The sequence below is a fragment of the Lepisma saccharinum genome, unplaced genomic scaffold (genome assembly GCF_977018435.1).
Source record: "Lepisma saccharinum unplaced genomic scaffold, izLepSacc3.1 HAP1_SCAFFOLD_534, whole genome shotgun sequence".
In the NCBI taxonomy this organism is placed as follows: domain Eukaryota; kingdom Metazoa; phylum Arthropoda; class Insecta; order Zygentoma; family Lepismatidae; genus Lepisma; species Lepisma saccharinum.
Genome location: NW_028143214.1, coordinates 114654 through 186742, shown reverse-complemented (window position 1 = coordinate 186742; position 72089 = coordinate 114654). Strand labels below are relative to the sequence as shown.

General features: G+C 37.7%; 1 protein-coding gene and 1 long non-coding RNA gene across 2 annotated transcripts; both read right to left on the bottom strand.

Moving 5' to 3' along the window:
- Nucleotides 1-28868: 28868 nt before the first annotated feature.
- Nucleotides 28869-46118, bottom strand: LOC145982995 (pickpocket protein 28-like). The gene is made up of 9 exons (XM_083116278.1): nt 46023-46118; nt 43216-43354; nt 40632-40780; nt 37649-37871; nt 33584-33854; nt 32192-32260; nt 31708-31810; nt 30668-30759; nt 28869-30193 (listed from the first exon to the last, which is right to left on the bottom strand). Exons 1-9 carry the CDS (start codon nt 46097-46099, stop codon nt 30012-30014), a joined length of 1305 nt encoding a protein of 434 aa, XP_082972404.1. The 5' UTR covers nt 46100-46118; the 3' UTR covers nt 28869-30011.
- A 53-nt stretch (nt 46119-46171) lies between these two features.
- LOC145982994 (uncharacterized) lies at nt 46172-53624 on the bottom strand. Its single transcript, XR_014441214.1, has 3 exons — nt 53549-53624; nt 48495-48704; nt 46172-46256 (listed from the first exon to the last, which is right to left on the bottom strand). It is a non-coding gene; the product is annotated as an uncharacterized LOC145982994 (long non-coding RNA).
- Nucleotides 53625-72089: the final 18465 nt, after the last annotated feature.

The window sequence follows — 72089 nt, the reverse complement described above, 5'->3', positions numbered from 1 at the left end:
TTCTCGTTATATTCTAAGATGTCCTAGTAACCTATTATATTTACTGCAAATGCGTTCGTGTCCAACATTTTGAGACAATTTGTCCTACTTTCCGCTGAAGAGTGATCTGATAGCCCCATGTGTGATGAGAACTGTTTTTACTCAATTTCTGATATAATTTATTCCAGCATTTCCTTCAACTTCTATTACCTTGTTATTACCTCCAATGCTTACATGACTTTCCCTTCGTGCTAGACCTTTGGGTTCAGAAATGTTTACAACACCCCCATCTCCCGCGTGTAAATAGCAGGCAACAACACTCTGGAAGACCATAATGTATACAATTTTTTACTACATATTTTACGAAAATATTAGAATGTTAGCTTGATATAACTGTGGATTGGAACGAACGAAATAAAATACCTGTTTTATACGCACACTGGAACGAGGGAAGGCGAGCTGTGAGTCACTCTGGCAGTGAAGGTCACTGACCGAAGCAGTTAATGCTTGCTTGATACAAGCAGGCGCCTTATCTTTCCTCAAGGAAACACGGAAATCTTCGTTACTTTTTTTCGCCAGACTAATGGTGAACATTTACAGGAACGTAAGGAGTAGTATCGTATTCTATTGGAATTAGATTTCGTGGTGTTTAAAAGATATCATAACAATATGTAAATCTCTTTTGTGACCTACACTGAACTTATTTTAAAGTTTCATTGACATGTGAAAGCGGAAATTTAGAGATCCTTCTTCCTTACGAATTCTAAACAACCGAAGAGTGTGGTGAACGTGAAACTACTTATTGCTCGCAACAACGATATGTATTATATAAATGACCTCTAATCAAAAACCCTATTACATCACACGAAGTGATATTTAAAACAATTCTACCACGTATCCAACGTAACCCATATTCAGATTGATTCCAAGCTTCTGTTTGGGTTATTTTGTGTCGCATTTTTTCCTCTTGCGATAATCGCGACGATGAAGATGATGGGTAATGATACAAATGCAATGCTACATCTAAGCCTCAACAGGTTTCAAAAATGGATCCTCTGGCTTTGTAGAGAGTTACGGTGATTTTGAATTTTACTTTCATTTGGTATTTTAAGTCCACTTTATGCACACAAAGGCTAATCGAGTTTGCATCTACAGTTTAAAGTGGGATCCTAACCACTGTGTCTCCACCGGGTAACGAACCGGGGACTCCTTGATTACAAGGCTACAGCGCCATCGGGAAGAATGAGAGAGAGAGAGAGAGAGAGAGAGAGAGAGAGACAGAGAGAGACAGAGAGAGAGTTACGGTGACTACGATAATGAAGAATTGAGAGTAGCAGAACAACTAAGCTATTCTTGTGTCAATATTGGGATTGTTAATGAATGCTATGAATGTCAGTTCAAATTTAAAAAAAATAAACTAAAAAATTTCCAGAGTGTCGTTACAAATCGTTAATTTTTCTCTTTCCACACATTACTTTGCTACTATGTAGATATTTGCATGCTAAGATGTAGAAAGTGCTGTATTTTCAGTGTGTGGAATTGAGATTTATTTCTGAGAATGGAGTGAGTAGTGGGAAAAGGATCACCTCACATGTTTGGATTATACCCCCCCCCCCTTACACACACGCACACAAAATATATCGTCTGTTGTTCTTATAAGGAAATATAACATGTATGAATTGTGTCAAGAAATATTGGAGCCTATTCACATCCCTACGGAACTTGGAAGAAAGCCCACGTAGAGATTGGGAAGTTTTGTTACGACAAAATTGGGATGTAGAGTAAATTAAAAAGCAAAGTCCTACCTTGTGCTTTGCACCAAGCCATGAAGGCGTGTAGGGGGTGTGGAGTTAGTGGAGTTAGGGCCCCACGCTTTCTTCATCAGGCCGAAGGTGGGAATGATGTGATCTGCACCACGCCCCTGGCCGCCTTACCCCCCCCCCTTCCCCAGAGTTTTCTCCAGGTACCGACTTTATACGACGCTGGGTGGGCACCGAAGCAGCTTAAACAGGTGGACAAAATCCCGATTATCCCCCGTCGGGGATCGAACCGAGATCTCTCGCATGGTAATAAAACGCCCTAACGACTGTGCTACTGCGGCACATACAGTAAATAAAGCAAGAATTGTTTTAGCGTTTCGTTCAACTTTTTAGGGGAATCATTTTCGGAGATATAACGTGTAGCTCTTGTCGGTTCTGCGACCTGGCTTGAGAAAAGGCGATTTTCTGACGAACAACATTCCACCTGACAAGTCACGTGACTTTCCTACATTTCCTGTGCCTGTTGGCTTTTGCATGAAAGACGAGTTGCTCTTGAGACAGCCAGAATCACCCGATCACCTAATGGTGCAATGTGTGTTGCCTACCCTTCCGGCATTATTTACTGCCATTAAAGTCTTATGGGGAAGAACTTTTTTCCACCACTGCACACTTCATATTTCAATGAGAAAATCGTTTAAATATTTAAGAACATGTCTGTCATTTTGAGTATCCGGATACACCCCACTCATGTTTCTGGTACAACATACGATTCATGCAATTAGAAAACCAACCTTAAACCTTTAATTAGTCTCGTGTGCATGTAGTCATCAGGACACGTACGATAACTATAGCCTGTACTTTGCTGTCATTATCTCATTGATGATAACCAAATAAATCCCATGGTAGATGGAACGATCGTTACAAGAGGTTTGGAATAGAAAAGTCGATATGCCGTACCAAGCTGCCATTCTTGTGCAAGACACAACATGAAGAGCACAGCAGAGAAACGAAGAGAAGAACTAGCTTAATTTGAAATTGGAAAGAAGGTATTCTAATGCTATTTTCGATGTTAAATAGAGTATTATTTAGACTAATTCTCTTAAACAATTAAATTTCATCGTTTTTGTAATATATGATATTTCGGCTTTTCTGCCGATCTCTGTGGCTGAATGGTTAGCATAGCGTCAGAGGTCCGAGTTCGAATTCAGCCATGGGTGTCCTTTGTGAGTGTTCCTTCATCAATTTAATCCTATCATCACTCATCTTCGCGATAATTCAAAAGTAGCAGAAAAGCGAAGTAAAATAAGCAAATCGTCTCAGCGCCCTCTCGTGATGTTTGTTTCATTGTCCTTTAATGTTAACACTAATTCAAATTTACTTCTTATAGTTTAGAACTATTTTTATTCGCCCGATGTATTTAGAGACCTGCACAAGACCCGAAAAAAACCCGTCTGCGAGGAGGCGCGCCTACAATAATATGCAACACGCACGTCAAGCCCAGGTGTTCGAAATCGCGCAAGCGAGTTCACGTCACAGTTGTGCACAGGCCTCGATGCCTGCCAGGTTTTTCTATTACCCGGGTCTTAAGAAGACCCGTGAGACTCGATGTAGTTCTTGCAGGTAGACGGCGAGCACTACTGTCAGTGTTGCCAACGGCCATTATATTTCACTACGCATGGAAATATTTGAATTTCTGCGAGGCGCAGGTGCCTTGAGGTTGTATAACCATTGGCGTAGCAAGGGGTGAGCGAAGTGGGCGCATATAGGGGCCTCGCGTCCTATGAGGTTGATACGAAAAACGTAATAAATGGAAGTGAGAAAGATAGAAAAGGCTAATTTTTGTGGGCAATAAAATTAAAACATTTCTTTAATCTGGCTTTATATTCTAGTTTAACGTTATAATTTGAACGAATACGTCAAATCAGAGGCGGGCGGGAGCTCTAAGCCTAAGGGGTCCCAAAAAGTCAAAACAATTGTCATTTCTCATGTGAAACATTAACGCAAAAATTGCTTGGACAATTTTATCCAATTATTATTTTCTTGAATAGAAAGCGCTTTGTCTTGGCTTTTCTTCTGTCTCGTGACCTGGCATAGCCTACACGATTTTAATATGTTAATGATAAATCACCACAAACTGCCACGGAGCAAAGTATGGGGCATTTAAATGCTTCCAGTGTTTTAAACTGAGGAAGGGTATGGATAATATTGGCAGTTCTTCCTTCCTTCCTACAACTTCAGATGCAGCTATTGCCCTCTGTAACGGGCACGAAGATGATTTATCTTCAGAATATCATGATAAAGTTTTACGTTTCAGGATTGTGCTTAAATCTGAAATCAAGTGCTTTGGCAAAGTTTCTTCTCCTGATAGCTCTACACTAGCTTCCAGTGTTCTCTGTATCCTGTACCGTCTTCTGTTTTTTTTCCTACTCTTCAAGTAACAACCACAAAAAAAGAACTATCTTTCTCAAAATTGAAACTTCTGGAAGGTAGTGTCGAATGGCATGATTCAGCCCAAATTTACCGGTCTCAGTAATCTCACTCTTGAACGAGAAAGGGCAAGATCTAATGTAAAAGTATCATTCGCTGCCCAGAAGCCAGATTTCTGTTAAGCAAGGTGATTTGATTTAAATCAAAATTTAAATTGGGGAATTCTATTTTTAAAAAAATCACTTATTGAAATCACTTTAAATAAAATTACAGAATAATGTACACAAGAAATTTGTAGATATCAGAATCACTTTTTCTGAAAGTATATTAATCTCGTATTCATTTAATGGTGTTTATTATGCTCTAAGAAAGGAAATAAAGGAAACAAAATATATGTCCTGATGGGGTGAAGCTCATACGAAAATAAATGTAATATGTCATCTGAAAAAAGCACTTAAATTTCCCTTGATTTAAAATTCAATAATTTTTATAAGCAAAAATAGCACATTTTTTAAATAGAATAATGTAGAAAATACTAATCACGTTAAACCGTAAATAGTGTCATTTTCATTAAACTGTAAATAAATATGGCAGCTGATATTTGGCTAACTAATATGTTGTAATATGTGAAAATTCATTGGTAGAGCATCGATTTGTATAATTATTAATGTAAGTGTAGCCACAACCAGCCATTCTAAGTAATTACATACATTTCCTGGAAGAATCTGACTGTACTTGAGGGACACAAATTTGTTTCTTGCGGACGCGTACTTTACGATTTAATTACGCCACTGCGTCAAATATTTAATATTACAAGAACATTAAGACGTAACAACAAAATGAGATTCACAATTATTATTATCATCTAAGCCCTAAAATTCAAAGTAAACTGGTACAATTAATGTGCAACAAAGTCAAAATTGCTAATTAAAAAAGTCAAATTAGCTGTATCAATTGATTACACCAAAGATTTCACATTTATGTGGCAAATGACTATCGTTTTATGATTTGTTGATGTTGAAACCGATTGTGTCGAAAGTAGGTAGATACTTTGGGCCCCCAGACAGGATTGTGGTTTAGCGCAGCCCCTCCCACCCGCTCTATCAAGCACAGACATTTTATGTGCGTCCTTCGATATTTTCTACTTAAGCCATGGTTTGTGACATTTACATCCTACAAATTTTGAAATGAGGAAACAAACAACGACTCATTAAATAATATATAGGTTATATTTAAAGGTTCTTAGTTTGTATTTTTGATTTTTTTTAAAAGAAAATTAGCATATTTAAGGATATTTCAGATGTCTTACTGTCTAAAGAACATCTTAAAAAACGTACTATTACTACTGCCTTGGTTAATGAAAATTCCAGCAGCGTGTTAATGTAGCTCTGCCAAGTGTAAATTTCTCTGTCGCGTACTATTAAATATAATTTTCGTCAGAAATTAATTATTACTATAGGCTATTATATAAATATAATAATTTTCTGACGTTTCCTTGATGACTGTATATCGATTCATATTGATATTTCAAACTTCAAGAACGGATGGAACCTTGCATTCTAATCTCGCCCAGGGCCTCGCGATATGTTGCTACGCCACTGTACCTAAGATTTTTGTAACTTCTCAAATTAGTTTCATTATTATGTCAAACCAACTACCACATATTTTCCAAATTTGTTTCGAAGGTCTTCAAATAGGTTTTTGTGTCTTATTCATTTTATGTCACTTTTCTGGTCTTGAAATCGTAAATCTCCTCTCGGTTTCATTTTACGTTGTTCGTTTGTTGAAATGTGTAAATAGCATTGCCTGCTATTTGCACCCGTATGAAGATACAAACTAACAATAATTATATTTTGCATCGTATTGCTATCAATGCGGTCTGTAGAACTAGATAACTAGCAACAACTTTTTTTTTGTACTGGGTACAGAGTCTGAAGAAAACCTTGCTAGAAGGTTGAAACGTTACGTTTAGTTTATGTTTTAAAATAAAATAAATTTCTGCGTTGGTCAGCATATTGAGTTTTTCATATCATGGAACAAGGCTTACTGGTGTTACAACAACATGAGCGAACGACGGTTTGTTGAAAGAGATGGCAATATTCAAAACCCTTTTATAATGCAAATTCTGATTTCATGTTCCATTTTATGGACCATCGTGCCTTAGTGTCGGGGGAGGGGGGATCTTGAACAACTAATTCGGATATTGATTTGGCAAAATTACACCAGAGAGAAAATCTGTTTGATTGATTGATTCATTTATTTGGTCAATTTATGCACAATAATGCTAATCGGGACTGGATATACAGTTTAAAGTGGGATCCGAACCACCATGTGCCTGCACCGGGTATCTAACCCGGTACCCCTTGATTACAAGGCGACGACACTACCACTGCGTCAAAGGGGAGCACCCCCCCCCCCGCAAGAGTATAATGTAGAACAACCACCAGTAACACAATGTCCAAAATATTTACGATGGCACTTTTTACAAAACTTGGTTCGTACTCCTTTACAGGTGTCAGCAGTGGCGGCAATTTTTGAATTGAATTGAATTCAATTGAATTGACTTTATTGCTGGGCGAGGTTCAGCTGTTGCTGGTCTACCACCTAACCCCAAAAAGTACAGATTAAAATTAAAATAAAATAAAATTCAAGATTACAAAGAAAATGAACAAGAAAGTACAATAAAATACAAATGGAATAAAATCTTATACAATAGAACAGATAAAAACTAAAAATTAAAATTAAATTCAGATTACAAAGAAATTGATCAAGAAAGTACAATAAAATACAATAGGAATAAAATCATATACATTGGAACAATATTGGCAGTGAATTAGGTAATAAAGTAACTGAAATCGACAAAGTTGATAGTAAGAAAAAAAATTCTGGCAACTCACAGTATTTATCATTATTCATAAGTTGATTTACCCTGCTTCTGATCGTTGATCAGTGATTCACGGAGCATATCGTGGGCGGGGCCGAGAGAGTGCAGTTGCCTCCCCCCCCCCCCCGACTTTTTGAAACTTTTGCACCACGCTAACCTCATGTATCAAGGGAAATTAAACTGTCCTTGCCGCCCCTCCCCCACTTTTGCACCTTGGCCCCTTAGTTTTGTAACCCAATCGCCGTCACTGGGTGTGAGTGATACAAATGTTTTCTACCAAGGAATAAATGTCTGCAATTTCAAATTGATAAAAGTGATGAACATTTTGAGTGCTCCTAGAACAGTTTAGAATCTAAAAGTTGGCAACGGTGACTGCGTGACTCATGTATCAGGAGACGGTGCAAAACCGGAATGAGCGTACGCTGAAGATAAGTGAGCTTCGTCTTGCAAGGCCTTCCAGTTACCCGTGGGCTTTCGATGCTTGACGGGTCGAGACCCAGGTATATAGTTTTACTCGCCCGCCCGACCAGCCAGGCGGGCCTAGTAAGCGATTCTGACCGATATGCAGCTCTCTGGATGTATTATAGCTCTTGAGGACCGGGCCTTCCTACCGACAGCCGACCTCACCCCCAACCCCCCAACCAATTACGGGGTGACGCGTGGCCAGCACGACAAACCCCAGTGTCTACCCATTCGTAGTTCCGCAGTTTCCTCACGATGGTGGGTGGTGACCGGTCCTATTCACAGGCCAAAATCTCAGGACAAAAGTTGCTACGCTTCCCTCAGGAGACTGGAACCTGTGCGCGCCCCGTATCCGGAGCGGAAATGTACGTCGTAGTGTATGATCCGAAGAGCTCGCTTAAATACTTCCGTATTTTCACAGTAGTATTTGGGCCGCTTTAGACCATACGGCCACGGTACGGGACGCCCGGCGTTATCTGCACACGAATGGTTTCTTAACAAGAGTAAGCAATGTATTAATCTATGTATTGAAAATAACAAAACAATCAGAATTGTAACAAACATAGATCAAACGATTTCAGTGAACAATAGGTCATGTAAGAAGAGTTGTATTGTTTAAATCTACACAAACATAAACATTGTTTACTCAGATGTCTTTGGCTGTTTGTGGTATTTCGTTCCGGTGGACTCAAGCGTGGATTAATTGATTGACATTTGCTTTGTTTTATTTTATTTCGCTTTTCTGCCACTTTTGGCTAAGATGAGGATGGGTAATCAAATGATGAAATTGATGAAGGGACACTCACAAAGAACACCAGTGCTCAGGCCGGGATTCTAACCCAGGACCTCTGGCGTCGATGAAACGAACATCATGCTAGGGAGCTGAGATGATTCGTTTATTTTACTTCACTTTTCTGCCACTTTTAGATCATCGCGAAGATGAGGATTAGTGATGATAGGATATAAATTACTGACTTTATTAATAATAATATACATTCAATACATTCGGAGGTATACACTTTAGCCCAGGTACCTTAACATAAACCCTGGACGTCTTTTCCGCTAACATTTACGGATTCCTCAGTTTTTTCCTATTTCCCTTTATTGTATAAGCACAACTGTTCTGGTGAGTCAGAACAGATTTGGTTAAGAGAATGTATATTAATAGTACTAATATTAATGATAATAATAAAACAAATAGTGAAAAGTAAAAATGATAAGTTAAGAGTATATGGAGATGTAGAGACATTGTAGATGTTAGAAACTGCGAATATAAAAGAAATCACTGCATTGATTAGTGGTTAGGTAATAAGTAAATAAGAAATTTGGGAAATAATAATATGTAAAAATGATAATATAATAGTAAGAGAAAAGAGAGAAATAGATACAAGTGAAATAGAAAGAGCAAGAAATATGCGCGGATATTAAAGAGAACAAGGAGAAGAGTAATGTAGCAAAAGAAGAGAAAAAGAAAACAAGGGGGTAGGTTGAGGAAGGATGCTGGAGTCCAGCAATTGGAAGAGGTAGTGGTAGGGGCATCAGTACTAATGAGAACTCCTAGGAGTCTGAGGATGAATTCCCGGTATACGTTAGGAATTGAGGGTATGAAGAGTGAGATGAAGGTTATAGAAGTAGTAAGGAAGAAAGGTGGTAGAGAAGATACTTCTTCATCTCTCAGTTGCATCCTTTTTGTGGGTTGAAGTGGAGTGTTGTTATTCTCAGGTAGCATTTCCTGGGGACGAGGTTCCGTCCTGTGTTTGTTCCTGTGGCGGCTGGAGATGTCCGAGTCTCGTGCTTCTTCTTACTGGGATCGGCTGTTCAACTGGTTGCGGGGGTTGATGGTGACGAAGTTGATGGAGATTTGCTTTGTATGCAGATAGTTCGGCATTAGATAGCAAGTCTGCGAGGGCGTTCAGTTTGTCGAAATGAGCGGAACGGATTAATTGGTATGTGTTAAAATTTGGAAGGGAATCTCTGATGTTAGTCAGCCGTGTAGGGACGTAGGTAAAGTTTATGTTCGGGAGTGTCAAGGATGTCTGGACTAGTGGGGCAGAACCCATGCGGCCTGAGGTTGAATCTTGAAATGTTTTCACCGTGCCCTGTTAAAAAATGAATAAGTCCTCGCGTTGGTTGAAAGTGATGAATGATGATGGGATGATAGTATGAAATTGATTAAGGGACGCTCACATGCTCAGGCCTTATCGTAGCCTGCTATGCTAATCTCTCTGCCATGGAGGTTGACAGGGGAGCCGAGACGGGACTGGTGCCCTTGCGACGTACTGTCTGGCTGCCATAGCCGAGACCATGGACGGAAGTGCGCATGCGCCAACCGGACGTGTTCAGTGGCTAAATAGGGGTGACGGCAGTTTGGACAGGAAGCGGATTCCTTGAAAATCGTCTGCTGTAGAAATAGCAATGAAGTTTCAACGTAGTAACATGACCGCCAAAATACATATAGAGATGTTTACGAATTATATAAGGGTTCGAAACGAAATTAAAGCCATCCATATACTATATCAGCAAATAGAACATATCAGGAAATTATTAATCACGCCACATTAGTAGATATACTTGTTTGTAAACCAGTAGCTTTATTTAGACCATTCAATTAAATTGATCTCCTTAGTAAATATTATAAAGCATTAATCAGGATAGTGTTCACTAATAATAGTATTATTGTATATAGTATTATAATTATAAATGTAGTAACTGAATGGCTTGTGACATTTTTTAGTATAACGAGGGTGTTTTGTAGAATGTGCAACAGGGGCCAAAACGTCCCAATTTTCTTTATTCCACTTCGAAACGGTTCCTTACGAATTGTAAGAGCCATCACAAACACAACACAGCAAGCGAAATACCACAGCGTAGTTTGGCGAGTGCTTCTCCCTGCTTCTCCTCTCGCGTTTGGAATCGTCCTTTCCAGGTAGTTTCGTCTTCCTTGGCTGGACTGTAACTATCATGAGACGCCTTGACGTTATGCAACACATTATACAATTTTGTGTAAAACAGGTTGCCTATGGATAAAAACTTCACATCCACCTCAATAAAGAGCAAAGCACGCATCCTAGCAACACATTATTGCGACCGAAGCGAGCAAGAAAATTTTTACATCCATTTCTTTGCAGGCTTTCAAGAATATTAATTTAATAGGATGTCAATACTTTCTTAGTCTTTTCCAGCTTCTCCTTTGACACGTTCGGGGTCGAAAACGTGTGGATACCACCATCTAACATGTAAAATTTGGATATCTACCCCACCACCACCTTTGATAATATCCTTAATGACTTTCTTTTCTTCATCTAATGAATGAAATATGGTGCATTTAAGGTGTAAAATCTTTACTATATTTTTGAAAAATATATAAAAATTTTATATGATTTGAAGGGAAAAATCCCCCCAAAAAATCTCGATGGCGCAAGCTGCGCCATAATCCCCCCCTTGTGGGCACCCCTGGTCTATTGCCAGTTTCAAGACAAGGGAATATATTCAGCGAACAACTTCTCCTACAATTCATTGAGCGAAATCACGCTCCGCCGCCATATTTCGGGCAAAGTGATTAGATTGTACGTTGAAAACATCTCGTTTAAGCATTGTTCGTGTGATCTTTGCCGAAGTGATTCAAGGTACGATCATCATGATCATATGAGGAATGTGTACGTATGAGATATCGCAAATTTCTCGCTGTAAGAACGATTCTCATACGCTTTCCTTAACACATGTGAATCTGTTTGCCAGATTTCATGCTGTTTTCTTCACCAAAGTGCACTGTGTTATGAAGTAAAGTTGAATATCATCCATTGATTAGGTTAATGCTATTTTGTTTAAAAAAGTATTGCCTTTCTACTTTATGATTGATGTGGTTTAATAAAATACAGTTAGAATCTAATTTCATCTAATTTTGTATTTATATCGGTGCTCAAAGTTTGTAAGTAAATATTGCTACCCAAATGTGCATTGCATTTTAAATTAAAAGAAATAATATACGAGGGCTATCCAGAAAGTCAGTCACGTTTCGGCGGGGTGCCGCTAGAGGTGGTGCGAGCGCCGCCATTTTCTGCAGGAACTTCCGCCCGTTCAGTGCGCATCCAGCTGTGGACATGTGAAGTTCGTGTCGCTTTTGCTCTGTTCATAATACATTGTTAACATGAGAGCTCTGATTGAAAATTCCGCCAGTTGTGAAGTGCTGTCGGTCATACGATTTTTGTTGGCGAAAGACACTAAACCGACATTCATCGACAACTGTGCAAAGTTTACGGTAAATATGTGATGAGTGAAAGTGGAGTGAGGCGTTGGTGCCTCATGTTTAAAGATGGCCGCACAAACGTTCACGATGAAGACCGAAGTGGGCGACCGAGCATTGTGACAGATGAACTGGTCGCAAAAATTAATGACAAGATTCGTGAAAATCGCCGTTTCATGACAATGCCCGCCCGCACTCGGCCAACCGGACGTAGGAACTTTTACAGGCCTTTCATTGGGAGGTTTTCGACCATCCGCCATATAGACCGGAACTCGCACCAAGTGACTACCACTTGTTTCCCCACATGAAGACCTTGCTACCAAAGCAGCGCTTTGATGACGACGCAGACCTTCAGGCTGGTGTGTAGAAATGGTTGAAGTCACAGGTGCCAACTTTTATGACAATTGACTTTATAAGCTTGTCATCGCTATGATAAGTGCCTAAACTTGTACGACGACTATGTTGAAAAGTAGTGTAAGAGTGTCCCTTCAAAATGTATACATATAATGAAAGATGTCTACTTTCACTTGTCTTCTTTTTATTCCAAAACGTGAGTTACTTTCTGGATAGTCCTCGTATTATTCTCTGGAGGATAACTAATGACTGCGAAAGAGCTCCCAATTACCATGTACATATTTTTCTTGTCTTATCTATAGCGCACTTTAAAATTCGTTGGGGTAGTCCATTGGTACTGATGGATTGTCAGCAACAATGTTTTCGTACTCGTGAAAGTCAAACATCAAGATATATGTTGATGAAGTACGTCCATTATTATTCTGTGGACATTTCTGGTACAGACGTTGACAAATGTAATAGCAGCTAAATTGTTCACCGCCATGTTAATATGTTTGCTCAAACATCAGTACAATTCCATCTTCTGGAAACGCACACGATATATAAACAATAAAATGAAAATAATAGTGAACAATTTGACTGGCCATACATTTGCCGCCGTCTGTACATTGATTACACAGGGCCGCATGGGTTCTGTTGTTTTTATAATTTTGCGTGTTTTACATGTATTTGAACTTGCTGATGCTGAAACTGGAATTAGTTTTCTCACATCACGCAAGAATTTTTTACAATTCACGATTTTTATATGTGGGTTGTGGTATGCACGTTTCAGTGTAATTGAAGTGATTGTCGCTAGATGTCACTGGTACGTTTCAAAATTATTCAACAAGTAATAAAGACGAACAAGCTTTAAATACAGAGAAGTTTTGTTTTATTTAAATTGATTAATATGTTTCTTGCCTAAATGCTGAAAATAATACTATATAAAACATTGATATATCATTTGAAATTAATTTTATATGTAACTCTCAAAAGTCCTAATTTGCATGGTGTGGCCATGGCATCTCGTGGTTGTCTGAATAGCCCAGATATGTTTTGCTACATCTGCGGTGAATTTGTTCCCCGGGTACAGAGACAGGAAATTACAGATTTTGTAAGAAGAGCATATTACGCATACTTTAAAATGAAACTAGGAGATCAAGATAAATCGTGGGCCCCACACAAGGTATGTAGATCATGTGTTACGAAACTGGAGCACGGGAAAGCGGCCATCTATGGCATTTGCAATACCCATGGTGTGGAGGGAGCCTCAGGATCACAGCAATGATTGTTACTTCTGTTCCTGTGAAATTGTAGGTCGAAATATTAGAAACAAGAACTAACTAACTAACTCTCTAGCCTTCTTAAACCCGAAGGTTCATGGCTGCAGCAACACAGGCCTTCCATGTTTCCCTATTTTGAGCAAGTTCTATATACTCTTTTCCATCCCTACCGATTTCCCTTAGGTCCATCTCAACGTTGTCCCTCCATCTTCGTCTTGGCCTTCCTACAGGTCTCTTACCATCAGGTTTCCCAACAAGAATCCTGTAAACTCCTCGTTCCTCTCCCATTCGTGCCACATGGCCTGCCCACCTAAGTCTTCTTGATTTAATTATTCTAATAATATCTGGACATGAATACAAATTATGTAGTTCTAAATTATGTAACCTTCTCCACTCACCTGTCTCCTCATCCCTTTTAGGTCCAAATATTTTCCTAAGGATCTTATTTTCAAATACTCTCAATTTACGTTCCTCTTTCAATGTAAGGGACCAAGTTTCACATGCATATAATACTACAGGCAAAATTACTGTTTTGTATATTTTAACTTTCAGTTTCTTAGATATTAAACGAGAAGACAAAAGTTTATGAAGAGAGAAGTAACATGCATTTCCTGAATTAAGCCTACTTTTTATTTCCTCTTTAATATAATTTTCATTTGTTAATATTACTCCTAAGTATTTGAATTTGGAAACTGGTTCAAACGAGTTGTTATCAATAATTAGATTTTGATTATTACCTAACACGTGGTTTCGGCCTGTAAGCATATATTTAGTTTTCTCTTTGTTAACTTCCAAACCTATCTCTTTAGCAGTTTTTAGAAACAAGAAGAGGATAGTGTATCCCAATATTCCCTCTGCAATGAGACCTGTGTTGCACGGTCCAGACTTGCCTGTACCGACACCTCCATCAAGTCTGAGTGTGTAAGTGATCCTGGTTCACTAAGTGATTCAGTGGAAGGAAGTGAAATGGAAGATGACATTTATGACCCCCCCCCCCCCCACGGATCTCGTGACCCTATACCGTTCACTCAAAGCGAACTCAATGATTTAGTTAGAGACCTAAATTTATCTAAAGAATCAGCTGAGCTTCTTGGTTCCAGACTTAACGAGACGAACTTGCTGGCTCGTGGAACAACATTTTCCTGGTACAGACACCGAGAAAAAGAGTTTGTGCCTTATTTCTCGAAAAAAGATTCTCTCGTGTTTTGTTGTGATGTGTCCAGTTTGCTGACTAAGTTAAATTTTCCTTGTCTTTGAACTGATTGGAGGCTATTCATTGACTCGAACAAAAGAAGTTTAAAATTTGTTCTGTTACATAATGGAATATGTAATATTGCTCATTCTGTGTCACTAAAAGAAACCTACAGCAATATGCAACTTGTTCTTAATAAAATTAAATATGAGGACCATGGTTAGTTGGTTTGTGGTGATCTTAAAGTTTTGAGCATTTTACTTGGACTACAATGTGGATATACGAAAATGCCATGTTACATCTGTGAGTGGGATAGTAGGGCACGATATTACCACTGGGAAAGAAAAAGAATGGCCAATACGGAAAACGTTGAACCCGGGTTCAAAAAACATCGTACAACAACATTTAGTCAGTCCTGAGAAAGTTGTACTTCCTCCTCTTCATATCAAATTAGGGCTGATTAAACAATTTGTGAAGGCACTTAACAAGGAAGGACAATGTTTCCCTGTCATACTGCAAAGTGAAAGAAGGTGTTTTTGTTGGATCAGACATTAGGAAATTAATGAATGATAAAGACTTCGAGGAAACAATGACTGTAGCTGAAAGAGATGCTTGGATAGCATTTAAAAGTGTAGTGTTGAACTTCTTGGGGAACCACAAGAGTCCTGATTACAGAGAAGTTGTTGAGAATATGTTACTTAAATTTCAAGAGCTGGGTTGCAACATGAATCTCAAATTACATTTTTTTGCATTCACACCTTGATATCTTTCCACAAAATCTCTGTGAATTAAGTGAGGAACAAGGCGAACGGTTCCATCAGGACATGAGGGATATGGAGAAAAGGTATCAAGGACATTGGAGTGTTAACATGATGGCTGACTACTGTTGGGCATTGTACAGAGAAACACCAGAAGAAAATCACAAGAAAGTTAGAAAAGCTTACAAAAGAAAGCGTGCTAAACAGAACTGAAAAATATGTATTGTGTAATGATTTTCTTGTGTGCATATTATATACTGCTATATGTTGTTTTCTATATTATATGGGTCCTTTGTGTCTGTCTATATTCATTTTAAAATAAACATGTTGATGCGTTTAGTGTGATAAGCTACTTATTCTGATTGAAGAAAAGAAAAATTATAATAAAACAGTATGCAATATTGGACAAAGCCCAAAGTTTGAAATTTGATTTGTAAGAAAACCTTGCGTGATAGAGAAAAGCGAATTTCATATTCGTGATCAGCATGGCACGAATAATAAAGTTCACCTATTAAACAAAAAACAACATTAAATTGAATTTAATTTGCGTCCCTGTGTTATTTCCTCAATAATTACACAAAGGAACTGATAGATTAACGGAATTCGCGATTCGATCTCTGCTATGTTTGCATAGCGTATTTTACACATTCCAAGTGTTCTAACGTGTCACGATAGTCGGACAACAAAATGTCAACTTTTGACACTGTGACAGCACGCTATGTTTCTATAGTTTAATTATAATCTATCTTCAAAGAAGAAAGAGAAGCATTCTGCTCTAAAATGAGTTTCCTTATTCAGTTAACAACAATGTAAGTCGCCATGTCAGTCTTAGAAGAATATTATAAGGAAAGTTTCGATGAATACGTGGGCCTCCCCAATGGCTTAGTGGTAACGTCACCGCTTTGTAATCAAAGGGTCCCAGGTTCAATACACGGTCGAGGCACATGATGTTTCGGATCCCACTTTAAAATGTAAGTCCAGCCCAGATGATTAACCTATCTGTGAAAAAACTGGATTTAAAACAAAACTTCAAATCTTCGAGCAGATATAATTAAAATGCAGTGAAGAAATTTAAAACATTTGCAGGAAGATAAAGACATTGTGATGAATTTGAAGTTATTACTAATACACTATTGTGAATTCCACAATAACTTGTAATCAAGCATACTAATATTTGTGAGGTGTTGTATTGTTATTTGTGTCCTTTATGGACTTGACACAGATATTATAATAGCATACATTTTAAACATACATAGTCTTGTACTGTGCGACTTTCAACATTTGTTCTATTTACTTTTCAGATGCTGTTGAACATTGCGTTAGCCATCTTGAGGAATAGTGGCGTTAATTGGTTGTGCAAAAATCAGATGTTGGATTTCCAGAGTAACCTATTATTACTAAGCACATTGATCCCTTTATGTTATAGTAAAACAACCCTGTTAGATTCATTATTCAACAATGAGAAGGATGCCCAGCAATCTTTATATGCTGCATACGAAATATGTGCAAGACATTTTTTCAGTGAACGTCAATTAATTGTAATTGCTTCAACTGATCGAGACATTAACATGATAAACGAACATTTTTACAAAGGATGTAGTTTACCTCTTGTAGTCCATGCTTCGTCTACCGTGGATGGCAAAATGAACTTTGTGCATAATGAAACACCAAAAGTTAGTAAAAGCAATTGCTTTCTTGTGTTTTTAAGCAGCGTCGAGTTCCTTGTCTACATACTTAAACAAGCTCCTAGTTTGTCCTATTGGAATTCACGAGGAAAATTCATATTTGTGATTACAAAGCTAAATACATCTGGAGCGGATATAAGATCGATATTTCAAATACTGTGGGAACATAAGATTTTGAACGTTGAACTCATAACACAGCTCACTGATGCTCAGTCGGAACATGATGGTAATAACTCCATTGCTGTTATATCTTACAACCCATTCATATCAACCAACAGTGAGGAATCTAATTTTACTGAGCTAGCAATACTTGTAAGGCCAAAGAACAAACAGGAAACTATATTTAACGAGAAGCTGGAGAATGTGAAAGGATATCCACTTCGAATAAGTGAAGTGAATATTCTGCCATACTTCTGGTCATTCCTGGAAGTGAACGGTAAACTAAATATTTCAGGGTATCCTGGACAATTGCTAAGCGTTATAGTGAAGAGCATGAACTTCACTCCAGTGCTTGTGAAAAAATTCCACGATAGGCTCCTCAACATAAAACATACTAATGGGACCTGGATGGGTCCGCTTGGAGAAGTGATCACATCATTCTCAGATATCAGCGCTGGGCCACGCAGCTTAAGTTTGAGCAGGTATAAGGTTGTCGATTACACCGAAGTGTTCATATTTGATTCTTCCGTCTTTCTGACACCGAAGGCACTCCTTTACCCAAAATGGTTGGTCTTATTCCTACCTTTCAAGGCAAATCTGTGGGTCTCTCTGATTCTGGTGTCTGTCTTTGCGTTTGTTTGTGAGAGATTTGCCCAAAGCCTTATTGCAAGACAGAGCATGCCAAGTATAACAACCAGTGTATTTTACATTCTTCGTCTTGTCGTTCAAACGCCCGTTCCGCGTTTCCCAAGAAGAAGAATACTAAGAACAATATTCATTATGAGTTCCATGTTTTTCGCAATAATGAATTCTATTTATATGGGGAAACTATTAACTCACATGACCACAGACAACTATTATGCTGACATAAACACTTTGGACGATGTATACGAATCTAATTTGCCCATTATTTTAGTGGCGAGTCACTATAAGGAATTAAAAAGGTACGAAGATCCCAGGTTGAAAGCCTTAAGCTTGAGAGCTCAAATTGTTCAAAATGTTACCGAAATAGTCATGCGTATCGCATACAGAAGGGATTCAATTTTATACTATACACAATTCATGGTGCAAGCTATAATGAACAACATAGCAACGCCTCAAGGTAGAGAATCGTTACATCATGCAATAGAAAGAGTAGGTTTAAGTTTCAGAACCTTTGTCGTACCCAAAACTTCTCCTTACCTTTCAAGAGTTAATGTAATAATAGAGAGATTATCTTCTTCTGGTTTAATATGTAAGTGGAGAAACGAGTATGAGAAGAAAGAATCTATGGGTAGAAGTACTAATCACGTGGTATCACTAACATTGCCTCATCTTCAAACAGCATTTTATGTATTATTTATGGGACTATTTTTTAGTGCAATTAGTCTAACATCAGAATGTCTAAGTCTATGGATGAGGCAGAAGAAAATACAAATGACAAGGTCGTGCTGCAATAAGAAAATAGATAGCCTATATTAATTTGAAAGCAAAGTTTATTGGCTTTCTATTGGATCTAGAAGTTGTACGAGGCGCATGTAAAAAACAGGTCGATATTTTTTAAGAAACAAGAAAATTATAGGAGAAGAAATTTATTGTGATTGATAAACAAGTACATACCTTAGTTATTTTTTGACGTAGTCACCATTTACCTCCAGACATTTCTGATTGCGTGGCACAAGCTTCCATATACCCTCTGCGTAAAAATCTGCCGCCTGAGAGTGCAGCCACTCCAGAACTGATGTCTTGAGCATGTCACTATCGTTGAAACACTTCGATGCAAGCCACTTTTTCAGGTGAAGAAAAAGAAAGAAATCACTGGGGGCATGGTCGGGGCTGTAAGGGGGATGATTGAATAGTTCCCATCGAAATATTTCAATTGTCTCAACAGTACGAGCAGCTGTGTATGGGCGGGCGTTGTCATGAATCAGAAAAATTCAAGAGCGTAGCATTCCTCTCCGCCAATTTTGGATGGCACGTCGTAGATTATTCAGTGTTTCGCAATACACCTCTGCTGTAATTGTTCGTTCTGGTTCCAAGAATTCCACAAAAATCACACCCTTTTGGTCCCAAAACACGGTTGCCATGATTTTGTGAACTGATGGTGTTTGTTTGAATTTCTTCGCTTTAGGAGAACCAGAGTTCCGCCAATTCATTGACTGCTGCTTCGGCTCCTCAGTGGCGTACGTTTCATGCCCCGTCACTATGTGCGAAAACAGGTCATCCCCATTCTCTCCCCAGAGGGCCAAAAAATCACGTGCAGCTGTCCTTCTTTGCTTTCGTGAGCGTCTGTCAGCATTTTTGGTACCCACCTCGCACACAGTTTGTGATACCCCAGGTTGTCAGTCACAATTCGATGCACTGTTTTCGCAAACACTTCTGGAAACTCTTTGGCGAGTTCAGGTATTGTCAACCGGCGATTGGAACGCACTTTCTTGTTAACGCGTTCCACCAGATCGTACATCTGAACACTAGGCCTTCCGCTACTCTCATCGTCATGGACATTTGAAGTCCTTCCCGAAACTCTCTGCACCATTGCCTGACCTTCCCTTCACTCATCACTGTCGGTCCATAAATGACACACAATTCCCGATGGATGTCAGCTGCATTCTGACCTTTGGCGTTCAGAAATCGTATGACAGATCTCACTTCACATTTGGCGGGATTTTGTATTACGGCAGCTATTTCACCTTACTGCTACTCGCACGCACGCAACCCCACTCTGACGATTCTATCTCTGTTGCAAGAACAGAATACTAGGGCATGCTCCTGCGCATGCTCAATTTCATCAGTGTTGCCAACCCCCCGTGAAAAATTATCGGCCCTATTTTTGACATGTGCCTCGTATTTTATATCGTGTACAAATGTTTAATTCTCTACGAGTATATTTGTGTAATATAACATTATTATGATATTCAAAAGACACGTTGTATTTAATTACTATTTTTTGCTCAAGTTGAGAGAATGTTTCCATAAAGTTACCTAAACCACAAACGAGGTACATTTACCAGTGGATGTACATAGAGGAGTACCGAAATATTGTATCTAATCATGCTTGTAATAATTATAAGATGGTTCAACAATTATTGTGGTATATTTTTTGCTTTTGAAATAAAAGCAATTGTCTAACTCATAACTTCAAGATATCTATATATATATACCTATTTCCATCGCCACAAATTAGGAAAGAAAAAGAAAAATAGTATTTCTGTCCACATGCTTTCAATCAAATTTACTCAGCAATCATTAATATTATGAAATGATTCTGTGTTTCCATTATTCACGTTTATCGAGCACTTCCACTATAATGAATAAATAATATAAGTTATTTTTACACTTACATTATTTGGTATTGACGTCGCATGAGCGTTGAGGTTTATTTGAAGTCCATTTTATGCACAGATAAGCTCATCGAGACTGTATTAATAGTTTAAAGTGGGAAGCAAGCTACTATATATCTCCACCAGGTATCGAACCGGGGCCTCCGAGATACTTATATACGAGCCTCACACCAGCTTCCGTGACGTCACAGGACTAGTCAACTATAGTCAATGTATGGCATTTCTCAGTCGGTAATGAGTCTGACTACCATGCTAAAGGTCTCGGGTTCGATCCCCGGCCGGTTCAAATCCGGGAACTTTTCTAACGATGGAAGCGGCCCCGGCGTCCACCCAGCGTCGAATAACATGGGTACCTGGGGGAAACCCTGGGGGGTAAAGGCGGTCAGGGGCGTGATGCTGATCACATCACCCCCCACTCACGACCGGATCAAGAAAGTGTGGGGCGTTACCCCCACACCCCCTATACGCCTTCATGGCGTGGTGCTAAGCACAGGGGAAGCATTATAAGAGTATAATGTTTATTTTTCTGACTGAATCGTCCTTTCTTATTCATTCAGAACGTTGCTTTCACCTCAAGAACATTTCAAATATTATACGGCATTACAAAATACGTGAATAATGTTGATAAAAGTAAAATCCAATCCTTACCGTTCTGCATAATCCACCTTTATTTTTCAAATTGCCAAGGGCAAAAAATGCGATAGAGATAAAATTTGATCCTACATTGATAGCTACTTACTCCAAATTCGTAAAGAATTATCATCGTTAATATATAATATAATTGCTATTGAATTGCTGTGGAATAAACACTTACGATTCAACTTATGCATGCTAGATCATTTTGTAAAAGTTAGGTTGAGGAAAGGGCTTGTAAGATTGGAATTTAGTATTAAATAAACTTTCCAACTATGGAAACTGAATTCCCGTGTGTAACTTGAATACAATTTTAATTTTCTAGAAATCGGTAAATACGAGCATTTGGCTGCACAGGTTTCACTGGTTTAGTTGAAGGTTACAATCTTTTAAAATCATTTATCGTATTACAAATTTTACATCAAGCAAAGACAGAAAGCGTACACATACTAATGCAGCAACCGTACTAGCCTAACCTATTCGAAATACCTGGATGCTAAGAACACTAACCTTAAATTATCTAACAGTAATTAAAGCCTATGAAAATGGATTTACGATCACACGGAAAATTGAAATATTAATGCAAGCTACTTACTTTAATTAAGAAGTCCAAAGCAAAAGGCAGAACACAATAAACCTCATGATCTATCATGAGAATATTGTTAGAAGAAATTCGTATTCTAAAATCCTTATAATTATATCCCTTTTCGATAGACAAGTTACATAAGGTAAAAATCAAGAGACAAGTTGTTTTTCAGGACGCGGTGTAAGTTTTAGGAATATCAGCGTGTATTTCATTCATCCCTAACAAGGACAATTTACTTGTAACTGTACCTGGACATGTATTGAAATCGTACCATGCTGACGTATAAGTTCATATTTATATTTTCCTCTTGTACTTGGGATATTTAGAACAGGTTGAGATAAGATCTCGCTCTCCTACTTTTATACAGAGTATAAATTGAAATAAAGCAAATATGTTACATGAAATGACAATGACTGACTGTGCAAGTGTACGAAACGAATCGTTATTCAGATTCTTTATAAACTAGTAGATTTTCACTCTAGCAACTTGTCTACAGATTTTCGTTCTACATTTCCAATTACCTTAAAAGCTGATAAGACAAGAACACATTTTTTACAGTTCGCTAACTACATCGCAATAATCATAAAGATTTCTTCCTGTCTTTGACAAAAATAATCGACAGAGAAAATATAACATCCATTGCTGAGTACAAAGGTACAAAATTATCCACAATGTATTTGTGAAATAGGTTATTATAATTGAACGAAGTCGTAAAATTCCATTGATGTACTAACATTATATTTCTTTCACTTGATGTATATCATCAAGATCGTAATTTTTGTAAACCGGAACATAGCTTGAAGAATTAAGTGAATATTCCTCTACTGTGACTAGAAAGTAAATTAGATGTCTCGGAGGCTCCGATCGAACCCGTAACTCCTTGATTACAAGGCAATGGCGTCAACACAAAGTTATCGAGGAGGCTGTTTTAACACAATAATTCGCCTGTTTTGGCCATCAGATGATATGACGATGATTTTCATAACTCTTCATTATTGTTACGTGAACTCATGTTGCTTGCATTGTTCTATCGTATTCTAAATTAACACAAAATATGTGATGCTATGATAGACATATCAGGAAGAAAAACTGTTAAATACAAATTTTATTCGCAGAATGAACTACCCAAGTTCTCAACATCACATCATGTTCTGCGTTGAAAACTGCTCAATTTATGCGCTAATACGAAACGAGACACTGAATCAGTCAGAATCACCCTGACCTAAATATTGACAATGACGTGAAGGGGAGAGACGAAATATCAATTTGATGATGATTCGCTTTTGTTTTGGAAAAAAATGAGCCTTTCAGTTAGCTGTGAATTATTACCAACAAGAGTGTGTATATTTTCTTACCAAGAATAAGTGTTTCGGTTCTTTAAACAAGACCATTTAACACTTTCTCGCTATCATATCAGCTACACAGCACTTCTGTGTGGTGTTCTGAAGAGAAAAATAAGTTGGTTGCTTACCTTGGATAATCTATTCAGCTCCCTAACACTTTACGGCTAACCAAAAGTTGTTTTACTTGCAAGTAATTGTTTTTACTAATAAGTATATAGTTTCCCTTAATTTTCATAACACAAAAAGCACAATATAAATTAACATACTATAATAATAAACGTTCATCACCTCACACTTAGCAAAGTACAAACCAACTTTGGAAAATCTACTTTCGCCAACTCTCACGCGGGGAGCTGGTGTCGTCGTCATTATTTTGTTAGCTCACAACACATTTTTTTTTTTTTCGATTTCTAGCCAAAGTTGCTGAGTGGAGCTAGTGCCAACATTACATTACCACAAGATAGGCTTACCATACGTCCGGAATTAGCCCGGACAGTCCTGGTTTTTTAGTGCTGTCCGGGGTATGTCCGGGATTGCAAAATGTCCTGGGTTTTGAGAATCTGAACATGAAAATAGCTACCGGTATTGAATATTCACGACCAGAATTTAAAACAAACAAGCCATTTCTGAAGAAAAAGGTCATGTTTAGTAAAAAGTGCAACTGAGTCAAATAACAGAGAGGTTTCCTAAACATCAGAAAATGTATTATTCAATTAAACATTTAAAAATTAATTGATTAATTTTATAAAATAATGTTAATAATATATAGGATACCATAAAGCGAGAAAAAGTAAGCCATGGTTTGATAATGAATGTCATAATCTAATAGAAATAAGATATCAGGCTAGACTTAAGTGGTTAAATAACTCTGATGATACAAATCTAAACAATTATAATAGAATAAAGCGAAAAGTTAACCGCACGTTTAGAAGTAAGAAAAGAGATTACTTGAAAAGCAAAATTAACGAAATTGAAACAAACAGCAAAAATAAAAATAACAGAGATTTATATAAAGGTGTAAATGAGTTTAGAAAGGGGTGGCAACCTAAAGTAAACTTGATAAAAGATAAAGACGGTGATTTTCTAGCTGACCCAAGCGATATTCTAAATAGATGGAAGAACTACTTTAATGAGCTTTTAAATGTTCATGTAGGAGATAAATCAGAAGTAAATGAAGTGCACACAGCAGAACCTTTAGTTCCAGAACCTAACTTGACTGAAGTTGAAGATGCTATTAAAAGGCTAAAGAATAACAAAGCACCTGGCATTGATTTAATACCAGCTGAGTTAATTAAATATCGTGGAAATTCATTAATATGTCAAATTCATAAATTAATTTGTTTAATATGGAATAAAGAAGAAATCCCTCAACAGTGGAAAGAATCCATAATTGTTCCTGTGTTTAAAAAAGGTGATAAAATGAACTGCAATAATTACCGTGGAATTTCTCTACTCTCAACAACATATAAAATATTATCTAACATTCTTTTAACAAGACTAACCCCATATGCTAATGAAATTATAGGTGATTATCAATGTGGATTTAAACGTAACAGATCAACTACAGATCAAATTTTTCACATCAGACAGACACTTGAAAAAAAGTGGGAATATAATCAAAATGTCCATCAGCTATTCATTGATTTCAAAAAAGCATATGATTCGGTCAAAAGAGATAAATTATATAATATATTAGTAGAGTTTGGAATACCTAAGAAGCTTGTTAGTATGATAAAAATATGCACCAGTGAAACAGAAAGTAAAATTCGTGTGGGTATTAATATGTCTGACAAATTTACAATTCATGATGGGTTAAAACAAGGAGATGCATTATCTCCATTGCTCTTTAATTTTGCCTTAGAATATGCTGTAAGGAAGGTAAAAGAAACTAAAGAAGGACTAAAATTAAATGGTGTGACTCAGTTGTTAGCATATGCAGATGATGTAGACTTACCTGGGGATGATGTGAATACAATTAAGAATAATGCTAAAATATTTTTCAAAACTGCTAAAGAGATAGGTTTGGAAGTTAACAAAGAGAAAACTAAATATATGCTTACAGGCCGAAAGCAAGTGTTAGGTAATAATCAAAATCTAATTATTGATAACAACTCATTTGAACCAGTTTCCAAATTCAAATACTTAGGAGTAATATTAACAAATGAAAATTATATTAAAGAGGAAATAAAAAGTAGGCTTAATTCAGGAAATGCATGTTACTTCTCTCTTCATAAACTTTTGTCTTCTCGTTTAATATCTAAGAAACTAAAAGTTAAAATATACAAAACAGTAATTTTGCCTGTAGTATTATATGGATGTGAAACTTGGTCCCTTACATTGAAAGAGGAACATAAATTGAGAGTATTTGAAAATAAGATCCTTAGGAAAATCTTTGGACCTAAAAGGGATGAGGAGACAGGTGAGTGGAGAAGGTTACATAATTTAGAACTACATAATTTGTATTCATGTCCAGATATTATTAGAATAATTAAATCAAGAAGACTTAGGTGGGCAGGCCATGTGGCACGAATGGGAGAGGAAAGAGGAGTTTACAGGATTCTTGTTGGGAAACCTGATGCTATGAGACCTGTAGGAAGGCCAAGACGAAGATGGAGGGACAACGTTGAGATGGACCTAAGGGAAATCGGTAGGGATGGAAAAGAGTATATAGATTTTGCTCAAGATAGGGAAAGATGGAAGGCCTGTGTTGCTGCAGCCATGAACCTTCGGGTTTAAGAAGGCTAGGGAGTTAGTTAGTTAGTTTAATGTTAATATTTTTCTTGTACAATTTATAGTTTAATGTTCCAATAAAATATTAAGGCTTTTAAGGAAATTCAATTCATTTTTGTAAAAAAATAAATGAAATTCAGCAGTAACGAGTTGATCGCCAATATGTACCACAAGATACTTCAATATTTTCGGCTGAGTGTTGTGCCATATATCAAGCGCTCCTCTACGTTGTAGAACTAAGAAGTAATCACTCCCTAATCCTCACTGATGCATTGAGTGTCTTGCAAGCTTTGTCGAGAACAGGCAGTGCTGTTTATAAGTTAACAACATTTGAATACTTGATTATATGCACGATGAAACATATTCGACAAAATGGACAGAAAGTGGTTTTCACTTACACCCGTGCGCATAGTAATCAATAAATATCATGACATAGTAGATGAAAATGCAAAAAAGCGAGAACCGAGGATTATGAAACACCTTTCCGACTACCTTATACAGATCTCTTACCCACGGTAAAATATAAGTTACAAAAACAGGGAAGGAGTGGTGCAAAACAGAGCTACAAAATACCACATCCTATAAGTGGCATGCTCAAGTTAGAAATCATATACCTTGGTACCAAAACATGAATCTACCTCGGGCAGTGATTGTTTTTATATTAAGAATGCGAACAGGTCATGTATTAGTAATTCAACATTTGGCTCGTTTAAAGATTCTGCCATCAACTTCCTGCCAATGCGGAGAAGCTAATCAAACACTTAATCATTTATTTTTTGAATGTCCCTTAAGACAACAATACCGAGACTCTCTCTATAAACACTTACAACATGCACAGGTACCATTTCCAATATCCTTATCTACACTAATATCTGAACCTCGCACTATAGTTATTTGGATTCTTTATAGTTTCGCTAGAAAGCGTAGGTTTACTATTTAAACAACCACGATGATTCACACTACAATTTGAATTAATAACCTCACAAAGCTGTTATACCATAAGAACAGAAAGACATTAGTGTTTCGAAGAAAGTGAATGACATTCAACAACAGTTTAGAACATAGATAACGTTATTAACAATAGAACCTGAACTCAGCAACTTTGGTTTGAAGCTGCAAACGGGGGGTGAGCCATAAAATAACATAGAAGAAGAAGCTAGTGCCAACACGCAAGGATACAAGATAAATACATATAGGTGGGTTCAATCCTTGGTAGCGAAAGAACATTGGTTGACAAGAAATTGCATATGTTTTAGATGAGTGGGTTTGTAAGAAACATTATTAGACGTAGTCTACTTTTATGAGACCCAATACAGAAGTTCTTAGTAGAATAAAGTGTAATATATTTAAAAACTATTTAAAAACAGTTGCAATTGTTTAGTATAATTTTTCTTTATGTACGTGTAATTAAAGATAAATTGTTTGATAAAATGAGAAAAAAAAATTTGGATATTTTCAATCTTTCGTTGTTTTATAATGGTTAAGATGATGCAAAATGTGACTGAAAATACCCGAAGGGGCAAGATGTCACACCCCCCACGGAAGTAGATAGCAAGGGATATTTACATATATCATACAAATAGCTTCATTCTAATAATATTACCTTAATTATTTACTGTAGAAAACTGTTGATTGCAGGTGAGACTGATTTAGGGCTCATTGAAAGAACGTCATGGGTTCAAATTCAGGCAGCATTCAGGACCGGGAGGAATATACCATATTTTACTTTTAAAGAAAGTAGATTATTGCTTACCTCTGAAAAAATCCTGCAAATATGGTTTTTATGCAGATGTTCTGAAAATATGGTGTGCATAAATTATATCTTCAATAGGTCACAAAAATAAATTCTGGTAATGAATTATATACAAATTATTAAATAGTGTGTATATTTATTATAGAATTTTATTAAAAAATGGATCCAAAATTAAATATCATTAAATATGACAAACACTTCTTTCAATAATTTTCAATTATAAACGTCATAGTTACAGTAAGCTTCAAAGCATGGCGTTTTTAACACCAAACACACCCGCATACACACAAGAACACTTCCTTTTCAACATCTCAAAGATTTCATATTATTCTGTTTAGGTTTATATGCAATACTTATAATATATATAAAGATGAGAAAATAGTATATAGGCTAATACATAGGCGCCGACTCCATGAGGCTTGGGGGGCTCGAGCCCCCCTCAATGTTAACGATGTGAGGGCAGAGCCCCCAAATAATTTTGCTTAAGAGGATCTAATGTATTATATTGCTTCTCTTGTAAAGTTTACTCTGAATTTTGCCATATGAACTGAACTTAAAAACACATTTGAAATGTTCTAGACCATCAACTTTGGGGGCTGAGACCGCTAAACCATCAACTTTGGGGGTAGGGCTATGACCAGATACAGCAAAACACATGACTTATTACTATATACTAAGTATATATAATTGTGAGTATTGTTAACATTTTTACTAAAAAAGGTTTCAAAAGAAGATTTGCATGAACTGGGAGAGTGGATGAGACGTTCGGGCTACAAATGGCTCTTACATGACATTCAGAACGAGATAATTCATATATAAGGGAGATCTGTTTTGCGCTCCATGGTAGCAGATATTAAAAGTCGGGAATATTTTGCTATTATGGTTGACAAAACTTGTGACATATCCATCCGTGAACAATTGACATTCTGATTCGAACTGTAAATGAAAATTTTAATATTTTTGAGGAATTCATGGGCTTTTACGACATTCCGAACACTGAGGCCAAAACTTAAAAAAGGGAGGGAATGAGTCATTCATCAATTTATTTCAGTGATCAGAGCCTCCCCAATAATTTTGACAAGTCGGCGCCCCTGGCCTAGTATAATCAAAGTCAAGAATGGAATACTCAATACATTCAAAAATGTGTTATACGAGACTACAATGTACATATTTGCACAGTAAATTTACATAATTATAGTTTAGGCCCACATATAAATTCAGCAAATAGCACATGGAGACATTAAGACTGATTTGAATGAAAGGTCACAAAGAAAGACACATTTTCGTTAATTAAAAAAGGCCACTTTGGATCACATTAACACGGAAGCCAAGAGAAGGATAATAATTTATGTGAAGAGTAATATGATTACGAGTAGTAATCCATAGTGCAAATTCCATGATATTTATTTTACGTAGCTTTTTTACCTGTCTAGATCAATTGCAAAGATGAAGGAATTGATGAAATGGACGAGAACACGCCATACAGAAACATTTATATCCAGGATTGGAACCCAGAATTCTTTGTTTCTCGGCGTATATGCTAAAACCATTGGTTGTTCACAATAACGCTAGCGATTTTTTATTAATGAGTATCGGGTTCGACTCCCCACAGGGGATTTCACTGTCTTGGGTCTCATTTTATATGAAAAACTCAATATGCTGACCAAGGCAGAAATTTATTTTATTATAAAACATAAATCATTTTATACTATTGATCTTATAGAAATGTTGCCATTCACTACAACGGAATGCAGCGAAGGATTATGCGTAATAAATACCACAATCAGCGGCCGTTTTCGGACCGGACGACCGGCCGGGGCTTCCCCTGAGTAGCGCCAAAATCATATTTCTGATTAGTACATAAGAATTGGATTCGTGTAGACGAAAGTTAATTGAAGCTACTGCTACATGACATAATAAGTATATATTGCAAAATCTGTAGCAATTTAAGCTAGGAGATTACTAAAATCAAAATGTTATTTCCTAGTACTTAAGATATTTAGTTGATTGATATGGTTTATTTTACACTTCGCTTTTTCTGACACTTCTGTCTAATCGCGAAGATGTGGTTCATTTATGTGTGACAAAATTGATGAAGCGACACATGGTCATGTATAATTGAGGGGTGGTGGAAAGTAGGGAGACCAGGGTGGAAAGTTATGGGGATGGCAGATTAGAAATTAGGGTGGGGGGGGCAAAAAATCACCTCGCCCGGGTACATATTTTATCATGAGCCGCCCCTGACCATAATGCATATTTTAGTTTGTGATTCTCTGGTAAATATTTCTTTACAATAATCGCGGATGTGAAAGTTGATATGAAAGTGCACTGAAATCAATCAAGGTGTACCAGGTTCGATTCCCAGTTGGGGCACACTTCAGTGGTTCAATAGGTCCAGTCCCCAGTAGCTTCTCGGAACATAAAATAAACTTTTTGACATGTTCTTCTTCATGTTCTAAAGACTCGCATTTCATCTCGCCCTTATTTCTTCCAATGTGCAGGAAATCTAAACGAATTTTCTCCTTCAGACGGTTGGATTTTGTTGCATGAGCATGCTGGAGATCCTATTTTTGAACACAGTCTAATCGTCAGGAAATACAGAATCTCAATGACACTGACTACACTGAATCCTAAGCAGAGACCCAATATTCCTCCGATGTTGGCTGAAATAAAATGAATACGCTTTATTAGCCACTGAAAAATATAAAAGATATACAAAGCAAAAAGTCAAAATGACTGTAAACATGAGAACTGTTAGATACATTTCAGAAAATGGACGAAAAGAATCAAATATATTGTAACAATTGATACATAATTTTAATTATACAAGATTTAAAGGATACCGAATGTAATATTAATGTGACAACTAATCATATTTAAGGAAGAACGTGTCTCATATGTACCTTGAAAGTTAAAGGAATGGCAGTGCTTTTGTTCAATAACTAAATAACAATATGCCCAATTTAATTCTCCAGCATGATGGTACATTACTTGTATACTTGTGAATGCAACCAAATCTAGTTTTGTATTTGCCCCTCTGAGTTGAAACATAAACCCGTACCATATGTGAAGGCATACTGTGGGACGAGAATATATGTCACAAATCAAAAATGTTGAAAAGTACTTCCATTACATACCTATAAAATCAGTTGAGGAATACAGTTCCCTTCTCTGTTTAGCAATGAAGTTCCTCTCCTTGAAATAAAATAGAAGTATGGCGCTTGTCGAACTGGAACAATACAGAGAAAATGAATGAGATGCATTCACTTTATGTTTATTTCGTACAATCATGTTGCGATAAGTAAATTAACAAATTTTAAGTCATAGGAGTAACATAGTAGGTTTAATTGTAATGTATATGGCCTACATGAAATGGAATAGGAATACCAATTTTTTAAGCTCTCCATTCCTGGCTATTTCCGAAAATTTGCATCAAACAATAGCACTCCGGATAACTCGAAATACTATGTAGGTAGAGAGTAGAGATCCGAAATGTACAGGGTGTTGCATAAGTCTGGACCCACAGGAAAAAAAACACGTTGAATTAGAGATTTTGTTCAAAGTGTTTGCCATTGTATGAACTATGTTCGATTTTAGTAATCTTTAAGGAATACGTCACAATTGATTGAAAACCATATTTCAAGCATTACAAAGTTGCGAATAGATCAGTTCCTGAACATATTTCACCTTTGGTATGGCGCTGTTCATTACAAGTGCTCCCCTGTGCATAGCACCACGCCATGAAGGCGTATAGGGGGTGTGGGGGTAACGCCCCACACTTTCTTGATCCGGTCGTGAGTTGGGGTGATGTGATCAGCATCACGCCCCTGACCGCCTTTACCCCCCAGGGTTTCCCCAGGTACCCATGTTATTCGACGCTGGGTAGGCGCCGGGGCCGCCTCCATCGTTACAAAAGTTCCCGGATTTCAACCGGCCGGGGATCGAACCCGGGACCTTTAGCATTGTAGTCAGACGCGTTACCGACTGAGCCACCGCGGCCACATTACAAGGGTTTTCTCTTCTGTATTTGTTTTTTACAGTGTACAGATTATAGTGAAATCCGAACCAAGAAACTCTGAATCTCTACCTGAAATCTAATCAAGGAACTACAAAACGGAAGCCTTAATTCTCATACATACATCCTCACATAATAAAGAGCACACAAAATGATACTTACTTTTCATTGAAGTCATAGTTATAATCAAATTGTTGCAATTCGGACTCGTAATTTATTTCCGTACATGAAGGAAGGCAGTTACATCTTGGTAGATATTTGTATTCTGTAATGATATAAAACAAAATATTGCATTACTCCTTAAGTTTATTAATGGCTTAAACCAATACGTTTTTGGTAAAATGTATCTAAAATATTTTCTGGATGTTATGTGCTGCATTTAGAATAATCAGGTTGAGTTCATACATCCGGGAGAAAAAACTTTTTTACTCAAACTAAGTATAAATATTTTTTTTTCCATTCACTACATTCTACACGGATAATATTCCGCTTTATATATATGGTTTGTCTACTATTACAAAGGTACAGTAATTTCCGAAAAACTATAAATACATTCATCTTTATTATCATTCATGTGTAATACATTCAAGCTACACATTACTGAAGTTGAAAAAGGTTCAAATAATATGTAGTAATAATATCCTACCTTTGTAGTAAAATTGTCCGAAACTGCAGGCATCATTGCCTACATTGCAAATTCGTGTGCTTCTTTCTCCTAGAAGAAAGTTACAAAGCATCTGTTTTAATTAAAATTAAAAACAAATAAGTCATACATATTTCCATAAATTTAACTTAATTTCATTTCAATCTATCTATCTACTACGGTTACTTTTTCCCCTTTATGCCTAATGATGAAAGTAGTTCAATTTTTAAACTTCAATAATTTTAACAGTGGAAGTACATAAGGAACCATCTAATTTTTATAATTGGTTTCATTTTTGGTACTTGAAAATACTGACAGAACTTTGAATTCAGGGTTTTTAAAGAAATTAATTTGGCATCAGATCATTAAGAGCTAACATTGGTATCGTGTATGTGTGTGTGTGAATGCATCCGATGTCTATATCAATGGATGATATTCAACTTGATTTCATCACGCAGTGCACTTTAGGAAGAAGCAGTTGAATACGCATGAAGCCAGGCAAACTGATTCGAGGTTTTAAGGAAAACGTAGTTGAAGCCTTCTTACATAGAGAAAATTTGAGATATTTTATACGTATACACTCCTCATATGATCGCGATAAGTATAGCCTGAATCATTTCGGGACAGAGCATACGCACAATGCTTACCCGATATATTTTCAACATAGGATTTGGTCTGTTTGCGGCCTTGACTTTGCGCAATGAATTGTGGGGGAAGTTGTTCGCTGAATATCGTCTATTTTGCGATGTCTGCATGAATTCAGTATTCTCTTAAACATATAATTTGGCCACAAACCTGCATATGTAAGAAATTTGAGTTGCTGAAATGTTTTAACTCGGTTTGGATGCCGTGCAGAATATCTCGAAATGCTCAAGTAAGGCAAAACGATATCAACATGTCCTGTACTATATTCTATAATCAGGCAGAAGAAATGAACTAAAGTTTGTCAATCGCCAGAAGTTAGGAGGGGGCACAGGCAAGTATCAAGCTTCAATAAATCGCTTCACAACTGGGGTAAGTCATTTCGCTAAGTGGGTTGATTAATAGAAGCTAGGTGGTTATCAATCTCCCCTCAACTGTGCCTAAACCATTACCTTCTTGTAAAAAGGCCTGAGCAGACACACTTGTTTCTTACATGTACCTGCGTCATTATTGGTAGGCCATAGATCGCAACACGATATCAACATCAAACTCCCACGATATTGAAACTAATAGACCTTATTCACACATACTACGTAGGAATACTACTTTCAAACTATGTCGATTTTTGCATATTCAACATACATTTGCGACTGTGATACTATTCCGTATTACGATCCAGCACCTATCAATGATGACGTTGCACAAAAACATCTCCGTATCGGTCTTATTATAAGGAGTTTCCCAGTCACTTACCGGGTAGATAAGCAGGAACACAGCCACACAACTCTAAAGACGCATTCGCGAGGCACTCGTACTGGCAGTTTCTTTCGCTGTACATTTTGTAGAAGTAGAGTTTTCTTTCCTCTGCTGCAAAGCAATGACGGTCTGTTGGCTTGTACTTATGCACATTCTGAAGAGTAGACGTTGCGCTTGGTTTTACTCGGAACATAATATAGGAGTTATTTAGAAAGTAGTGGTAATTCCCTACGTCTGGTGTTGGGTCAATTGGACTGTGGACTCTTATCTGAAAGAAAATTATGAAATGCATTACAATCCCGAAATCAAAACTTTGTAAATTTCTACATCCGTAACGTTATTATACTTTGTGCCTCATGTTTACCTTTACCTAGCTCAGTGGCGTAGCGCTGGTCTCTGGGGCCCCCCTGCAAGCACAATATTGGAGGCCCCCTTAGTGACAAAAATATTGATGCCAGAGTGGGACGGACGTACAATAGTTAGCTAGTCCCTCCCCTCCCCCGTAGTTGTACAAGAAATTAACTTCTGCCCCAAATACTCTGCCTTCCCATACCTTCTTGAAACTAAATCAGGGTGATCTGAATCTCTGATAAATAACTGGAAGATCTGGGTTTCTTCTTTTTGGAGGAGAGGGAAGCTTCCCGCTGCCAAACATATTGTTCGTGATCTTTTGTATTTTTTGCTTGAAATGTATTTTTAATGAGGTTCCATGTAATACACACATATTAAAACACTCCTCTTTTGGACTTTTATGTGGATGCCCATCTTCAGCCCCTAAGCCATCCCCTGGCTGCGCCAGGCCAAGTTTCAACGTAAGAGTCGCTCACATTAGCCTTCTGATATTAATAGTGAGTAATATATTCAAGCAAACTTACTCTTCAGTTATGGGGGTGCACCGGACCTCTAGATTGTCCATGGTGGCCTAACATCACAAGGTCAATTGAATTCTGCTACGAAGAAATAGCTGTGGATTCCAGTCTTGAGAGATGGAAAATAAAGCTGCGATGGGACTCTATTCACTGAAATTTTGTCACTCAATGAAATGAAAGAACTTAACCCTCACCCCTCCCCCAAAAATGGTTGACACAGACACGGTGTTTAATTTTGGTGTTAATGGACCTCAATATCATTATTCATAATTCTAACGCTGCCATTTCTTTTCGATAGACCATTGATCACACATTTGTTATAAAAACTATTTCATGAAATAAGAACGGTTTTATTAATAGATCATCCACCTGCTTCGTTGTCTTCAAGTTGATCCACACATGGTTCCTTCCTTCTATCCCCAATCTCGAACAAGGAAAGCCGGTCCCCGTGACGGAGTGGTTAGAACATCGCGCTACGACGACAGGGGTCCCGGATTAGAATCCCGGCCTGGGCATGGGTGTTTGTGAGTGTCCATCTATCAATTTCATCATATCATCACTCATCTCCATCTGCGCAAATTAGCCAAAAGTGGCACATGAATTAAGTAAAATAAAGCAGTCAATCAAATCAATCGAACAATGAAATTCACAGCTAGGAATTTTCACTTCGAACACTGCAGATCACAGAATCGGAACACATTGGAAAATAAAAACTAGTTCCATGGAAATGTCTACAAAATTTCAATATGTAAGAAAAATAAACTTCACAAAATAAAAAATAATGATCATATTTAACTCATACGCTGTACACACTGCGTGGCAGAGGAGGAGACAATTGCCCTTAGGGTAAAGGAATAATTGCCCCTGGACTCCACCTCCTACTGAGTTTTTTGGCCCCTTTGAAGTAAAACGTAACAGGTGTGGACAATGTGGGAAAGTCATTTCACATTTTTCTTTATAAAATGAAAAGGCTTGGGCCGCCTTTGAAGTTACATTTTAAATGTCACGAGTTTATTGTGTAGACTGGTTGAGCAACTGAATCTTTCTACTGGATTCATAACTGCAAACAATTGACACACTACACTACGTTTACGACAACCTATGTAGCTATATAGGTATAAGGTAAGGGATATTTTTCTATCGATGGCATCTGCGGAGAAACTAAGGTCATTCTGCATTTCGGAGGAGACCCATATGACAAGTTACCCGGGCCCCTCTAGCTGAGACAATACGCCACTGCTTATTATTGCAGATCGTCATTTGATGTTACTGGGAACCATATTTCTGCATCTTAAATTGACTTTTTTCTTTGTATGCAACACTGTGTAATTTCTGCGATTACATAAAATTTCAGGAGCACATTGCGGGGCCCTTGCACCCCCCCCCCCCCGCATTGCGACGACGACGCCACTGACCGAGCTTCTAAACGGGGATACAAAAGATTCTAATTGAGAATTGTGAGGTAAAATGTAAAAAAAAGTAATAATAATAATAATAATACTCATGAGCAGGAAATGTACACGACCTTCTCCTTTGTGCAGGGTTGCCAGGTGATCAAGATGAAATTAAGAGCCAATATCGCAGTCACACGTTGAAAATAAGGGACACAATTGCAAAATACCAACGCACGCAGCCTTAATCAGCATTTCTACTTATCTTTTAATCTTCAGAAGAGTTCTTTCGTATGAAAAAACCTACTAATCAGGGGGCTCGGACAGGATGTTTTCCTCAGGGAGAGCAGAGTAAGATGTCATATCTTGTCCCTCAGTCATAGAACATGTATGTTACCTTTTTTATTATTATTACTATCATTATTATTATCATACAAATCATAAAATTGAAATTGAGTGAAAATACTTTGGCGCTGTTGACAAGTTCTGACTTCAGTCCACTATTTAAATAGAAACTAGATTCGCCTTGCTTCCTATGCATTAACATCTACATCTATAACTTTGGTGATGATCAATTCCTTATTTCTTCTTGTACTTTTTCACAATGCATAGAAATCAAACCATGTTTTTACCCGACAAAGGATACTGCATAAAAAAGGTATTTCAAAACGACGGTGCATGAACTATTATCGAACTCGGATGCCGACTTGGGGTAATGATTTCAGACTTTTCGGGATCCCGAACACAGTAAATTACAAAGGATCGCATTGGAAAGTAGTTAATTATTGGTATTTTTTGCTCTAAATGGGTCAAAATTTCTTGAAATTAACTGTGAGTTCCAAAAGTTGGGGAGTTGGGGGCGGGAGGAGGGGCAAGAACAGTTTAATTTCCCTTGGTTGATAAGGTTTAGCATAGTGCGGGGGCAGAAGTGGCAAAAGGAGGGGGGCAACTGCCCACCTTACTCGCCGCCACTGTGCGAGAGCCCCTTCACACACACAAAATGAAAGAAATAATAAACAAAAATAGGATTCTTCTTGATTACTAATCAAATAATGAGTTTTATATATAAATATATAAAGGCAACACAATAAATTCAAGTCTTAATAAAGATACTAATAAATGTCTACGTTGAGATATAACACAAAACTCTAATAAATAAAATAATCAAAGCGGAAGAGGTTATTAGGATGTATGTGGATGAGTATGTTAATCAGGTATTGTCTTCTGATGTTATTCTTAGGATGATCCATGATATGTGGTTAATTGACGAAAAGGGCATAATTTTTCGTAAGGAAGTTTTGTTTAATCCCCAAAGATTTTTTTTTGTTTTATTTATTCCTTGAGGGGTCATTACTTCCTACTATGTTCTTGATTTTAGGATGAGGAGATCAACCAGAGCGAGTTCAGGCAGGAGTATATTTACTTTTTTAAACATTACTTGCTTTTTTACTTCTTTTATTTGGTATTTTTATGCATGTTATTATAATAATATTTGTTTGTGTGTTTGAATTGCTGTTTTGAGTCCACTTTACGCACAGGAAGGGTACTCGGAACTGGGCCTACAGTTTAATGTGGGATCCGAACCACTGTGCCATTTGCGGTTATTTCATGTGACTGATAATTACAAGCAAGGCTGAAAAGAATCTGTACGAGATGATTTATGGAATTTAAAACTAAAACATTATTGTAAAGCTGTACCGTTTCAGAAGAAAAATGTTTTACTCGAAGAAAATATGTGGATGGCTTGCAATCAATATTTATGAGTCATAGAATGTCAGAAATGTTATAAATCTATTTCATACCCCAACTGAAGGAAAATTGGCGTCCAAGATACACCAGGCATCCTGCTTCGAAGCGTCATCAATCTCTATCTGAACGTACAAGTGTCCAGAGAATCCTGACACATGCTGGCGCAGGGGGTAGAGCCCTCTGTCGTCCTCGGGCCCATCCACATAACCTTCCATCAGATCCCAGCCGGAAACTTTCGGCCAAGACCCACAGTTTTCTTCTTGGCAATAGTTGGCGCTAGTAACAGGTGATAGTGTCTTATGAGGCAGTTCAAACAAAATATGTTGTCACTAAACAGGCAAACAACCCAAAAAAATGTAATAGCTAAATTATGTAAAAAAGACCTATTTTGGCTACCAGAACAAGTATTAGTACCCAAATACATAATGCAATTATGTTCATACTTATTGTAACTTATTTAATAAATAAAGTATACAAATATACGGGGGAACCAGTAAATTCTTAGCAAATTGACACCCTGGTTTTAATTAAAGGTACAGTATGATGCACAAATTATTGCTCGGCAAATTGTCCATGACCATTTTCATTAAATTTTCTCTTGCAAGCTACGTGTTTTTAAGGTTTAGATGCTAGAGCAGAGGTTGTCAGGAGCTTGTTCGGCGTTTTGTTTCAATTCTTGCAGTCCTAATTGTAGGACAATTTAGTTGGTAATACTTATGCATCCTACTGCACCAGAACACAAAGCGCATACCCCTGAAAGTATGCAGGTGGAGGTGGCCATGTGTCTGGGGGGAGGTGTGTATATATACAGAGAGAGAGAGACTTGTCTAGCAAATATTTTTTTTAAAGTTTGTGCTAATGTTCTCAAAATTTCTCAGTGGTTGACAATCCATGGCCGTCTATGGTATAAAAACCTATGAATCAATTAATTTCTTGTATTTTTTTTCCAAAGGACTAACCTGGCATGATGTAAAAAAGGCAGTTTGCCACATGAAAGAAATATTCTTCTAAAATTAAAATGCTGTAACGTCTTTTTAGTTCAAATATAATGTAATTACTTACTATCGTTATGTATCGAAAAAATATATGATTTCTTTATTTTCCTAATTGAAAACTATCATAAATACATGCAGAACACCTGTGAATTGACACAAAAATATCGCCGCAACCGAATTGCGCACACTTTAGATCCAGAATTGCGAACAAATCTCACTGACCTGTTTTGCGCACAGAATTTGATCGAACGTTGCCACTTTCATATCTTTAAAGTCTGTGCGCAAAACTGTTTTTTGTCTTTAGACAAGAAGAGAGAGAGAAATTAGAAATAAAACTCAAACTCAAAGGTTAGTTTAGGTTAGGTTAGGTTAGGTTAGGGTAATTACTGCACAACAAACCGACCATTACATTCTAGTCCACCAATCAGGTTCATACTCTATGCCTATCTAATCCTGCCCTTCCAGCAAAGCACGTGTAAGTCCACACACACACACACAAACAAACACAACAGAAGTGAGAACGGCTTGAGAACATTTTACATCTGACAACATTGCCTCATTTTTTGTGCGCAATCCTGTACATTGTGACAACTTGTCAACGGCTTATCATATAACACTAATAAAACCGGAAAAGTGTGCGCAATCCACCCGTAGGCAAAAATATTGAGTCCAGTAAAGCATCAAAGTTAAGGTGACCAAGTTTTGAAAACAACAAAACGGGTCGGCAAAATATACACGTTTTAATAAACTGTTCCGTTTTTTAAAAAACAAATTATTAAATAAATACTGTGTAAATATCTTACATAATATGGTGATATACACTGTACTATAACCAAGGGGTCCTTTAGAATTGAATGTCATACATTGATATTTTTTTCGTATAATGGAACTTCTTCAGTACATCCTTCTTTTCAAATAACATTTTGTAAAAGTTTACACACGCCTGATTAAAGTTCACCTTATTTATCAACATTGCTGTCAAAGTTTGTACTAAAAGAGCGTTCTATTTTTTTTGTCTATAAGCAATTCATGTACGAAAACTCTCGTTAATTGGTTACATTAGTTCTAGGTAAACAGAGAACGAACTCCACTGTTTTAAGAAAACTGGAATATGACACATCGTTGACATTGAAATGTGAAATAATTTCTACCGGTTTTGGCGGAAATGACGTCACCTAGTACAGTTCGAATGCGTCAAGTTGAAGAGGAATCAAGAACACAGTGCAGAGCATGCCAAGGTTGCAGGCTCGGTCATGTGACAAGTGGACTTGTTCGTTTGTTTGAAATCGCGGAGGTAGAAAGCCAGCAAGTTTTTTGTTGTTGTAGTTCTTCTAATGTGTGGAAATGTATGTATAAGTACATTTGCAAATGTTATGTGATTTCTGTGGAGAAAAAAAAAAGTGTTTAAAAAGTGAAAAACCAATATGTCCTCTCTACTGTTCGTATTTGGCGCTGCAGTCGAAGTGCAGTTCGAAAGATTTTCACTTCCAATCCACGACTTCATGACCGCACTGCCAGACCATTAATAATAATAATACTAATAACAATAATAATAATTCCTTTATTTAGCGGGCGAGGTTCAGCCGTAGGCTGCTCTGCTCCCTTCAAGTACAGTCTTGCACCTTTCGGACATGGCCATAGATACATTTAGGCGACCCGTTTTACGTTTAAAGAATCGGGACAGAGACTAAAAAAGGGGGACTGTATCGATGCGCATTTGGTGCATCAAAATACGCACAGAAATGCATCAAGGGTACTTTACTACTCCTGCTGCTCCCTGTGATGTACTAAAATGCATAATTGAGAAAATCAGGCACGATCATTTCAAAGAAAACAAAACTATGCTTTTAATTGTGACAATTGAAGCACCATGAATCAACATCGATTTCATGCATTTCGAGTTCTGCATGTAAGGGGGGATGAGGGGGAATTTCCCCTCTGGTAGCCATAGTTTTAGCATCTGAAGCATACTATTCGAAAGAAGATATGGAATACGCCTCCCCACTGGGAATTTTTCAAATACCACACTGGAAATACTTACGCATGATCCGTGTACGTATCCGGTGGAGACAACATATTGAACGTGCAACAATATCCGTGCATGAAATTGGGATGGAATTCCTGTTCGCAAGTTTCATTCAATCCGTTAAACTCACACTTAGTAATTAAGTCGCTGCACTGGAGCAATACCTTGAAATAGAGCAAAAAACCTAATGTGAATATTTTTGTAAAGGAATTTACAAATGAAGACCACAGGGAAAGAGCGTGCTTTGTCCATTTTTAGCCAAATTGAGGTAAAGGTGCTATCAAATAGCTCTATGAAGGACCTTTCTAACTAGGAATTGTACACGAATAGACCGTGCGTTTTCCATCCATTGCAAAGGGAAAGAACATGCTCATAAGAATAGGGTTACCAGATCGCTGTAAGGAAATGTAGGACATAATGTAAGACTTTAAGTCAAAATGTAGGACACTTAAAATTTTCAGCTTTTTAAAAAAATATTAATTCTTAAGTGAAAAATGTTCAAACTTTTAATCAATACTAAACAATGAATTTCTTACTACATATTTTAACTTCTCAGAGGAGTCAATTTTTATCAAAAATTTTGCGTTAAATCAAAATACATTTATGAGAGACTGAACAGTCAAACTCGAAATTATACTGAACCTCAGTATCAAACTATTTACAGATTTTTGAAAAAAAAAAAATTCTCCCATGGCTCCGTTGTGCTGATGGTAACGAAAATACTCTCTCATGATGTCCTGGAATGACAAGCTATTATTCAGCAATTACCGTTTAATCTAGGGTAGTTTCTAGTTCAATAACTTTGATATCTATACCCCTTTTTTTACAATCAAAATATTGAATAAGAATGTTAACACCTTGTTCCATCAGTATAAACCCTAAGGCAAGAAATTCCACTCAAGCAGTGAACAATGACATCAAATGAGACCTTAATGTTTTAGCAGAAACCTCTATTTTCTTTTTGGGCAACGACTGAATCAAAATAAATTTCGCCATTGAGTTTGGTAGCGAAGTTCATAGACTTGTAACTTGCATGATTTCTCTCTGTTAAACTGCAACACGTATTTTCCTAATTAAAATTACGTGACTCTCAAAATGTAGGACATTTATGATATTTTTCAAATTCCTCCCGGACGCCGGACATAAGACTAAAATGTAGCTCATGTCCGGGAAAAACCGGACGTCTGGTAACCCTACATAAGAAGGAAATAACGTGCTCTCCTGTAAAATCAAGAAAATGGACAAAGAACGTTTTTTCCCTGTAGTCTTCAAATAAAGTTGACACTTAGTCCATAATTAAACCTGTAGAAGCATTTACAGTCCAAAGAATATAATCTGGGTTTTTCTTTGCTGGAATGAACAGGAATGATGTATTGGCTTTAGTTGTAACTGTCTATTAACAGTACATTAATTGTGGTTTCACATTTAACTCTGTATCAAAGGTACACTATAGTACTTGTTTATATACTTGCGTGCAAGGAAATAGACCCACCTCACACTTTTGACATAAAATGCTTTTCAGAAAAGAAAAAAAAAGTAGATAATAAGACAATAAAAGAAGTATGAAGTATGTTGTTTGAAAGATCATTTAATAACGCTTAAAGTGAAACTAAATTTATTGACATTGCTTTATTCTGAAAAGTGAAAATTTTCTAAATGTAATCGTGGTATTTCTCGATGTTTAAGATGAGCAGGCGTTGGTTTTGGACCACTTGCAGCTCTTCGAGGGGTCAGGTTCCCTTCCTGTAGCCTACGTCTTACTGTCCACTGACTACTGCAGGAGGCCTTAAAAAGAGCGCTTCGCGGGCTAACAGCAGATGTCGCTCGCACACTGTTGCCGTTACTCTCGTGTCGTCTGCTCTTCAGCCGAACAAACAGGCAGAGGTCACTCACGCTTCCAGAAGGTTGCAGGGAGCTAGCTGTGGCAACCGGGCTCGCTCATTCGCGGACCTGATTGGTTGACACAATAAAGCGATCATCTCTCACAGTTGTAGAACGCCTTGTCCCTGTTCCTGGCCGCCGACGAAAGGAATCAGTGTCTTCATAACGTTGGCATACTCTTCGAACTGCTGAGCGAATCATATCCAACTGTCGCGCCACATCTCTCTGACTATTAAAGCAACCGCTTTTATGTCAAAAGTGTGAGGTGGCTCTATTTCTTTGCACGCAAGTGTATTATAAGTACATGCCTTCTTCATTCATCCCTAACATCCAGAGAATACACCTATTTGGAAACAGGGTTGCCAACTTTAGCTCTTCCCCCACGTTACCATTTTCAAGTTAACAATTTGTAACTGTAAAAGTAAGTGTTGATAACGTTATTCTTATTGCAAACAAAGTAGCCTAACTATGTTACAGTTACATACACTTACTTTTAAAATTAACTAGTTACAGTTAGAATTTATCAAAAAGTAACTATTACGTAACTGCGTTATTGAATGAAAGAGCTTTTTTGAAACTGAGAAATGAGTCTCAACCATAAAAATATAATCTAATATAGATACAAAATATCGTGCAATATTTTCCATCCCAAGCACATGAAACATTCACACAAATCATTGGTGTAGATCAGTTTTCCTCTCAATATAGCTATAATTACCTCACGGACAAGCATTAGATCGTCTGGTGTTATTTCTTGCGATGAGAATTCTTTCTCTTCCTCTGTCGCATTCTCGTTCTTTGCGCTAAGGGTTGGTGTGCAGCCTTCAAGTGACTGAAGACCCACAAGGATTCTGTACCTGGAATGCAAACGGGTAATATTCAGTGTGCAACATATAGAACCATAATAGATTCTATTGCGAGTGGAGGCAACTCAGGTTTAACCTTATATCCCCCACCCTTCTTTCTGTCCTGGCTGCAGTGTTGCCAGAAGTGATACTCACTAGATCCGTCTGTTTGTATTCTGGATAAATTGCATGAATTACAAATTTTATATCATACTGGAATATGGGATATTTATTTATATGTTTACACTTCATTTTACCATTTTTGTAGCAATGGCGTGTTTGAATGTTCTTGAACTTGCTTAGAAAGTTGACATAAAATGTAGCTTTCCTGGTAACGTGATTCAAACAAGCATTCAAGTACAGAACAACTCAGGATACAAGAAATGAATTACACTTTGCGGCCACGATAGATGATGAAATATGAAAATTACTACGCTACAGTATATTTCGATAAATTGAATTCTGGGTTCGGCATTTCGTAGTCAATAAGAAAAGGCGTTACACAGAGTTTGTTAAGAGCTTTTGGAACAATACTTACACAACATTATTTAACTCTAAGGACATTGCAATTTGCCCACTAACTGTTCCGTTACCAGACAGTTAGTAAAATAAGAATGTATCGGCAACATTGATTGGCCGTGCGTCGAGGGGAGGGAAGAAAGGGTGGAGACTGTTACAGTTTGACCAAGATAAGAATGTCCCTGTGTAGGGTTACCAGACGTCCGGATTTTCCCGGACATGTCCTACATTTTAGCCTTATGTCCGGCGTCCGGGAGGAATTTGAAAAATATCATAAATGTCCTACATTTTGAGCGTCACATAATATTAATTAGGAAAATACGTAACAGAAAAAAGTCATGCAAATTACAAGTCTATGGACTCCGCTTCCAAACTCAATATTGAAATTCATTTTGATTGTCATTGCACAAAAATAATGAAGTTTGTCCTGCTATTAAACAAACGGGAAAACGGAAGCAATTAATGAACAAAGTCTTGGGACCACTTTCTGATAACGTCACTGTTCAATGCTTGAGCAGACTTTCTTGCCGTAGGGTTTATACTGATGGAACAAGGTGTTGCCCATTCTTATTCAATATTCAATATAATTTGATTGTAAAGCAGGGGTATAGAGAACAAAGTTATTCAGGGTGTCTGCCAGTCAAGAAAGTCATGGAAGTCAAGAAAAAGTAAAAAATCAACAATTAGGTAAAGAAGTCACTAAAAAGGCAATAAATTATTCTTGTGGTCAAGAATTTTTGCTATTGATTGGTTGATTTAGTTTATTTTACTTCACTTTTTTCTATCCCATTGGTTAATGGCGAAGATTAGGATGAATTATGGTAATATAGGATGAATGAATGGATAGTAATATACATATAGAGACAACCGACATAAACCCCACATAAGATTATACTGGCTGTGAGTCCAGACGCCAAAGCCTCGCTTGTCTGCCAAACACAGTTCAGGATACATTAATACGAGAAAGCAGATCTAATTCTCTTCTTAAATTCAGCTTCAGTTTTCATCTTAACTGGCCCTTTGGTAGGGATTTTCATGAAATAAATATTTATTTTCTTAATTACTAATTTACAACTTTACCTAAGTAGGACCTAGAAAAGTCCAGAAAAAGTCAAGATTTCTGGATGTATTATTTTGGTAGACACCCTGTTATTGAACTAAAAACTACCCAAGATGAAACCATTTTAAATTACAGTAATTATTTTTCATAAACTCTGTAAAATGTTTGGTATTGGTCCCTATAATTTCAACGAGTTTGACTGTCCACTCTAACATCAATATATAGTTTGACTAAACCTGAAATTTTGATAAACATTGTCTCCTCCTCCTACAAGTAGTAAGAGGTGCATTGATTAGTATGATTGCAAGTTGAAATTTTGCATTTAAACATTCGCTGGGAAATATTTTTTTAAAAAAACTGAAAAGTGTCATTTTTCAACTACTTCCTAACGTGTTCTAAGAAATATGTATTATTTATTGAGAATGTGTTGCGTCCTACATTTTGACTTAATGTCCTACATTTTGGGACAACATGTCCTACATTTCCCTTACAGCGATCTGGTAACCCTATCCCTGTGGCGCTGTAGTCGAATTTTCAACCGTAAGCAAGCGGAGGGATCGTGGGTGATGTAACCAGATGCTTACATTGTTCCCGCGTTGCCAGATTGTGCAACACTGTTGTATAGGAATGTGTTCTTGTTTTCATTATTTGATTTTGATGATGTGGGTTAAATTACTTTTATTCTCAAGAGATGGCGTATGTGGGCCATGTATCAGCTGTTTGCGTGGGCGCCAAGCAAAGAAAACGGTTAGTGAGTGAGACGCAACATGGCGCGAATCACGGTAACCACAGCTGGACATTACTAAGAACATACGTCGTCTAAAGTGATTAGAATTGCCTATCAGTGATACTTCATGGTAGTTAGTGCATTACAGGTAGAAAATAGATGTCTCAAAAGAATCAGCGTGTGCATTTGTTATTGTGTTTTCTTACAAGAATCAACGCAACTCCATCAACTGTCAAAGGCATGAGAGAAGGAGGAAGAGACGAGAGATAACAAATGACTCCACACTTTAGTTCGCGATTCTATTAGCAGAGAGTATTTTCATCTTGGTTAAGTTGTACAACTAGCTGTAAAGGATACAATAAGATTAGACTTACTCTCTGTCGGTGACGTTCGGCCATCTGCTTAGGACCTCTGCTATATCAAACCTCCTCCTGTCGACAGTTGGGAGCATGCAGAAGCTCACGGCAGGAAAAGGGATGTCCGATATGGACATTGGTTTCTCCGCAAAGGTCACAATCACTGGCGAATCATGCCACTTCTTCACCAAGTCCATTATAAGATATCCACATGTTGATAAACACAGTACAAGAGCTACGCCCCACCATACTCTAGTTGGAAGTCAGAAAAAGATACTGTCATGGTGGGACTCGATACATTGACCACACGTCACTCAAAAATAATCTAACATTCTCAGGCGTGTAAAGGAATTTTGAATTTTGTTAATGAATAAATATTCAAAGTAAACATTCAAAGAACCATCTATCATTATAGTTCGCTTCTATCGCTACCAACAGTGGTGCCAACTTAACTCTTTTCTCTCACTTACATTAAAAAAGACAAAGTTACCCCATGCACATTGCACCAAACAGTGAAGGTACGTTGGGATATTTGTGGATGTCGTGTGATCAGCACCACGCTCCGGTTGCCTTTACTCCCAGGTTATTTATTAGAATCTGGGCGAATGCCAGAGCTACTTCATGCAGGGATATTGTCGAAAAAATCACTATCTGAAATCACTCACCACGGGAATCGAACCTGGGTCAGTGAGACCCAGTGGTGCCACCCTCATTTTCATTTCTCACTATAATCATAATTAGGGATAGGATTTTCATGACTTAGCATATTTTTTTTGCTAAGGGTGATTTGTTCCCCAAACATATAGACATTCATATTATGAAGAAACTAATTAAGTTAAGGCGCTTTTTAAGGTCATATTTTGGTATATTTGGCCATTTTTGCGTGATACAGCATATTTTGATGGATTTTCAGTAATATTCAGTATATTTTCGCCTTTTCGTCATTCTCGAAGTGGATTCGTTCTTACTCCTATGTTCACTAGTTTTTTGTTTTTTTTTTTGGACTGCAGCAAAATCTTTTCATTTTTACATTTTCATTTACAGAAAGTATTCATTGTTCATTGCAACTCAGGGCCCACAAAGTGAACTAAAAATAGTAAAAGGTAAAGTGCTCCCCTGTGCTTAGCACCACGCCATGAAGGCGTATAGGGGGTGTGGGGGTAACGCCCCACACTTTCTTGATCCGGTCGTGAGTGGGGGTTTCCCCCCAGGTACCCATGTCTTTCGACGCTGGGTGGGCGCCCGTGCCGCTAACAACGTTAGAAAAGTTCCCGGATTTGAACCGGTCGGGGATCGAACCCGAGACCTTTAGCATGGTAGTCAGACGCGCTACCGACTAGTACGTATGTGAAAATATCTCATCATTTAGAGATTGATGTTTGAAACAGTCCAGTTATAAGGGCATATTTTTCAAATTACAGTGCATATTTTGTAAAATTTTAGGTCATAAGAGCATATTTTATTTTGCATATTTTGGTGATATTTAGGTCAGAAAAATCCTAGACCTACTCATAATATTACGAAATCCAATTTAGCAGCTCACCTCCGTGGCGGAGTGGTTACCACAGCGCGCTACGACGCCACGTGTCGCAGGTTCGAATCCCGGCCTGACCATGAGTGATCTCTGTGAGTGTCCCTTGATCAATGTCATGACATCATCACTCATCCTCAGCGTCGCGATTAGGCAAAAATGTAAGAAAGGGACGCTAAATCACAAAAATTAAATCAAATCAAGTTAATTCAATAAATGCAGCATATAAAAGACTCAAATGTGTGCCAAGAGGGGAGCTTTGGAGTTCAACATCTCTAAATATGTTAGGGAGAATTCATACCGATGCGACAGGCAACACTGTCGCTTGAGGATTTCAGCAATCGAACGCAGGCTTATGTGGTCCGTCATGCTGCTACGTTGTGAAATATTGCTGCTGATTGGCTCGTTCCCAAGCGCCACGTGTCGCCTGTCGCTTCGGTGTGAATTCTCTCTAAGAAGCATGAAAATTGGATTCCATTCCCCATGTCTTTTATATTGCCATACTCAATCAAAGAGGGCATTTATTTCTTGAATATACATAGAACGAAATTGCCATGTACGCAGATGACTCAAACCGTGATGTTTAGAGGAAATTTTTTAAACTTTAAAGTCACTAAATTACTATGAATACAGCTTGAAAAATCTACTATTTAAGCTTCAGAATTAAGAAAATGACCAAAAATGACTTGAAATACTAAAAAATATACCTTATTGGACCAATGATAGACAAAAATGCCCCCCAAAATTAATGTTAAAAGCCTTATTTGTCACAAGAGAAGTAAATGCTAAAGCAATCGCGAAATCTAGAAGATGTCAAGTTATCAACACATTTTCATTTGCAGAACATTGCGTGTACTTCAAGTTTTACTTCTTTCAATCTTCACTTTACATACTAGAAGTTTGCATTCAAAAACACATTCACATTTATGAATTTATCATGAGGACCTTTAGAAACTTACCTCTCCTTCAATGGACGGTTGTTCTCGCCAAGAAACTGCAACCCATGGATGCTGGTAACTTGAGAATATTCTTGAAAATATTCCACAGCGGGTTTCAGGTGATTCCTCAACCCAGGCTTTATTCCTGTCTTTCGGGGCTGTGAATTTAATGGGGTACTCATCGGAACTGTAATATCTTCCAAGTCAATGTTGACATGTCTCATTTTCTATCTGCAAAAACACTCCACGCACATTATTAGGTAGATATTAGGATAGTCAAAAATCTGAATAATTCTGATATCCGAATAAAACGGATATTCCGAATATCCAGATAATTCAAATATCCGATATCCGGATCGAAAATTATCCGAATTTGGCCATTCCTAGTAGACATAATGAAATACAATTAGACTGTACCTCACTTTAGACGAAGCAAGATTTCATGAAATTTAACAGCATAGCCTTTAATAGAAGAAGAAGGTCACACGCCAACAATATAGATACATATACGTACATACATACTAGTCTGGCCATAAATACTGTTACACACTATTTTGTGAATAAATTGAATATGATTTCACATTTTTAAATGTTCTGTTAGTATGTTACACTTACATATATTACACACAAATAGCACCAATCAGTTTTCAAAATGTACACTTTTCGCCCTCACACAGGCTCGAAGTCTCCCTGGCCAGGCATCTATTTCAGCACGGATGGTCTTGATGGGAAAGTCCGCCCCTGCTGCTATCAAGGAACGATTTTAACTTTCAATTATAGGGTGTCTCTTCTTTCAGACAGTCCCCTCTAGCTCTGGGCACAGTTTGTAGTCCAAGGTACTGAGATCATGGCTATCAGATGGCCAATCAAAGTGGAGATGAAATCGAGTACACTGGTCTCCAGTCACTGTCGTGTCATCCTTGCCTTATGAGCTGGGACAGAATATTTCTTGAACATCCAGGATTCATTGGGAAACATTGTTTGGTTCAACAGTGTCACGAGAGGGTCCAGACACTTTCCACATACACTTTCGCACGGCTTTTTAGCCCTTTTTCTAAAAAATGAGGCCTGCTGGAACTCTCATAGCTCACCCCCACCAAACCATGACTGAGGAGGGTTGGTGGCATCTCTGATTTTTTGTAACTCTCTCACAAACTTCTCGAGAGTTTGAAGCATACACCCATTCATTTTGGCGGTTAAAACTTTATTCAGTGGTAAACCATTTCTTATCAGTGAAGAGAATCCTGCAATACCCATTGGCAACGAACCGCTGGAGGAGCTGTCTCCATGTCAGTTCCCTCTGCTTCTTCACTTGTGTCGTCAGAAAATTTCCAGTACTCCACCGGTAAGCTCCAATTTCAAGGTCTTCATTAAGTACCCTGAACATTGATTTTTGTGAAATGTTCAGCTCCTGTGCCATTATCACTTCCTTCCGGATGGGATTTTGGCGGATGCGAGAGATCACTGCTTTAACAGCCGCAGCTGTTCATACGGTGTGAAGTCGACCAACTCTTGGGCGATCTTTCATGCTACCAGTCTCAGTGATTCTCTGAATTGTCTGACACACAAACCTTTTGCTCATCTTCTGGATTTTTAGGGGCTGGAAAATCTCAGTGAGTGACTTCCCAACCATATGCAGAGCAATTACGGCTACTCTGTTTTCATATTCGCCCCACTCCATGCTAAGCGGAAGAAGATACACGCTTGCTCTTTCACAGATGAACACACAATGGTCAGGAGTGAACTTCAGCACAAGCATGGTTCATGAGCCTGACTACCAAATGTACAGTCCAAGCCGAAAATTTGTAACAGTATTTATTGCCAGACTAGATATATATACCTATATATATATGTGTGGGGGGGGTTCTTTTTTATAGAAAGGCTTTTTCTGGTCAACAGCCTTGTAAAATATTTGAATACAAATGCGGAAAGAATGCTTAGACGTTAAGCACTTTTTAAGCATTCTTTCCGCCCGTATGAAGCAAACAAAAATTACATGTAAATGTACATTTTCCGTTTCTGATACTGTTTATATGAATCTGCTATGGAATCGTTTGTTGTGTGTGTTAATGAAACTATAATAATTATTATAAAATATCATAATTTTAATAATTTTTCGTTCAGTGAAAATAAAACATTCTGGATGTGCTGTATAATTGTAACTTAAAATATTTTTGTAGTCTTTGTACCTGAAGTTTAGCAATCTTTTAAAGATATTTTGCCAAGTATCAGATGCCATGTTCATTTACAGTTTAACATGATTAATTAGTATTTAACTGCACAAAATGTAGTTTATTTTCTCCATAAAAATTATTGAACTTTAAATCAAGATAAATTTAAATGTGTTTACAGTTTAAAAAAAGAACGGATAACAAAGAGCCTCATCTCTTAGGACACTGAACCCAGCAATCCCCAGAACACAGAAAATAGACCTACTTGTTAATTCTTCTCCATTTCTCATCGCCTTTCGTTAGCAACCACGAAGTATATAAATATATCAATAAAACATGTAATAGCACTTATATGTGAATTTTATACAGGAAAGTATTATCTTCTTAATGTGTCTTAATTTTGCCCCTCCTCCCTCACGCAAATCATTGTTCATAGCTTCAGTAGTACATCAAAATCTTCAATTTGCAATTACATTTTGAATGAAAGACAGTCGATATAATATATTGTATATTTTATAATATAATTTGATTATTTAATAATTGATACATATTTAATGACATTATATATACGTGTGTGTGTGTGTGTATACGTGTATAACAGTTGGGCTGAAAAGTTCATAGGCTGACTCATAGATGGCGTTACTAGAATTAAATCCATGTGATTTTTACTTAGTACTAACCTTCAAAAGATACGTGTATAAATTTCACAGCTGCCGGATAATTAGTTCGTGAGATATAGCATTGTGAGTGAAGCAGCTTTTGTTATTGTGAAAAAATGGATAAAAAAAGAATTTCGTGTGTTAATAAAGCATTTGCTTTTTGGCGAAAAAAAATACTGTTGAAGCCAAGGCTTGGCTTGATAAACATTATTCGGACTCTGCACCAGGAAAATCAACCGTTGAGAAGTGGTTTGCTAAATTTAAACGAGGCGAAATGAGCATCGAAGACGATGCACGCAGTGGACGCCCCAAAGAGGCTGTTACCGACGAAAAACATCAAAAAAAGTCCACAAAATAATTTTAAATGATCGTAAAGTGAAGTTGATCGAGATAGCTGAGACTTTAAAAAATATCAAAGGAATGTGTTGGACATATTGTGCATGAATATTTGAACATGCGAAAGCTGTGTGCAAAATGGGTGCCGCGCGTGCTCACAATCGATCAATGCACCGTGTCACAAATCAATGAAAACGATGGTAAAATTATATGAATTAGACTACGAATTGCTTCCCCATCCACCATATTCTCCAGATCTGGCCCCCAGTGACTTTTTCCTGTTTGCAGACCTTAAAAGAATGCTCGCTGGAAAGAAATTTAGCACTGATGAAGAGGTAACTGCCGAAACTGAGGCCTATTTTGAGGCTAAAGAGAAATCGTACTATAAAAATGGCATCGAAAAATTGTATGACCGCTATAATCGTTGTATCGCCCTCAAAGGCAACTATATTGAATAATAAAATCGAATCAAAAAAATATTTTTTACTACGTTAGCCTACGAACATTTCAGCCCAACTGTTATATATATATATATATAGAGTGTGTGTGTGTGTGTGTGTGGGTGGCTCAGTCGACCTCTGTGGCGGAGTGGTGTCGACCTCCGTGCGAAGTGTTTAGCAGAGCGCGCTACAACGCCAGGGGTTCCGGGTTCGAGTCCCGGGTAAGATATGGGTATTTGTGTTTGTCCAGATGATAAGAAAACTGAAAAACTGTAAAAATTGAAAAGTTTAAAATGAGAAAAAGTGTGAATGGTGGGGGTTACCTCCGTGTAGAGGGTATTTCCTTTTATAAAAAAAAAGTCGGTAACGCGTCTGACTACCATGCTAAAGGTCTCGGGTTCGATCCCCGACCGGTTCAAATCCGGGAAATTTTCTAACGATGGAAGCGGCCACGGCGCCCACCCAGCGTCGAATAACATGGGTACCTGGGAAAAACCCTGGGGGATAAAGGCGGTCAGGGGCGTGATGCTGATCACATCACCCCCACTCACGACCGGAACAAGAAAGTGTGGGGCGTTACCACCACACCCCCTATACGCCTTCATGGCGTGGTGCTATGTACAGGGGAGCACTTTACCTTTTGTGTGTGGGTGGGTGTCTGTCTATCTGTCTGTCTGCTCCTTCCCCCACCCCCCACCCCCACCAATCTGCAGTGATTTCGCACCCTGGGGACAGAGGTGGCTCCCAATCAATAACAATCACGTTCCCTCATGACACCTATACCCTGTCCCAAAAATCTCTGGAGCAAGGCCTCGCTTCGCGTCATAGAAGGGGAGGAAATCGAGTGGGCAGAGCGAAGCACACGCTGCTGCGAAGGCTGGTAATTGCAGTCGCATCCCCCCACCTCTCCTCCACGCAATTCCGTTCCCTCTCACGTGTTCATTGGTGGAGCAGTCTCGCGTCACTATTTGCGTTTGCCTGCTCCAGAGATAGTTGGGACAGGGTATAAAACGACTAAAATTAAGCAATTAAACCCTAAGACTACGTCTGAACCAATACAATTTCAATGAACCTAGCAGAAGGCACAAACAATTGCATGGCGAGAAATTCTAATACGCCATGAGCACACAAAAATGAAGAGAGAGAAAGAGTTTTTGTTCTTTCTGCCAGTTGAGTATAGTCAGAATTAATCGAATACAAAATATTGCGCCTTGCAGTGCTCGAGAAATAACTTAAGTAGGACTGTGTACACCCAACAGTAAAGGAAATACTAGACAAATTGTCCACCATCATTTTCATTTAGTCTCCCAGAATATGATCATGAATTGAAATTAAAAAGTCAATAAACAAAGGACAATATCTGATTCGAATCAACAGAATTACATACCTCAGGATGTAGAATAGAGAAGAATGAACATTGTGATGGACAATTTGCCTGCCGTTGATTGTAAGTTCGAGGTAATACATACCCGAAAAAGTCATTTTATGCCAGTGAATGAATCCACCACAGAGTCGCTCAGATCAGTTCCTTGACCAAGACCTTGCATCGTGGGAATGACCTTTAAAACTCTGTACCAGAAGCATTTGCATAAGTGTTAATCGACTACCATGTGCGTGAAACCTTTGTGCGTGCGCCATTGAAATCACGTGACCCACCGAATCTTCAAGATAAAACCAAGTGCCCTTGGATTACAGATTTTCTTAGAACCGTGTGCATACGCCACCTGTTATTGAACTAATAAATTATTAATCTTGTCAAAGCATACGCAGGCAAGATAAGTCGACGCACTGGTCCCAAAATGCAGGGAAAGGTTCATGAATAAAACATATTTCACTGGCTAATTTGATGGACTTCCTTAAAAATGGCCACGTATTGTTTATGCTTTAATTAAAGCTTGCTTATTACCATATTTCTGGTCACGAACTCTCCTGAAATCGCGATAAAAGAGACGTAAGAATGGGAGACTTCATTTTTGTTCACTCGTACAATCATGGGCGTCCGGAAGGGGGGCAAGGAGGAGCCGTGGACCCCCCTGGAAAATCAAAGTCAACCAAAAATTATGTATTTCACACATATAATTTCATTTTAGCCACAATAATATGTGTTAATTATTACATGAACATCATAAATTCAATTATAAGCAATGTTTTTTAGGGAACAACACTATTTTTGGAGAAAATGTGCCTTGTTTGCAACCCCTGGAAAAAAATGTCTTCCTTGTCCCTTACTGGAAAAAATCCTGCGGACGTCCATGCGTACAATAGGCACGAATTTCACGGGGGGCGGCAAGAAAATTATAGGGAAAATTATATTGAAAACATGGTAATTTACGGAATACAGCACTATTGGGATACTTCCGACAATTCGCGATTAAAATTAACCGATATGCCATCTGGTGGGACTTTCAGGGACTAGTCTAAGTAGGATACGTTGTGTTGAAGTCGTTTAAAGCATGGGGAATATGCGAAAGAGTAAGGTCTACTGTTCAGGTTTTTTTGTGCTCTAAATCGTTTTATGGGTCAGAACAAATGAAAAGTTGTCATGTATTACCACCCCGTGGAATCAACAAAATTAAATTTGTAAATAAATCAGGGGAAACGTAATTGATTGACTGAAGACTGGCATGGGGAATAACACTGGAATTCGGCAAGGAAATTACGAAGAATGCACGAGTCTATTCACTTTATTTTTCGAGATTGCCATGGAAGTAAAGTTTAAAATTGTACTTTATAAATAAAACTTTTTTATTTTTCGAAAAGTCATGAAGCGTCTTACCCAATGCATGTATGTGTGAAATTTGGAACAGGTGCAAGTCGATTAAGAGAGAAGATGAAAATAGTTTGAGAATGAATTAATGTCAAATGTAACCAGAAAAAGAAAATGGAAATGCTAATGTTGCTGCTTCATTCAGTACGATGTCCTTTTTTTTCCTTTTTCAGTGAGGATAGCCTGGTCATGAAATCGTGAATATTATCGAGAAAGAACTGCAACGATATGTTCGCAATTTTCTCCTGCCAGCTATTCAAGGGGGTCAATTTCAATTTCTTTACTTTCAAATAATTTCCGAGAATCCCAGTTACAACATGAGGTGCAGATGATACAGCACTGCTTTGAAGAACTGCGTATACATTAGTTTCGTCTGCGTTTTCCCTGTTATTTTTGCCTATCATAAATAAAAGCTTCGTTCTCATCACAGCTTCACCTTCTTTGGAGTTCCTGGAATTCACATCGCATTCGCAATATTTGAAAATATCGCGTAATTTAAACGTTTCCCCTCCATAGCAGCCATGACAACACGCTGCTGTTTCGTACTACTGCCGAATGTAAACAAAGAGTTATCCTACTTAGAGCGGCCATACTGGAAACGACACTAGCGCTCAGGTGGTAATTTTAATCGCGAATTGAGTGTAAATAAAAAGCACCAAACTGTACTCTGTGTGACAACTTTGGTCTGTTTAGCCATTGTGTTGCTGATTGTTTGTTTGGTTGGGAAAGGGGGGTTCAGTATGAATGAAATGGGTTCAGTATTGTGTGATTGTAAAAGTTGGAGAAAATTCGACCATTGGGAACGGCGACCAGTATGTTTTTCTTGTGACCTCCAACTTTCTACCGATTTCCGCCCGACCCTGTGGCCGAGCGGTTAGCACATTGCGCTGCGACGCCAAGGGTCCCGGGTTCGAATCCCGGTCGGGCTTGGTTGTTTGTGAATGTCCATTCATCAATTTCATCCTTTCATCACTCATCCTCATCTTCGCAAATTAGCCAAGAGGCACAAAACGCGAAGTAAAATAAACTAAATCAAATCAAATCAAATCAAATTCTACCGATTTCCTTTCATACTCGGGGAGGATAAGTAAAAAATAAAACGAGAGGATGGGTCGGCGTGTGATGCTAAAAGCTTGTTCTTTAGTAGGCATGCTCTCTCTTTTTTGAAAGAAGTGCAAATAAGATATAAAATATATCTGTCTCCCAAGGACGGACGTTAAGAGCACTTGCCAAACACAGGGTGCTGCTAGATACCAGCGAAGTTCAAATTATGCTAGGAACAAAACCATAATGCGGGTTAAGACGTTCACTCGTCTTGAGATAATTCGCTGCGGGACGGCGTAGGTTCGAATCCGGCTCTGGTCGGAATTTATTCGGCCTATGTATAGAGCCGGTGGCAACCCATCATCGTGAGGAAATTGGGAGCTTCGAATGAGTAAGCGTAATCCGGTCCCGGAAACCTAGTATAACGGCTGGGGATACGTCGGGCTGATCCCCCGACTATTCCAATACTGGTTGCAGATCTCCACGCAGAGGTGACGAAGGAACGCGTGGGAGGGAGACCGGCAGTCGTTAGGTAAGCCAAGGCTCTTCAGGGCTGTTGCGCAAAGGATTATTATTATTATTATTATTATTATTAATATAGAACCATACTGCTAGGGTTGGTATCACTGATGAGGAAACCCTCGATCCATCCTCGCTGACCATTTAACCGAGCGAGCCGCTACCGCTCCCTTCAATACCCCTCGCCCATCCTGCTGTAGGTGAAAGATCGAGGTTCCTCAGCAGCAGTAAAGAGGGAAGACTGTCGTTTTGGGCTGTCAGCTGGAGCAAGCGAGTGATAGCGAACAGTAACGAACTTAGTCAAATGTACACATTGCGCTCATAATTTTATAATCACATTAAACTTTTATAAAAGTAGAAGACTGGAAATAAGTGTAAATGAACTGTAGAAAGTTCCTCACTTCCTACATGGAGAAATCGCCCCTGTGCAGTTGTGAAGGTTTCTTCAACCTATATTTAATCAGGAAAAAGTTACAACTGCATGATTGTAACAAATGTAGTATTTCCCATTTTAAAATTTTGAGTTCAATTCAATATGGTGGACGTCTGCTTGGAACACACCAATGTGGTTCCCCCTAAGCATAACCTGTTTTTATCTTGACCAATTGTACCCAGCCTAACTCCTTTACTTTTTATAGGGGGTGTTAAGGGACTTTTGAATCACCCTCCATGCCCTTATATGTGACTTTGTCAACATGAGATCAAGAATTACACACACACACATATGGTGTGTGTTGGTTGATTTGGAGTTTTAAGTTCGCTTTATGCACAGTAAGACTAATCGGGACTGAACCTACCAGTGGCGCATCGTCCCTTGGGGCTTCCGGGGTTTAGCCCCTAAAGAAAAACGTACGTATTCACGTAATTATCAATCACCATAACGCATAACTATCACACAGTCTTTTAAAAGGCGATTTTTACCCACGTAAATTAATCGTCTGTTGCAATGGATACGACAGCGCTCCTAGCGGCATTGATGTCAATTATCGTTTTCCGGGGCACGTCCCAAAGGAAGGTGTGGCCTACACCCACCTACGTTACAGTGAAGGTCACATGCTAGCAGAGAGAGGAGGAGAGAGTCCAATGGATTTCAGTGCTGATTCGGGGCTAGCTCCGTTGCGTCGCGTTCGATCTCGCGTGTTGTTCTGTAGTGGTTTGGTGGCTTTCATTCGCTATGTTTGAGTGAGTTTGGCAGGGTTGATGTTCGAACACAAATTGATGAAGGACGTAGGCTGTCAATTACAAGACACAATGAATTTGTCCAGAAAAATAGTCATATATTAAATAGAATTATCGATTGCTTAAAATTCTGTGGTCGACATGAACTTGCTCTACGAGGACATAATGAAAGAGAACAATCTTTAAACAGAGGCATCTTCCCAGATTTATTTTCCCTTCATAGAAGAGGGAAAACTAAAGAGGGAACTTCGTGTTCTTTATTGTAGTGAAGAGTTGAAAAACATAAACTCTATCAGTAGATTGCATTCATTTTTTATTTAAAATTATTTAGAGGGTACCTTTTCCGAAACAGTAAAAATGACAAACATAGTTTTAATAACTCCAGTGGCAACAGCTGAATCTGAACGATGTTTCATCACAATGAAGCGTATTAGAACCTGCTTAAGAAATGCAATGGGACAAGACAGACCAAATGCCTTGGCACTTGCTTACAATCAGTAGCGAAGCGTAGTCTTACGAAGGAGGCAAGAGTAGTAGAATCAAAAATACTTAGGAGCTATTAATTTATTCATAACGACGCTCGGCTATTGTTATTCTGTCATTTATCATTATGATTAATGTTTTTTTTCCTTATCGAGGGGTGACGCTATTGTTAATTAATCAAGTGTCACGTGTCGGGGATGGAGGAGGAGATGAGTCATCGATGACTCATGCACACGTGTGAGTTTGAAATTAATGGTTTTCCATTAGTGCACAAAAGACACTATTATGTATTCCGTTTTTGACCTAAACTAACACTATTGTTGTATTTTATTAATGCGTTTCTGCCGGATATGAGTCACAGATGATTTATACTGACGTTGGAGTTTGGAATTAATGGTTTCTCCATTAAGGTACAAAAGACACTATTATGGAGTTCGTTTTCGGACTATTCTAACACTATTGTTGTATTTTATTAATGCGTTTCTGCCGGATATGAGTCACGGGTGCTTTAGGCACACGTGGGAACTTGGAATTAATGGTTTTTCCATTAATGTACAAAAGACATTTTCGACCTATTCTAAGGCGTCACGTCCGGCCATTTTGGCGTCGGTGGTGAGTCATATTAGCTATAATTAAGGATCCGGATTTACCCTATTCAACCGGTGCCGACGCGTTCGATCGGAGGTAGAAGGTATTATAACACATGTTCGCTTTAAAGGCGAAGAAATTGAACGATGTATCCTATATGAAAACGAAGTATGCGAGCAGAATCCATGTTATTAATATTAACCTGTTACGGAAGAACCTGTTATGTGGTTGCATTCATCGGCACCCACAAACCGCGCGCGTTCATGGACACGGGAGGGGGAAGAAAGGTTCTCTATTGTTACGGCCCCCATCGCTTGGTCTTCTTCCGAAGTTGAATGGAAGTCAAGTGTCGCCAAATTTTTACACACGAGTATTGATTTTCTTTGAGGTTCCAATTTTATTTGGTGGAAGTAATCTACGCGGTATTTCTGCCGCCTTTCGTAACATTGCAAAGACTATTTAACCAAATCCGTAAGGAATTTGGCTGAACTAGGAACATTCAGTTCCAGTATCTACAAGTTAAAGTGGATGGCATCCACTATTTGCCCTTATTTCGGGGTTGCGAACCACAGTCCATTTGATTATTGCCTTATAAACATCAGGATTCACGTAAAATTGACCAGATGATTTTACTGTTAGAGACAATATTTCGCATTTTTGTGTATTTTTACTCAGAAAACGCTATTTGAACGATTCAAGCAAGAGTTCGCATGGGAATTTAGACACACAAACTGTGTTTCTTTAACTTTAGTTGAAATTTAGGTTTATTTTTTTACTCTAATATCACAATTTCTTCTATTCAGGCAACATTTTTTATTAAATTTTGGACTCACAAAGACATTTTTCAACTTTTAACTTGCTATTTTAAAAGTTTATTTCCATTTTTTACTCTAATATCACAATTTCATCTATTCTTGCAGAAGTGTTTATTGCAATTTTGACTTGCAAAGATAATTTTTTCAACTTCTTTTATTATTTTTTCTATTTATTGCCTTTTGTATCTTATATTTTTAATTCTTAACTTTGAGTTTTGTTCTTTATTTAAAAAATTTCTCTAATCACTAAGGAAGAAGTACTTTTAAGTAAAACTGTACCCACAAAGTTTATTATTACTATTATTATTAGTATTATTATTATTATTATTGTTGTTGTTTTTGTTTTGATGTAGTTGTTGAATCTTGTTGTTGTTGTTAGGGTTTATTGACTTCCACTACGCTATTTTTGGTTTGCTTCGTAGGAAAGTTTGTTTATTTTAGAGTTTCCTCGGTATTTTCTTACTGTTAGGCTAGGTAAAGTTTCCTAAATATATGTGTAGGGTTCCATATATTTTTGTTCTTGCATGTTTTTCATATGATGTGATCACCACTACTCTCCAAGTGCTTTTACTGCATGTTTCCATTTTTATTGAGGCTTAGTGATTCCTAGAGCCACTTTATGCATGAGAGAAAGCTTGAAAATTTTGCTCTCAGATAGCCGCCAACCTTATGTCAGAGTATTTTCGAGTATATTTTAGTCTTATTATGGCCCACTAGAATATCATGGCTTGCTTATTTTTTAAGTATGTTGCGCAGTTATTGTATTTTTGCTTTTGATTTCTAGATAAACTGTATGAAATGTTTAATATTTGTACTTTTTGCACTTATAAGAGGCCAAACTTTTACTGTAACTAAAATTATTATGTCTCTAAGCACTGAAACCCCTTTACCAAGAGTACTATAACTGAATGTTTATTAATATTGTTTCTTTCATCCCTTAAATATAACTACTTAACAATATAATGACAAATCACAGGACAAGACGATGTTAGCAGATGACTACGTGGCTCTTAAGTCCACCTGCCAAACTTTTCTTACCATGCTATTTACCCTTATAGTCTTTTATTCTGGGTACGTTTCAAGTACTATTGACTTTTTGAGTGTTTGATTAACACCAGGGGTTATTTGTATCTGTTATGCTGTATTATTTGAGGCTTCTAATTTTTATTCTACAATCACTATATGTCCATGAGAACTAAATTCCACTGACTGAAGCTTAAAGCTTAGGCTCTGCAGGCATGTTGAATGGTTAAGCACTGGTCAATATGAATTTTACAGAGGCTAGTAGGAGGCATAGGAACACACGCCAGAGCATTATTAGCGTGCAAGAAGCACTTTCAGGGAGTACTACGAGGAAACGAAGTTGATTTTTTTGAGGGCTTTACCAGTTACGCAGCCAATATTTGCTATTTCAAGTAACTACATGTACCAGAACATTTTACAGCCCAATACTAACTAGACTTCAATTTATACTATATTAGGGGCTAAATGTAGCAAGAACACTGATTGTACATACTTTTGAGAATCCAACTATATCAGGATTTTTTCTATGTAAGTATATTTTTATTGATTACTAACTTTAACAGACCAATCAGGAAGACAACAAAATTCACTAAACTTAGTACTATAGTGTAGGTGATTGCATGAAAAGTAGAAATTATAACATCCACAAGATTTCGCTTTTTTTTGCTTTTGTGACTAATTGTGACGCTGAGGATGAATGGATGGCCAAAAATCTTAAGGACTGGATGTATTTTACCACTACTGACGCCTATGTAGAAACACTAGAGTACTGTTAGCTTTCAAAATTGAGGATATACTGTACTGTTTCTTAAATATTTTGTATTTGGCACGTTACAGTTATATCCATTTCAGGACAAATATTGCTAAAACTCTCAAATTTACTGGTACAAGTTGATATTTCTGCTATCAGAGGAATTAACAACCATATTTTACAAACAAATGGTATTGTTTACACTTTATTTACTTCAATCTGAGACTAATATTTTACAGTAATTGAATCATTCAGCCCTAGTCAATACTTTACTGCATCAGAAAGTTTGTTATTAATCTAATAAGTATGCTATTTTGTGATATTCTAATGCAAACGTTGTTTAATTCACTGGTTATAATGCAAACTTTTGCACAAATTCGATATATTCACTACCTTCAAACCAAACAATTGTACTTATTTAGCGCATTTCATTTATATTTCTTGTAATTAACTTATGTTTCTTATAATTACAAACTAAACTAATTACTTTGGCATGTTAAAAACCTTATTTTTTACTATTTCCTATTCTATCAGGTTGTATATTGCTGTTTTATCAATTATGTAAGACCACACTCTGGTAAATGCACATATATTCTCTTTTATACACACGCACGCCACACACACACACACACACCCCCACTAACACACACACACACCCACACCCACACCCACACACACACACCCACACCCACCCACACCCACACCCACCCACACCCACCCACCCACACACACACACACACACACACACACACACACACACACACACACACACATATTTACTTCTGGTTTAAGTTCAATTGAACACCAGGCTCAACTTGCATATCTAGTACTAAAACAATGTAATAAGCAGAGCTCTTCTAGAATTGCTCTGTGACTCTCTCATTTCTTACATCATAAACATATGATTTTTCACCTATGAGAATAACACTACATATCGTGTCATCAGGGAGTGTATTGTGGAATTCACAGATAATTTTAATGTTTGTCTTGTCATGAACCACAACTTGTTTCCTTTTTGAAGTGTTGATGACAAACATGGGTCTCTGTGCTTTGAATTCATCTGGTGTGTAATACATGTCAGTATTGCCCGAGCCTGGCTGATATTTCTACAGCACTGATGAGCAGGGATTTGGAACTGCATGTAAAACAAGACAGGAAATTTGTTACACTGATGAGAAGATCCTATTAAAAATTAAACTTGTTAGAATTGATTACTGACAAGAATAATAATTATGAAGAAACGCAGTCCCTATCTCTGACAGAGCAATGCTGTGATGAGGTACAGGCTTCAGAAAATTATACCCAAGCAGATTTCAAACTACAAATATCTTGCCTCTTCCTGCATACAGACCCGAGCCTGGCTGATATTTCTACAGCACTGATGAGCAGCGATTTGGAACTGCATGCAAAACAAGACAGGAAATTTGTTACACTGATGAGAAGATCCTATTAAAAATTAAACTTGTTAGAATTATTTTCTTGCATCGATTATACAATTGTTAGAGCATATAATCATAGAACATGTGGCAGAGTGATGGCAATGTTGCAGAGAGAAACAAGATTGTAACAAGAGAGCCTGAAAAATACAGAAACATTAAATCAAAAAAACATCTCATACATCCAGATTGTTGCAGGTTGTCATATCTTATAGAGGTTTGTTCAGAAAATTATACCCAAGCAGATTTCAAACAAATATCTTGCCTCTTCCTGCATAGAAACCCGAGCCCGGCTGATATTTCTACAGCACTGATGAGCAGGGATTTGGAACTGCATGTAAAACAAGACAGGAAATTTGGCAGATATTGTTATAGTGATGGCTGCACAGAGAAACAAGATTGTAACAAGAGAGCCTGACATCCAGATTGTTGCAGGTTGTCATATCTTATAGAGGTTTGTTCTGAATATAATTATATTTTATTGATTATGACTAATATAATAATTAGGAAGAAACACAGTCCCTATCTCTGACAGAGCTATGCTGTGATGAGGTACAGGCTTCAGAAAATTATACCCAAGCAGATTTCAACTACAAATATCTTGCCTCTTCCTGCATACAGACCCGAGCCTGGCTGATATTTCTACAGCACTGATGAGCAGCGATTTGGAACTGCATGCAAAACAAGACAGGGAATTTGTTACACTGATGAGAAGATCCTATTAAAAATTAAACTTGTTAGAATTATTTTCTTGCATCGATTATACAATTGTTAGAGCATATAATCATAGAACATGTGGCAGAGTGATGGCAATGTTGCAGAGAGAAACAAGATTGTAACAAGAGAGCCTGAAAAATACAGAAACATTAAATCAATAAAACATCTCATACATCCAGATTGTTGCAGGTTGTCATATCTTATAGAGGTTTGTTCAGAAAATTATACCCAAGCAGATTTCAAACAAATATCTTGCCTCTTCCTGCATAGAGACCCGAGCCTGGCTGATATTTCTACAGCACTGATGAGCAGGGATTTGGAACTGCATGTAAAACAAGACAGGAAATTTGGCAGATATTGTTATAGTGATGGCTGCACAGAGAAACAAGATTGTAACAAGAGAGCCTGACATCCAGATTGTTGCAGGTTGTCATATCTTATAGAGGTTTGTTCTGAATATAATTATATTTTATTGATTATGACTAATATAATAATTAGGAAGAAACACAGTCCCTATCTCTGACAGAGCTATGCTGTGATGAGGTACAGGCTTCAGAAAATTATACCCAAGCAGATTTCAACCTTGCCTCTTCCTGTATACACACCAGAGCCTGGCTGGTATTTCTACAGCACTGATGAGCAGGGATGGAACTGCATGTAAAACAAGACAGGAAATTTGTTACACTGATGAGAAGAGCCTATTAAAAATTAAACTTGTTAGAATTGATTACTGACAAGAATAATAATTATGAAGAAACACAGTCCCTATCTCTGACAGAGCTATGCTGTGATGAGGTACAGGCTTCAGAAAATTATACCCAAGCAGATTTCAACCTTGCCTCTTCCTGCACACAGACCCGAGCCATTTCTACAGCACTGATGAGCAGGGATTTGGAACTGCATGCAAAACAAGACAGGAAATTTGGCAGATATTGTTATAGTGATGGCAATGTTGCAGAGAGAATCAAGATTGTAACAAGAGAGACTGAAAAATACAGAAACATAACATCTCATACATCCAGATTGTTGCAGGTTGTCATATTTATAGAGCTTTGTTCTGAATATAATTATATTTTATTGATTATGACTAATGTAATAATTATGAAGAAACACAGTCCCTATCTCTGACAGAGCTATGCTGTGATGAGGTACAGGCTTCAGAAAATTATACCCAAGCAGATTTCAACCTTGCCTCTTCCTGCACACAGACCCGAGCCATTTCTACAGCACTGATGAGCAGGGATTTGGAACTGCATGCAAAACAAGACAGGAAATTTGGCAGATATTGTTATAGTGATGGCAATGTTGCAGAGAGAAACAGGATTGTAACAAGAGAGACTGAAAAATACAGAAACATAACATCTCATACATCCATATTGTTGCAGGTTGTCATATCTTATAGAGGTTTGTTCTGAATATAATTATGTTTCATTGATTATGACTAATGTAATAATTATGAAGAAACACAGTCCCTATCTCTGACAGTGCTGAACTGATGAGCAGGGATGGAACTGCATGTAAAACAAGACAGGAAATTTGGCAGATATTGTTATAGTGATGGCTGCAGAGAGAAACAAGATTGTAACAAGAGAGCCTGAAAAATACAGAAACAATACTACTCATACATCCAGATTGTTGCAGGTTGTCATATCTTATAGAAGTTTGTTCAGTACCCAAGCAGATTTCAAACAAATATCTTGCCTCTTCCTGCATACAGACCCGAGCCTGGCTGATATTTATACAGCACTGATGGGCAGGGATTTGGAATTGCATGTAAAACAAGACAGAAAGAGAAGAGCCTATTAAAAATTAAACTTGTTAGAATTGATTACTGACAAGAATTTTATACTCCAAATCCCTGCCTTGTAGAAATATCAGCCAGGTTCGGGTCTGTATGTAGGAAGAGGCAAGATATTTGTTTGAAATCTGCTTGGGTATAATTTTCTGAAGCCTGTACCTAATAATAGCATCACAGCATAGCTCTGTCAGAGATAGAGACTGTGTTTCTTCATAATTATTATTCTTGTTAGTAATCAATTCTAACAAGTTTAATTTTTAATAGGCTCTTCTCATCAGTGTAACAAATTTCCTGTCTTGTTTTGCATGCAGTTCCAAATCCCTGCCTTGTAGAAATATCAGCCAGGCTCTGGTCTGTATGTAGGAAGAGGCACGGTTGAAATCTGCTTGGGTATAATTTTTTGAAGCCTGTACCTCATCACAGCATAGCTCTGTCAGAGATAGGTACTGTGTTTCTTCATAATTATTATTCTTGTCAGTAATCAATTCTAACAAGTTTAATTTTTAATAGGCTTTTCACATCAGTGTAACAAATTTCCTGTCTTGTTTTGCATGCAGTTCCAAATCCCTGCTCATCAGTGCTGTAGAAATGGCTCGGGTCTGTGTGTATGCAGGAAGAGGTAAGATTGAAATCTGCTTGGGTATAATTTTCTGAAGCCTGTACCTCATCACAGCATAGCTCTGTCAGAGATAGGGACTGTGTTTCTTCATAATTATTACATTAGTCATAATCAATAAAATATAATTATATTCAGAACAAAGCTCTATAAGATATGACAACCTGCAACAATCTGGATGTATGAGATGTTTTATTGTTTCTGTATTTTTCAGGCTCTCTTGTTACAATCTTGTTTCTCTCTGCAGCCATCACTATAACAATATCTGCCAAATTTCCTGTCTTGTTTTACATGCAGTTCCATCCCTGCTCATCAGTTCAGCACTGTCAGAGATAGGGACTGTGTTTCTTCATAATTATTACATTAGTCATAATCAATAAAAGATAATTATATTCAGAACAAACCTCTATAAGATATGACAACCTGCAACAATCTGGATGTATGAGATGTTATGTTTCTGTATTTTTCAGTCTCTCTTGTTACAATCTTGTTTCTCTCTGCAATATTGCCATCACTATAACAATATCTGCCAAATTTCCTGTCTTGTTTTGCATGCAGTTCCAAATCCCTGCTCATCAGTGCTGTAGAAATGGCTCGGGTCTGTGTGCAGGAAGAGGCAAGGTTGAAATCTGCTTGGGTATAATTTTCTGAAGCCTGTACCTCATCACAGCATAGCTCTGTCAGAGATAGGGACTGTGTTTCTTCATAATTATTACATTAGTCATAATCAATAAAATATAATTATATTCAGAACAAACCTTTATAAGATATGACAACCTGCAACAATCTGGATGTCAGGCTCTCTTGTTACAATCTTGTTTCTCTGTGCAGCCATCACTATAACAATATCTGCCAAATTTCCTGTCTTGTTTTACATGCAGTTCCAAATCCCTGCTCATCAGTGCTGTAGAAATATCAACCAGGCTCGGGTCTCTATGCAGGAAGAGGCAAGATATTTGTTTGAAATCTGCTTGGGTATAATTTTCTGAACAAACCTCTATAAGATATGACAACCTGCAACAATCTGGATGTATGAGATGTTTTTTTGATTTAATGTTTCTGTATTTTTCAGGCTCTCTTGTTACAATCTTGTTTCTCTCTGCAACATTGCCATCACTCTGCCACATGTTCTATGATTATATGCTCTAACAATTGTATAATCGATGCAAGAAAATAATTCTAACAAGTTTAATTTTTAATAGGATCTTCTCATCAGTGTAACAAATTTCCTGTCTTGTTTTGCATGCAGTTCCAAATCGCTGCTCATCAGTGCTGTAGAAATATCAGCCAGGCTCGGGTCTGTATGCAGGAAGAGGCAAGATATTTGTAGTTGAAATCTGCTTGGGTATAATTTTCTGAAGCCTGTACCTCATCACAGCATAGCTCTGTCAGAGATAGGGACTGCGTTTCTTCATAATTATTATTCTTGTCAGTAATCAATTCTAACAAGTTTAATTTTTAATAGGATCTTCTCATCAGTGTAAGGGGTTATCTTCCACGTAGTACACCCAAATGTCAACCTCACTTCCACGTTAGTGAACCCTGGACTTAAGACTAACGAGGCTCTGGCGACTGGCCCCATGGCCAGTATAATTTTGTTTGTATTGTCCTGTTCTTTTGTCCTTATGTGTGCTGAGTGCCCCTTTACAGCCTCAGCTTTTAACAGAAGCCAGAACATTTTAAATTTTTTAGTTATGCAACGTTAGAGTTGTTATTTGTAGAGGTAAGGGGCTGGCCCCCGTATACTGTGACGGGAGCAAAATAGCCTAAGTGCTGACGCTCCCAAAATTTTAAATTCAAATTCTAGTCAAATTTTCATCAGTGTAACAAATTTCCTGTCTTCTTTTACATGCAGTTCCAAATCCCTGCTCATCAGTGCTGTAGAAATGGATCGGGTCTGTGTGCAGGAAGAGGCAAGATATTTGTTTGAAATCTGCTTGGGTATAATTTTCTGAAGCCTGTACCTCATCACAGCATTGCTCTGTCAGAGATAGGGACTGCGTTTCTTCATAATTATTATTCTTGTCAGTAATCAATTCTAACAAGTTTAATTTTTAATAGGATCTTCTCATCAGTGTAACAAATTTCCTGTCTTGTTTTACATGCAGTTCCAAATCCCTGCTCATCAGTGCTGTAGAAATGGATCGGGTCTGTGTGCAGGAAGAGGCAAGATATTTGTTTGAAATCTGCTTGGGTATAATTTTCTGAAGCCTGTACCTCATCACAGCATAGCTCTGTCAGAGATAGGGACTGTGTTTCTTCATAATTATTATTGTTGTCAATAATCAATTCTAACAAGTTTAATTTTTAATAGGCTCTTCTCATCAGTGTAACAAATTTCCTGTCTTGTTTTACATGCAGTTCCATCCCTGCTCATCAGTGCTGTAGAAATACCAGCCAGGCTCTGGTGTGTATACAGGAAGAGGCAAGGTTGAAATCTGCTTGGGTATAATTTTCTGAAGCCTGTACCTTATCACAGCATAGCTCTGTCAGAGATAGGGACTGTGTTTCTTCATAATTATTACATTAGTCATAATCAATAAAATATAATTATATTCAGAACAAACCTCTATAAGATATGACAACCTGCAACAATCTGGATGTCAGGCTCTCTTGTTACAATCTTGTTTCTCTGTGCAGCCATCACTATAACAATATCTGCCAAATTTCCTGTCTTGTTTTACATGCAGTTCCAAATCCCTGCTCATCAGTGCTGTAGAAATATCAGCCAGGCTCGGGTCTCTATGCAGGAAGAGGCAAGATATTTGTTTGAAATCTGCTTGGATATAATTTTCTGAACAAACCTCTATAAGATATGACAACCTGCAACAATCTGGATGTATGAGATGTTTTTTTGATTTAATGTTTCTGTATTTTTCAGGCTCTCTTGTTACAATCTTGTTTCTCTCTGCAACATTGCCATCACTCTGCCACATGTTCTATGATTATATGCTCTAACAATTGTGTAATCGATGCAAGAAAATAATTCTAACAAGTTTAATTTTTAATATGATCTTCTCATCAGTGTAACAAATTTCCTGTCTTGTTTTGCATGCAGTTCCAAATCGCTGCTCATCAGTGCTGTAGAAATATCAGCCAGGCTCGGGTCTGTATGCAGGAAGAGGCAAGATATTTGTAGTTGAAATCTGCTTGGGTATAATTTTCTGAAGCCTGTACCTCATCACAGCATTGCTCTGTCAGAGATAGGGACTGCGTTTCTTCATAATTATTATTCTTGTCAGTAATCAATTCTAACAAGTTTAATTTTTAATAGGATCTTCTCATCAGTGTAACAAATTTCCTGTCTTGTTTTACATGCAGTTCCAAATCCCTGCTCATCAGTGCTGTAGAAATATCAGCCAGGCTCGGGCAATACTGACATGTATTACACACCAGATGAATTCAAAGCACAGAGACCCATGTTGTCATCAACACCTCAAAAAGGAAACAAGTTGTGGTTAATGACAAGACAAACATTAAAATTATCTGTGAATTCCACGATACACTCCCTGATGACACCATATGTAGTGTTATTCTCATAGGTGAAAAATCATATGTTTATGATGTAAGAAATGAGAGAGTCACAGAGCAATTCTAGAAGGCCTCTGCATATTGCACAAGTTGGGCCTGGTGTCCAATTAAACTTAAACCGGAAATAAATATGTGTGTGTGTGGGGGGGGGGTGTGGGTGTGTGTGTGTGTGTGTGTGTGTGTGGGTGTGTGTGTGTTTCTGTGTGTGTGTGTGTGTGTGTGTGTGTGTGTGGGTGGGTGTGGGTGTGTGTGTGTGTGTGTGTGGGTGTGGGTGTGGGTGGGTGTGGGTGTGTGTGTGTGTGTGTGTGTGTGTGTGTGTGTGTGTGTGTGGGTGTGGGTGGGTGTGGGTGTGTTAATACGTTTGCTCTAGTTTTAAGTCTAGCCAAAACCAATATCAAGAGGGGCTTATTTTTAACAAGCTTATGGACAACAATCTTACAGAAGTGCCTTTTATAAGTGTAGGCAAATCAATCTGAGGGGGGTCATACTTTCCCGGGAAATTCCCGAGGGCATTTTTACAAAAATCTTGGATTAGACAGGGTTCCACACTTGAGCAAAAAGCTCATATGGGCATGTTGAGCAAGTTTTAAGTGTAGCCAAATCTGCCTGAGGGGGGTTCATACTTTATCGCACCAGTAGTAGAATCAATTACACTACTATTATAGCTCTTGAGGACCGGGCCTTCCTACAGACAGCCGACCTCACCCCCAACCCCCCAACCAATTACGGGGTGACGCGTGGCCAGCACGACAAACCCCAGTGTCTACCCATTCGTAGTTCCGCAGTTTCCTCACGATGGTGGGTGGTGACCGGTCCTATTCACAGGCCAAAATCTCAGGACAAAAGTTGCTACGCTTCCCTCAGGAGACTGGAACCTGTGCGCGCCCCGTATCCGGAGCGGAAATGTACGTCGTAGTGTATGATCCGAAGAGCTCGCTTAAATACTTCCGTATTTTCACAGTAGTATTTGGGCCGCTTTAGACCATACGGCCACGGTACGGGACGCCCGGCGTTATCTGCACACGAATGGTTTCTTAACAAGAGTAAGCAATGTATTAATCTATGTATTGAAAATAACAAAACAATCAGAATTGTAACAAACATAGATCAAACGATTTCAGTGAACAATAGGTCATGTAAGAAGAGTTGTATTGTTTAAATCTACACAAACATAAACATTGTTTACTCAGATGTCTTTGGCTGTTTGTGGTATTTCGTTCCGGTGGACTCAAGCGTGGATTAATTGATTGACATTTGCTTTGTTTTATTTTATTTCGCTTTTCTGCCACTTTTGGCTAAGATGAGGATGGGTAATCAAATGATGAAATTGATGAAGGGACACTCACAAAGAACACCAGTGCTCAGGCCGGGATTCTAACCCAGGACCTCTGGCGTCGATGAAACGAACATCATGCTAGGGAGCTGAGATGATTCGTTTATTTTACTTCACTTTTCTGCCACTTTTAGATCATCGCGAAGATGAGGATGAGTGATGATAGGATATAAATTACTGACTTTATTAATAATAATATACATTCAATACATTCGGAGGTATACACTTTAGCCCAGGTACCTTAACATAAACCCTGGACGTCTTTTCCGCTAACATTTACGGATTCCTCAGTTTTTTCCTATTTCCCTTTATTGTATAAGCACAACTGTTCTGGTGAGTCAGAACAGATTTGGTTAAGAGAATGTATATTAATAGTACTAATATTAATGATAATAATAAAACAAATAGTGAAAAGTAAAAATGATAAGTTAAGAGTATATGGAGATGTAGAGACATTGTAGATGTTAGAAACTGCGAATATAAAAGAAATCACTGCATTGATTAGTGGTTAGGTAATAAGTAAATAAGAAATTTGGGAAATAATAATATGTAAAAATGATAATATAATAGTAAGAGAAAAGAGAGAAATAGATACAAGTGAAATAGAAAGAGTGTTCACTAATAATAGTATTATTGTATATAGTATTATAATTATAAATGTAGTAACTGAATGGCTCGTGACATTTTTTAGTATAACGAGGGTGTTTTGTAGAATGTGCAACAGGGGCCAAAACGTCCCAATTTTCTTTATTCCACTTCGAAACGGTTCCTTACGAATTGTAAGAGCCATCACAAACACAACACAGCAAGCGAAATACCACAGCGTAGTTTGGCGAGTGCTTCTCCCTGCTTCTCCTCTCGCGTTTGGAATCGTCCTTTCCAGGTAGTTTCGTCTTCCTTGGCTGGACTGTAACTATCATGAGACGCCTTGACGTTATGCAACACATTATACAATTTTGTGTAAAACAGGTTGCCTATGGATAAAAACTTCACATCCACCTCAATAAAGAGCAAAGCACGCATCCTAGCAACACATTATTGCGACCGAAGCGAGCAAGAAAATTTTTACATCCATTTCTTTGCAGGCTTTCAAGAATATTAATTTAATAGGATGTCAATACTTTCTTAGTCTTTTCCAGCTTCTCCTTTGACACGTTCGGGGTCGAAAACGTGTGGATACCACCATCTAACATGTAAAATTTGGATATCTACCCCACCACCACCTTTGATAATATCCTTAATGACTTTCTTTTCTTCATCTAATGAATGAAATATGGTGCATTTAAGGTGTAAAATCTTTACTATATTTTTGAAAAATATATAAAAATTTTATATGATTTGAAGGGAAAAATCCCCCCAAAAAATCTCGATGGCGCAAGCTGCGCCATAATCCCCCCCTTGTGGGCACCC

What these genes read in the sequence shown, in the direction of transcription:
- LOC145982995 (XM_083116278.1), bottom strand. Translation starts at nt 46,099, where the DNA reads ATGCTCCCAACTGTCGACAGGAGGAGGTTTGATATAGCAGAGGTCCTA. An exon ending in ATCTAATGCTTGTCCGTGAG is followed by an intron (nt 40,781 to 43,215) that starts GTAATTATAGCT and finishes CTCTATTTCAAG; the next exon opens with GTATTGCTCCAGTGCAGCGA. An exon ending in TTCCTCAACTGATTTTATAG is followed by an intron (nt 30,194 to 30,667) that starts GTATGTAATGGA and finishes ATTTTATTTCAG; the next exon opens with CCAACATCGGAGGAATATTG.